Here is a 70,496-nt window from a genome sequence, read left to right on the forward strand (position 1 = left end):
GCAGATGAGCTGGGGAGAAGGGAGAGGGCTTGAGGCCCCCTATTTGAACAGCATATGGTGAGGGAAACTGAGAAAGAAGGGAAAATTATATAAAATGATCAAAGAAAACCAGTCCATAGAAATAACATCCAGACCCTTTATGTATGAACCCTGTAACCCATACTAATATTTGTAGGGAATTATAATACACTATGATTGTTACAAAATAAAAAAAGTCAGAGAGTGACTAGCAATTCTGAAGTGTGATACTTTACCTCTTAAGTCATTATAAAATGTGTTAAATTGAGTTATGATTATTGTTATAAAGCATGTTATAACGCATTGTTTATGTTTACACATAAACACGTATGTTTATAATAAATTATAGACATGTGTGTCACAAAAGTGCTACCGAAGTTTGATTTTAATTACATGATGGTAACCTTTTAATCTTAAATGAATAATAAAGGTGTAAAAATTAATCTATTATTAATAGTTGTGCATTCAAGCCACTTTTTGAGGGCTGTTGTGCTGCAGGGAAAATGCCACTATTAATTCTGAATTAACTATTTTCTCATTTAATCTTTTTTAGAATTAAGTTTTAAGATTGAAAAATTATTCAAAACTATGATACCATCTGACAAATACTATTATGTTCATATTAAATTCATATAAGACAACCAAATATCTGGGTTATTATTTATTTGTGTATGTTAGTAACAGGTGGAAAGACTTTATCCATAATGAATCAGCTTGTGCTTGACTTATTTTTCTTTTAAATGAAATCTTTGCAAGTGATTCAACACGGTTCCCAGTTACAGTTGTGTAGCAATGAAGTCATCCAAGCTTCTCTGCAGAGCAAACTCAGCAGACATGAGCCAGCAGTCAATTGTCGGGGGAGAGACAATACTGTAGTCAACAGCATTGGCCCTACAAAAGAAAGACAAAAATAATGAGTGATAATAATTAAAACGCTTTCAATTAGCTTTCTATTTTAAACCACCTAGAATGTACCTGGTAACGTCAATCTCCAGGTCTTTGATCTTAAGTTTTGTGGAGGGAGTTTGTTGCACTTCCTCATAAACTGCTGGCTTTAGAGCTGGACACAAAGAGGACAAACAATAAAGCAATGACACTGAAAAGCTGGCATTTAAAGAGACACAGCACAAAATGTTTGTCTCTTTTAATGAACAATTTCTCCATCAACCACCACAGTTGGGTGAAAACATTGACTCAATATGTGCTTGAACTGATATTAAATCGTACAAATAAATCGACCATTTTCACCCACCTAGAATTCCTTCAGTGTTGTCTGATGGCTGCTGTCTTAAAACCGGCCAGAGGAATTCTTCGCCATCCTTCACATGAATTAAGATGACTATGCGTGTGTCTCCATCTGCAACATCGATTTCCTGGTCCCGCCTAATCACTGTCAATCTAGAAAATATGCACCTCGTCTTAATCTGCTTTTGGACTTGTTTGCATATATTATTGAATATTAAATATTCAAATTAAATATTGGAAAAGTTCAATATTTTAAGAACAATGCAGATTATTATTTTTTTAGAGTTAGAGGAGAAGATTGATAGCACTCTCATGTCTAGAGTGGTATTGATCCTTTCTGCCTCTCTGATGCAACCTTAGGCCAAACATGAAAACCTAACTCTGCACACATAAGCACTGAGAGTGAGTATGACCGTAGTGTGATTCCTGCCATTACAATGCAAAGTTACCTTCCATTTGTAAAGTAAGTCTGTCCACTGTGGCGTGACATTGACTGTCCCTCTCGTACAGTGATTTCATTGGTTGCAACCTCAACACTTAGGTCAGTCTTGAAGTGGATGACAATCCTTTGGAAGCCTCCAAATGTTACTGAATCAAGCTGACCATTCACAGACAGCTCTAAAACAAAATACAACAAATGTAACTGAACATCACACTTACACAGTACAAGTACACCGATCCTTCACTTTAGTAAAAGTACAAAAAAAACCGTACAACAACATAATGTCTCGCGTTCTACCCACCCATCATTTGGTTTCACCTTGTCAGTAATTCTCTTATCATTTCAGATCCAGGTTCATCCTCATTGCCTGCAATCAACTTATCCTCACCTGCTTCTCATTCCCTCATTAGTTCTCTCAGAGGATATATACCAGTTCTCTCCCACTTGTGTTTTCCTGCCAAGCTCTCCAGCGATCGTTTAGTTTACCTGTTTAGTTTTCCTGACTTGCCCGTTTTGACCCTGCCTGCCTGTTTCTGGACTCCGATTCTTCTGCCTGCCCCTTACTGGATTTGTTTGCCTTTTGGACTGATTTACCGGTATTTGACCCTGCCTGGATTACTGAGTAAACTGAACTATATTGTATTCTGCCTGTCTCTGTGTCGTGCTTTTGGGTTCAGTTCTGTCGGTTCCAGCTAACCTTACAGTACAATCTGGCCAACATGGACCCAGCCGACTCAGCACTATCCCAGACAGCGCAACTGACACCATTCGAGATGATACAACGCCATGAGCAACAGCTGATCTTCATTACAGAGGCTATGCAGGCGATGTCTCTTTGCAACGAGCGTAGCTTTGCGTCTCTCCGCCACCACGTCACAAATCTCTCCACTACGGCCTGGAGTCCGGATACTACTGCTAACTCCAGATCTCCGGTCCACACTTCTCCGGCGTCAGATGCACGCCTGAGCACTATTCTGGCGTTCCTGGTTCGTGTCGGGCATTCCTCGTGCAGTGTTCTCTGGTTTTTGAGCTCCAATCCTTCCCCACAGAGAGATCCAGGGTGGCATATATTGTCTCTCTGCTCACAAGCAGGGCTAAGGACTGGGGAACTGCCGAGTGGGAGAAAGGATCTCCAGCCCTCTTCTCCGTCAAACTCTTCACTGAGGAGCTGCGGAAGGTTTTCGATCATGTGACGCCTGGAAGAGAGGTCGCTCGAGGGCTGCTCGACCTGAAGCAGGGAGTGAGAGCGATATCTAATTACTCCATCGAGTTCCGCACCATGGCAGCTGAGAGCAGCTGGAACTCTGCCTCACTTCTCGATGCCTTCTACCACGGTCTGTCAGATCGCATCAAGGATGAATTAGCGGCTCGGGATTGTCTGAATGATTTGGATGAGCTGGTGGCTCTCTCCATCCGTATCGTGGATGTCTGCGGGAACGAAGACAAGAGAGGGTTCAGTCTGCTGTTCCTCAAGCCCCGTTTCATCAATCTTTCCACTCACTGGGGCATGCTACTGAGCAGGTTACCGACACTCTCTCCGGCTCTCCAGAGCCAATGCAGCTTGGACGGACTCAGTTGTCCAGAACGACAGTGCCGCCTGCGGGAGAACAGCTGTTTGTACTGCGGTAAGGATGGTCATTTTGTTTCCTCCTGTCCTGTAAAAGACAGGGCTCACCAGTCATCCAGAGGGCGCTGGTGAGCCGACTTACGAACTTGGAAATTCCCCCTCGACCGTTGACACAAGCCCAGCTATATTGCTCGGGCATAAGACACACATTCTGTCCTCATTGACTCTGGTGCTGATGCTAGTCTTTTGGACATGACTCTCAGCTGGGACTAGGTCGGGAGGCTCTGGAGAGGCCCATTAATGCCACAGCACTAGATTGTCGTCTACTCTGCACGGTTACACACCGCTCGACTTCACTCCAGATGATCTTGGTCCGTAATCACAGCGAGGGTCTCACCTTTCACCTTATCCATGCTCCACATCAGCCTGTAATTTTGGGGTTTCCTTGGCTAAGGAGACATAATCCACACATAGACTGGTCTTCAGGAACTATATTACAGTGGAGTGCTCATTGTCATGCTGTCTGTCTTAAGTCTGCAACCCCATATACTAGTAGTCTGCCTGTCACTTCTGAGTTTCCAGATCTTTCTGGAGTTCCCAAGGATTATCTGGCTCTTAAGGAGGTGTTTAATAAGACCTGGGTCACCGCCTTGCCACCACATCGAATCTATGACTGCGCTATTGACCTGCGTCCAGGTACTTCCCCTCTCAGAGGTCGACTCTTCTCGCTATCGGCTCCTGAGACCAAGGCCATGGAGAGGTACATCAATGACTCCTTGGCTGCAGGAATTATCCGACCATCTTCGTCTCCTTCCGGAGCTGGGTTTTTCTTCGTGGAAAAGAAGGACAAGACCCTGCGTCTGTGCATCGACTACAGAGGACTCCATGAGAGTCCGTGAGAATCAGTGAGGGGGACAAGTGGAAGACGGCCTTCAATACTCCTAGTGGACATTATGAATAGCTAGTCATGCCATTTGGTCTCACCAATGCTCCTGCAGTCTTCCAGGGATTAGTCAATGATGTTCTTTGGGATCTGCTCAACGTATGTGTCTTTGTGTACCTGGATGACATTCTGATTTTCTCCAAATCTAAGGAGGAGCATGTGACTCATGTACACCTAGTTCTCCAGAGGCTTTTGGAGAACCATCTGTTTGCGAAGGCTGAGAAGTGTGAATTCCACACCTCAGAAGTATCATTCCTGTGATTCATCGTCAACGCAGGTAACATCCAGATGGACCCGACCAAGACCAAGGCTGTCACTGACTGGTTGTCTCCTTCCACACGAAAGGAGCCTCAACGTTTCCTGGGTTTTGCCAACTTCTACCGGCGGTTCATCCGTAATTACAGCTCGGTGGCAGCTCCCCTCACCACCCTCACCTCCCAGAAAGTGCTCTTCCGATGGTCCCCTGTGGCAGAGGAGGCCTTCTGTCAATTGAAGTTACGTTTCACTTCAGCTCCCATTCTCATATTCCCAGATCCCACTCGCCAGTTTATCGTGGAGGTGGGGGCAGTTCTTTCTCAGCAAGGTTCATCCTTGTGCCTTCTTCTCCCGGAAGATGTCTCCGGCAGAGAGGAATTATGATATTGGGAATAGGGAGTTGTTGGCAGTAAAACTGGAACTGGAGCAGTGGAGACACTGGTTGGAGGGAACAGAGCATCCATTTGTGGTCTGGACAGACCACAAAAACCTGGAGTACATCCATTCAGCCAGGCGGCTGAACTCTCGTCAAGCAAGGTGGGCTCTCTTCTTTAACCGTTTTGACTTTTAACTTTCCTACAGACCGGGTTCAAAGAATGTGAAACCCAACGCCCTTTCCCGTCAATTGCAGTCGGAGAGTTTTCCATCCAGTCCAGAAGTTATCCTTCCTTCTGCATGTGTCATCGGTGCAGTAACTTGAGACGTGGAGGACAAGGTAAAGCGCTCCCACGCTGAACATCCTGCTCCCAGTGCTTGTCCAGATGACAGTTTGTTTGTTCCTGCCAGTCTCCATGCTCAGGTCCTCCAGTGGGGTCATTCGTCTCGCCTGACTTGTCACCCTGGGGTGAGACGCACCCTAGCGCTGCTTCGTCAATGCTTCGGGTGGTCTTCCATGGAGGCGGACACCAGAGGATTTGTCGCGGCCTGTCCGGTCTGCTCTCAAAACAAGACCTCTCCAGGCCCCCTCCGGTCTTCTCCATCCCTTGCCAGTTCCAACTCGTCCATGGTCTCACATCTCGTTGGATTTCGTCACTGGCCTATCACTCTCTGACGGTAACACAGTCATACTCACTGTCGATTTTCCAAGTCTGCTCAATTCATTCCACTTACCAAATTGCCTACTGCCAAAGAAACAGCGGAGATTATGCTCCAACAGGTGTTCCGACTTCATGGTCTGCCCTGTGATGTGGTCCCTGTGATGTGGTCTTAGTAAAAGTATCAAAAGTAAAAGTACTGTCCACAATTCACCTCTCGCTTTTGGTCTGAGTTTTGCAGGCTGCTGGGGGCCACTGTCAGTCTGTCATCCTGTTTTCAACCCCAATCCAATGGTCAGGCAGAAAGAATGAACCAAGAGATGGAGACAGCTCTACGCTGCCTCGCTTCCCACAACCCCTCCTCTTGGTCTAAGCAGCTCTTGTGGATCGAGTATGCCCAAAACACCCTTCCCAGCTCTGCCACTGGTCTCTCACCCTTCCAGTGCTCTTGGGGTTACCAGCCACCACTCTTCCCAGAGCAGGAACGTGAGGCCAGCATTCCCTCTGTGCAGGTGTTCGTAGGTCGTGTCGACGCACATGGAGACAGGCTCGCCTCACACTCCTGCGCTCTTCAGAACGTTACCAACGATTCGCCAACCGACGTCGCATTCCTGCCCCCCTGTACACGCCAGGGCAACGGGTCTGGTTATCTACAAAGGATCTACCCCTCAGAGTAGAATTCCAAGAAGTTGGCTCCACGTTTTGTGGGTCCATTCCCCGTCTCGGGGGCCTTCAATCCTGCTGCTGTCCGTCTGCGTCTACTGCCTTCCATGAGGGTTCACCCCACATTCCATGTATCCAAAGTCAAGCCTGTTAAAGAGAGCCTGTTTCAAGATACCAGTTCTCTCCCACTTGTTCCCTGCCAGATAGTCTTGTGTTTTCCTGCCAAGCTCTCCATCGATCGTTTAGTTTACCTGTTTAGTTTTCCTGTTTAGTTTTCCTGACCTACCCGTTTTGACCCTGCCTGTTTCTGGACTCCGATTCTTCTGCCTGCCCTTTACTACATTTGTTTGCCTTTTGGACTGATTTACCGATTTACCTGCCTGGATTACTGAGTAAACTGAACTATATTGTATTCTGCCTGTCTCTGTGTCATGCTTTTGGGTTCAGTTCTATCGGTTCCTTAGACTTAAATAATATTGACTTGAAGTATCAAAAGTAAAAGTACTGTACTACAGCCCAGTAGTACTCAATCTAGGGATCAGGCTAGCAAGATGACTGTTTTAATGTAGTAACTATATCCGTCAAATAGAAGTACTTTACAATTGTACATAAGTAAAAGTACTTGAGTAAATGTACTTGTTTGCTTTCTACCACTGCAAACTAGAGATGATTATGGGTTGATAACACACCATATAACGGAGAAGAACAGAAGAAGGATTTTCTTTTACACATAAAGAGCAAAAGTCTAAATAACAGCTGTGTATGTACTTGGCTGTTACTATGTATTGGACATAGTGATTGCACAAAGAGGGACTTTACTGACCCCTGTTGGGATGATGAAGTAGTTTAAGGCGAACATCTCCAGTGACATCAAAGCATAGTGGAAGTGAGAGATTCTCAGTTTTGATCAAAAACCTGTGGGAAAGAGGAACTAACAAGGAACACAGAGACACATAGAGTCACACAGCAGAAGGGAAACACTTGTCCTTAAAAAAATATTTTTGCGCCAAACACCAGTTTAACTAACTAATGACGAATTATAACATTATCGATGATTATCCAAATATTGAATTTTATGTGGTGATCAGTAAAAATGAATCATTTAAAATGTAATTTACAAGGTACAAGTGCCTGTGATTGTGTAGCACTGACAAAGTATAAAATACATTTTTGTCACATGATTTGAAGAACTTTTCAGCATAACCAAAATTATCTTAGTTAACTATATCGTTTTTATACAAACTATACCATGAATTACATTTATGAGATACTCTACCATTAGTTTCTCTTTCTGGCACAATGGTGGGTGAAACTTGGGTTGCAAAATCGTAGTCAAGAATTAAATCTGTAGGAGGATCAATTGTAAATACATTTAAACAAAGTGAGTTATACACATTCATATGACCATGTTTTAGAGGACATTTAACCTCAGCCACAAAACAATCCACTAAATAAACACGTCATTCTAATCCTCACCGGTTAACCACAGGCGTAATCTGACATTGAATTTACACAAACATGACGATAACATTTCTAAATTAAAATATAGCATGTTTTTTTCATATAGATTTCAGTATTTTCACAAAATAAATTGGTGGAAAGTTTATGTCAAGGGGCATAGTCAGTGGTTTATTTGATATGTCCTCCAATAATTCATTGTATTTTATTTTTTTCTGGCAGAGAAAAAGATGTTTACCTCCGGCAGGAGAACTAAAAACTATTGGATCAGTAAAATGTAAGAATTTAACATCTATTATTATCTTTTATGTACATTTTCTGTACAAATATAGCTAGTAGAACAGTACATAACAGAAAGGTTAATGCTAGTTGTTCAGGGTCGGCCTCATACACCACCTGTATGACCCCACTACTGAGAATAACTAAATATTTAATCATCAGATCATCATGACACTGATACACCTTTGTTATAAATGCAGAAAGAACTTTGCCTTGGTCATATTTCTGCAAACTTGGGTGTCACTCAGAAAGTGTACAAATCTCTATTTACAGTAAAAAGTATAAACACTTGTGTAGTCAAATCAGAGCAGTGCACAAGTGCACCTATATCATACCTTCGGTGAAAACATGAATATCAGAATCATGCTCTGTTAAAAGGAAACAGATGATAACATGGATTATGATACAGTTGATACATTTACTTTAAAATAGTCATGGTTTATAAATTAGCCTGTACCCTCCCCCACCCTCAGTTTTTATTATATCGAGCGTCGAGATCAGCATCATGTCAGACTCTACTCAGACTTCACATGCTTCTCATGCAACCCCCCTTTTGTACGCATGTATGCATGTTATCTCAGCCATATATAAATACATTAATAATACATTAATAATGTAATACTATGGCATGCTTTTGAAAAGAAAAAGATGATAAAGATGAAGTTACGATACATAGCACGATAGAGCTGTTAATTGTCTTGCATAAACCAAACGTGCACCTTCCTCCAACCTCAGTTTTTAAAATACTTTTAATAACCACAGAGTTTACCTCCTTTTTTTCTTTAATATAATGTAAGAAAATGTATTGTTCTTCTAAGAATGAGAATATGTATTCATGAAAGAGAATATGTGCTGTATGAATGATATATTTTGTCAGCTATTTATAAATATATTAATAATAAATAAAATGTTTTGTCTGCCATGACAGAATGGTGCAGATGTGTAACTATGACTTACCTATAACACCTGGGTGAGATTTTAAAAAGGAAAAAAGATGATAACATGGAATTATGATATAGTTGGTAATTTACTTTGAAATAGTCATGGTTTGTAAATTAGCCTGTACCCTCCACCAGCCTCAGTTTTTATTATATGGTTGTGAGATCAGTATCATGTCAGACTCTACTCAGACTTCACATGCTTCTCATGCAAACCCCCTTTTTTACACACGTATGTATGTTATGTCAGCTATAAATAAATATATTAATAATAAATGAATGGTGTATTTGTCATGAGAGAACAGTGCAGATGTGTAACTATGGCTTACCTGACATACCCGGGTGAGCTTTTAAAAAGGAAAAAAGATGATAACATGAAATTATAATACGTAGTTAAATTACAATGTTCTAATATATATCCAAATATATTTATCAAAATATTAATAAATATTAATTGATTTTTAGAAGAAAATGTATGTTTTGGTTAGGCATCAATCGCATTAAAATGTTGTAAAGATTCAGAATCTGTTTCTCATATAACTTTTGGTTGTGATTTAATTAATTATTATTATTATTAATCATCAGATCATCATGACACTGATACACCTTTGTTATAAATGCAGAAAGAACTTTGCCTTGGTCATATTTCTGCAAACTTGGGTGTCACTCAGAAAGTGTACAAATCTCTATTTACAGTAAAAAGTATAAACACTTGTGTAGTCAAATCAGAGCAGTGCACAAGTGCACCTATATCATACCTTCGGTGATATCATGAATAACAGAACCATGCACTGTTAAAAGGAAACAGATGATAACATGGAATTATGATACAGTTGGTCATTTACTTTAAAATAGTCATGGTTTATAAATTAGCCTGTACCCTCCCCCACCCTCAGTTTTTATTATATCGAGCGTCGAGATCAGCATCATGTCAGACTCTACTCAGACTTCACATGCTTCTCATGCAACCCCCCTTTTGTACGCATGTATGTATGTTATGTCAGCTATAAATAAATATATTAATAATAAATGAATGGTGTATTTGTCATGAGAGAACAGTGCAGATGTGTAACTATGGCTTACCTGACATACCCGGGTGAGCTTTTAAAAAGGAAAAAAGATGATAACATGGAATTATGATACAGTTTGTAATTTACTTTGAAATAGTCATAGTTTGTAAATTAGCCTGTACCCTCCACCAGCCTCAGTTTTTATTATATGGAGTGTGAGATCAGTATCATGTCAGACTCTACTCAGACTTCACATGCTTCTCATGCAACCCCCCTTTTTTACGCATGTATGTATGTTATGTCAGCTATAAATAAATATATTAATAATAAATGAATGGTGTATTTGTCATGAGAGAACAGTGCAGATGTGTAACTATGGCTTACCTGACATACCCGGGTGAGCTTTTAAAAAGGAAAAAAGATGATAACATGGAATTATAATACGTAGTTAAGTTACAATGTTCTAATATATATTCAAATATATTTATCAAAATATTAATAAATATTAATAGATTTTTAGAAGAAAATTTATGTTTTGGTTATCGCATTAAAATGTTGTAAAGATTCAGAATCTGTTTCTCATATAACTTTTGGTTGTGATTTAATTAATTATTTAGAAAGTAAATGTGCATAAAGTACAATATATTATTAATTAATCACAAGTGTATCGTCATGTCAGATTGGTGCGGAAGTGTACCTATCATGTACTCATGTCTTACCTGGCATAGTACGGCTTGCTGCTAAAGAGAAAAAGATGATAACATGAAATTACGATACAGTTGTTCATTTACTTTAAAATACTCATGAATTGTATATGAGATCGCACCTTTCTCCACTTTCAGTTTTTAATATATAGTAAATAACCACAGTGTTTCTGTTCAGTAAACAACACATTGTTCTGCGAAGAATGAGAAGATTTACTTATAAGTATGCTGTATCTAAAATACATTATATTATTAAATAATCAGTAGTGTATCTGTCATGTCAGAACAGTTTAGATATGTACCTATCTCTTACCTGATGTAAGCTTAAACCTGATTCTGATAACAATAAGTTATTTATGGGATAATACATTTCCCGGATAAGAGAGAAATGTTGACACTTGATTTTGCATTGTGTATTTTTTGCTTACATTTGTATTGCTTACCAGAACCTGATCCCCCGGAGATTAGATCCACAACTCTTGTAAAGTGTTGACCATGCATATGACCATGCACATGACCATGCCCTCCAAAAGACCGCCGGTCCTGTGGCGCTTCACCTTCCTTGGGTTTAAGGAGCACATCTGTGTCCTCGCCCTGAGGCTTGGTGACCACCATGGATGTGAGTGGGGTCACAAAGCTGTACTTCAGCGACAGCTCCAAAGCCTCTTTCTTCACGTTTTCCTTCTCAGGTCCAGATAACAGCAGCCTGTGTCACAAATTGTGTACATATGTTTTAAACGTGTGAGTTGACATAACTGTAAAGTAAGAATAAGTTATTTAACAGCTAATTTTGTCTTTTAATTCTATTCCTGTTGTGTTCCTAGGCTTCCACTATAATAAATGTACGCACACACATATCACTCCAATTACTGTTGTCAACTTTTGTCTTTTGTCAACATATTTGTGCTGACATTATTGTTGATAGTTAAGCAGTGCAGCTGAAGGCCCTACCACCCATGGTCCTGATGCGTGATGTGGAGTTTGTCAGTAGACCAGTTGAGGATGAGCAGAGGGAGAGGGAGGGGGTATACTCATGAAGGAAGACAGATAGGTAGGTGGGGCGAGTTTTTGGAGGGCTTTGTAGGTGAGCAGGAGATTTTTGTAGTCGATCCGGGATTGAACAGGGAGCCAGTGAAGTTTCAGGAGAATGGGGGTGATGTGTTCAGAAGATTTGGTGCGGATCCTGATCCGGGCAGCGGCGTTTTGAATGATTTGAAGTCGGTTGAGCAGTTTGGTGGGAAGGCCAGAGAGAACAGCATTGCAGTAGTCGATCCGTGATGTCACAAATGCATTGACCGAGACTTCTATACTGGATTGGGACGGGACGGGCGTGTGGGTGATGTCTTTTATGTGGGGTGCAAAGGAGAGGGTGCTATCCAGAGTGACACCAGGACTCAACTTGACTGGAGAATGGTACAGAAAAGCCATCGATGATGAAGTTTGGGACAATGGAGTTTTGTGCTTTGGATAAAGTGCATTTGGAGCCGATGTGAAGGGCCTCAGTTTTGCCCGCCATTGAGCTTCAAGGAGTTCCTGGTCATCCAGCTCCGAACGCCTTGTAGAAATGTATACCTGAGTGTCATCGGCATAACAGTGAAAGTGAACATTGTGGTGGTGGAGGATTGTGCCAAGGGGAAGGAGGCAGATGATGAACAATAGTGGACCCAGTACTGACCCCTGAACACCTTGACCTGTGGTTACTCAGTTGCACATATTGGTGCAGCTTGCCAGTGGTCCCTCTCACGGTTGATACGGTCTGTCTTACTGTTTTTGATCGATTGTTTCAGTTTTAGCATTAATGTAAAGAAGCTACAGTATCTATGGCATGTCGTCATTTCTGCTGCCAAAGTGCACGGTCATCCCCTACAAATGAAAAGTATAATTTTGCTTGATTCTGTGTGATTGTCAAGATCTGCTTGTTCTTTGGTGTCCTGTTTTATTCTGACCAATTATGAACCCAGCAGACAACTTGGAGGAAGATCTTTATGATCTTTCTTACACACTATTGTGTATTTTTGGGAAGTGGACCAGAGCCCCTTGTTGGGAGATCAAACAGGCTGCCCTAAGAATGGCACACAGAGAAGTGGCTGCTAGACCCGGGCTAAGGAGTTTTTTTTTAGACTCGGCTCATACTGCCCAGCCACAACAGACCCCCGTTCCTGCTGCCGGGCTGCGACAGCCTCCTGTCCCTGCTGCGACAGCCCTTGACCATTTTCTGGGTACTCGCCTGGCTTTCGGGGGGCCTCTGAGTATCCAGAGGGCTTCCAAGCTTCGGAGGAGGAGATCTGGCCGTATAGTGTCGGTTCTCATAACCCAGTTTCTGCTGCCGGGCCTCGACAGAACACAGTTCCTGCTGCCGGAACTCCGCAGACCTACGTTCCTGCTGCCGGACCTCCGCAGACCCCCGTTCTGGCTGCCGGACCCCTGCAGACTCAAGTTTCCACTGCTGCCGGACCTCTGCAGACCCCTGCTGTACCACTGCCGCCTCTCGAGACCCCGGTCGCCCGCTTCCACCTCTCGAGACCCCAGTCCCAGTGCCCCCCTCGCTTCTAGAGACCCCAGTCCCTGTGCCCCCCTCGCTTCACGAGACCCCAGTCCCTGTGCCCCACTCGCTTCGCGAGCCCCCAATCCCTGTGCCCCCCTCGCCTCTCGAGACCCAAGTCCCTGTGCCCCCCTCGCCTCTCGAGACCCCAGTACCTCTGCCCCCAGTCCCATCGATTCCTTCGCCTCTCGAGACTCCAGCGATTCCTTCACCTCTCAAGACCCTAGTTCCCAAGCGGCTCCGTCTACCTCAAGCCTCTCCGCACGCCCCCAGAGCCACTCCACCTGCCACCAACCCGGCCTCTCTGCTGGCGCCCAGAACACCTCCGCCAGCCCGGCCTCTACACGCAGGCCTCCTGAGATGTTCCGCCTGCTTCACCGCCCTACAGAGCGGTTCCGAATGCTTCACCGTCCTCCAGAGAGGTCCGGCCTGCTTCGCCGGTCCAGCCCACATCGCCGGTCTCCAGATCGGCCTCTTCCCCGGCCTCCTGCCCCGCGTCCTGCGGGCCTTAAAGCGTCTTCCCGACCCTTTCCTCCCACCCTGCTGGTTTTGTTTTTCTCTTTAAGGACGTCTGGGATCCGCCCCTTGAGAGGGGGGATCTGTCACGATTTGCTTGTTCTTTGATGTCCTGTTTTATTTTGGTGGTCACTCCCCCTTGTTATATGTCTAGTTGTACTTCATGTCTGTGTGTATACCCTCTCCTTCTGATTGTTAATGTATTCCTCCTGTGTCCATTTACTGCCCTTGTGTTTTTGCCTTTCTCCCCCAGCTATGTCTTGTTCCCTCGTTTGGTGTCTGTGTATTTATCCCTATCTGCCCCATTGTGTTTTGTCGGATTGTCATAGATGTTACGTCGCGTTCTGCTTGTGCAGGTGCTGGTGTTCTGCTCGTGTTCTGATCTACCCCTGATTGGTTTGTATTTTAGATTTCGGCTTTGTTTTAATAAAGCTTGCTTTTTGTTATTATCCTTGTCTGTTGTACTGCATTTGGGTCCTCACCTTTTCCACTGCGTGACAGTGAAATTGGAGGCCTATTGTTACAAAAATTATACTGTGAATTTTGAGTAGTAAATCTGCCACGGTTACCAATGGCATATGTGCTTTGCGGAGATGGAACGCTTGAAATGTAGCAACATTAACTAACGGGGCGTAGCGAATGTTCAATTGCTTGACAGAAAAATAATCAGCAACACTTTTGATTATCAATTCATTCTTAAAGTCATAACAAAGTTGCCAAACATTCTATGGTTTAAGTTTCTCAAATGTGATGATTTGCTGTTTTACTGTACATTACTTTATATTGCAGTCATTCAACAAATAATGACTACAAACAAGAAGAAAGTGAAATGATGGTCGACATCACACTCACTCTTTCTCCAGAAGCTGTTTGACTGTGAGGTAGGCCCAAACCCTCTGGATGTGGTCATCAGACTCTGTTCCAGTGGACTCCACGGTGGAGTTTGTGTCAGAAAACGTCACCTTTCTACTCCTCTGTCATAGTATAAATGAATAATTATATCAGTATACACAGGGGCTTTACCAGACCTTTAAGATGATTACAGCTAATGTGCAGTGTGGACCGCTCCTTACCGAAATGGCCACAACTTGTGGAGTGAAGGTTTCAATGTTGTTGTCAGTGATTTGACCGGCCACCACAATCTCGGAGCCATTATAATACTGGCTGAAGTTAGTCTGAGTTAGATTGGTCCCACCATTATAGGTCATTGTCACATCTATTAACAGAGGAGTGGCCACCTCTTCATAGAAACCCTGTTGAAATGCATTATGGACAATGTAAGAATGTTTATCTCTACACAGCCAACCATTATCAATTGTTTCTGTGGAAATGTAGCAAATCACATGATAAACAAAGTATTTTTAATGCCAGCAAGTGATTTCAAATACCTTCAGCTGTAAGGCAGCGTCAGAGTCTTCATAAATCCGTCGTGCCACACCATTGTTTTGCAGTGACATCGTCTCAAGGAACTCAAACTTGACATCAAAACCAAAACCGAGACAGTAGAGAGGGAATTTGTTTGCAATAGCATGTCTGACATTTGACTGGATTACTTCCAGATTTGTCACCCCTGCAAAGACACAAGACGTGTGGCTAAAAAAGTCAAATTTACTCACACTTTCCAATCCAACAACTATCCTGTGACTTGTAGAAGTTAAAGTTGGGGTTATTGTGCACATGATCTAATTTATAAACTTAATTGTTAATAATGTTGACATTATTTGCATTTAAATGTCCATGATCTTTAAAATCCAACAAGGGTGGGTTCTCGCTTGTTGTCAGGGTATCGAGAGGGTATCGAGAAAAAAAGAGTGTAGTCAGATAATTTAAATTGATGGACTGTGTCGTAAAGGGTTCTTATAATTATTTCTTGAACTATTTGCTCAGGTTTGTGTGCATGTTTGTTTTATTGTAACCTGAGTTTGGGTCTCCATCAGTGAGAAGTATGAGGATAGACGCTGAACCTTCCCTGGGATGTGCATTCAGCATACGTGCTCCTTCCAACACTGCTCCATTAATGTCTGTGGCTGAAATTAAATAAAAATTGTTTTATTACTGCTGTTCTGCTGTCAAATGTTTGCATCGCTTCATAAAATATTTGTTAAAAACCTTACATCCTCTCTCTCTAATTTCCCGTGAAAATGTCTTGGCGCTCTCTAGGTTTTCCTTGTTGGCCTGAACAAGTTCTCGTTTCCAGTGAAAAATGCTGCTATCAAAAGTGATAAGACCAAAGTGATCATCCTCTGCCAGGTCGTTCAAGATGTGGATTAATGCTGTTCGGGTCTGTGCAAAAACATCATTCAAACATTAGGACTTTTATTCAAGTAAGAAACAATGTAATATTATTTGTTTCGTGTGTGTTCTTAAATTGTGTATTTATTAAGGCTTTCTGTCATCTTTAACTTAACTAACGGACATAAATTAAAAAGACGTCAGTGGCAATAAGTCACACTCTTTAAAAACCGTACCTGTTGCATTTTTTTGCCGTGCATTGAGCCACTTTGATCAATAACGAAGACGACATTTTTTGATATGCGGGCAAGACTAGATGGAGCAAAGTGATGAACAAAGTATCCCACTGAAGTCTTGGGGGGAGAAAGAAGAAAATTTGATTGGTTGTCAGGGGAAGATAAATGATCCATTTAAGTAAGCATGGTATTTCTTTTTAACAATGAATAATAGAAGTAAAATAACGGACTCTTGCTGTACCTTGATGTCTCCCATGGAGCTGTCCCTTTTGACATCATAAACAATAACCAGATCTCCATTCATACCCTGCTCTCCACAGCTGTCACACGTTTTCTGCTGGTCTTCTGTTGGGTAAAAATACACCCACGCCTGGAAACAGGAAGAATCAAGTTTTACGGACTGTTGATAGACACGGACGTTGATGAACAGGTTTTATTCTTCAAAAGATTATTTTGATTAAATTCAACATTATTGTCTCTGCATCGCATTGAGCACTACTGGTAAAATAACATGCAACATCAAACCAGTGAGGGAAAACTTTTGCAAAAGTGCATATACAGGAGATATACTGTATATAAAAATGAATACATGATAGATGTTTACAAGGATGAGGACAGAATGTCGTATGTACGATAACATTAGGGCTCCATTATGTATTGTACAGTTAAATATGGTTCAGAATAAGATGACACTTGAGTTAAATACATCATTTTGAATCACTGCATGCTGTACCTTTTTGTCTGCATGTGTTTTGGTGATGGCATTGGCCAGGACATTGGTGCTTAGTCCTCCTTTAACCTCAATGAAATTGATGTCGGATTTCTCGTGAATGAACACATCAATCTTGCACAATGAAATAAAATAAAATAGTTAGAAGTTCTGACCATGGAAGATGTTTTCCCCCAGAATTCTTTTCTTTCATAGATGCAAACAGGAAAGACAAACCTTGAAGTCTTTGACAGGCTGCATGGGTCGAGCGTGGATTTGCAGCTCGTACTTGCCAAGCCTGCGTTTCAGCAGCTCCTCATATGTGAGTTCAAAGGTGACCTTTTTGTGAGCAGCCACAGTCACAGAGGTCTTAAATTCCTCCAGGGTCCTCCCTACAGAACTGCAACGGAGACGATAATTAATAAAGCACCGGTTCTCCCTTCTGGCTTTTGAGCGCTTAACACAAAACAATGCCTATACCCATGACCTCTCATCACAGGTTTTGACATTAGTGCGGGTGTGAGATGTGAGTAGTTCAACTAAAGAGGAATTTCTCCTTCTCAGATTGTTTAATTTGAAAGAATTTAGAGACCTGAAGATGTTAAAGTAGCCTGTATTTAGCAAGAAAAAATGCAAACATACAAAAATAAACATAGTTTTGTACAACAGAGGACTTTCTTTTCCTTATCCCCTCTTCCTCCGAGGACACACAAGGCCATTCTACAAATACAAATAAAAAAACAGTTCGACCTGGCAATAAACTGATGCATTATACCTGACAATTCCAGCGCTTTGGCCACGGGACACAGCCTCGGTGTACTGCTGCTGAGCTTTGTCTTTACCTTTCACAACACCATCGTACACTTCTCCATCTATAAACCTGAAGAAGACCAAGGGAAAGTCTTTGTTTGTATACATACTCCTGAGTAGCCTGTGAATTATTTTCACGATTCTTTAGTGTACATTAATTTATGTGCAAATTCTTCTAAATATAAATTGTTGCATCACACACACATTCTAAATTTACTGATGAAGGCGTTCTTGGGAATCCGGACGTGGAATTCTATTTCCTTTGACTCGTCCATACGATTGGCCATGCGGCTTGAGATGACAGTGGTTGCATAACGACTGGTCACCGTGGAGTTGATGTGAAAGCTGTATATATCCCAATTGTCCTGAACAAATACAGGAGGAGGAACATTTCACAATGAAGTAAATGGATTAGTCAATCTCACTGGCTAATGACCAGCTGACCAAAGATCAGATGGTGAAAAACTAAGTGTGGGTGGAATAAGGGCAATCTTGTTGATCAAACTGCAGAAACCAACCATATTTGTTCATTTTTATCTAGTTTTCATTACACATCACAATGACTCCCAAAACTCCTTAACCTCATGTCTTTACAATAAGATTTAATAATTAACATCACAGGGATCAGCTTTTTATGTTCAAAATCCCTCCAATGTGACTAATGTTTACTGTGGGTAATACAAATTCACACACAATAACATGTTTTTGTCAGGGTATGGCATTGTTAACTCACAATAATTCTCTAGAGTTTTATCGTAACCTATCCTTTTTTATGTCCTTACCTTGTTTGGTAGTGTGGTAGCCAAAGCCAGCAACAGCCCAAAGAGGGTGATTTGCACCACAGCTCTCTCCATGATGGTTCCCACCAGAATGCAACGCAAGCAGCTGAAACTATCTTTTATACTTACACAGACAAGGACAACACGATGTGTACATGATTTTTTTTTAAAAGGTCAAATTCCGCTTTCTCTGTCTCTTGTTACAACATCCCCTTACTTGCACTCACACACAAACACATTTCTGCCCACTTTCCTCCTCTACATACTACCGGGAATCAAATGGAACAGAGCTTTTTATGCAAACTCAGAGAAACATTGGTTTGAAAACATTAAAGAGATACACAAAGAAATGTTGGCTTTATATGGTCCCTATGCACTGTTAATGAAAAAAGTACACGATTAATATTGTATGATATTAACCCTCTGGAGTCCGGAGCTAATTTGGCCATTTTTTGCATACTTTTGATTCTGCCTTACTAAACCCCATTAAGAAATGTTTAGCATGTCAATGTTTGGTATCTTCTTTTTCAGCACAAGCTCAGCTATATAACCTGATAGTTATTTTTTCATGTTGACATACTATATGAACACATTGGACCCAAAACCACACTAAAAACGTAAAAACAGATTTTGAAAATGTTATTATTTTTACTGTGGGTGACACAAACATGCACAACGAAACATTTTGAAAGCTAGAAATATATACATGGGATGTCAATATGATAATGTGAAAGTTTGATTGAGGTAACATGAACCTAAATACAAATTGTATGAACAAATAGCAGGTGTATCCAGAGGCGTTTTCCTTCATTCCCTCAAAAGTTATTTGGTTTTTGCTCCCATTTTTCATGAGATGAAATAAAAGATCTAAGACTTTTTCTATATACACATAAGGCCTATTTCTCTCAAATATTGTTCACAAATGTGTTAAAATCTGTGTTAGTGAGCACTTCTCCTTTGCTGAGATAATCCCTCCACTTCACAGGTGTGGCACATCAAGATGCTGATCAGACAGCATGATTATTACATCATATATATCCTTATCCTTAGGCTGTCACAATAAAAGGCCACTCTGAAATATGCAGTTGTATCTTGTATTCGGACCAATACTAAATGTATCTAAACTATTGTTTGTCCGTCACTTTCCTTCAAACGCCGTCTCCCTTCGTCTTTTTCCGCCTATTTCTGCCTATTTCCGCATCGCCTTGTTTTGCTTCGTATCACTCGATTACCCCAACTCCTCTCTGGTAAATGCTACCTGTTGAGCAGGAACTACAGTTTTCAGCATTATTTTCTGTTTCGTAAAATGACAAAATACGGAAAAGATATAAAGTACGTAACAGCCGCCACATAGCATTTCTCATACTTTTGAGCGTGCAAAAAAATATTTTTTGCATCAACGTATCATCGTATCTCCGTTTTGTACTGGGTGGATTTGCATGAAACAGAAAAGCCAGTACTTTCGACAGAAGAAGTCGGCAATGTTGGCCGGAGTGTTGAGTTTACGCAGCGCCGGTTTGAACAGGTCATGTGATCTGATCAAGCTGGCGTGACGGTCAACTCCTAAGGTTTAAGCATAAATGTATTTATTATTTCTGTCTTCAAGTATGTACAGCTTTTGTGAAAGTGTACCGATCTGGGAAAACAGGTGATACAGCAGGCAAAAGGAACCATACACCTAGCTTTCATTGTAAGCAATAAAGAGACCAAATACCAACAAATGAAAAGTATAATTTTGCTTGATTCTGTGTGAAGGCCTATTGTTACAAAAATTATACTGTGAAGTTTGATCACGATCTGCTTGTTCTTTGGTGTCCTGTTTTATTCCGACCAATTATGAACCCAGCAGACAACTTGGAGCAAGATCTTTATGATCTTTCTTACACACTATTGTGTATTTTTGGGAAGTGGAGCAGAGCTCCTTGTTGGGAGATCAAACAGGCTGCTCTAAGAATGGCACACAGAGAAGTGGCTGCTAGACCCGGGTTAAGGAGTATTTTGCTTGGGTACGTCAAGACTTTTTAGACTCGGCTCCTGCTGCCGGGCCGCGACAGCCTCCAGTCCAAGCTGCTCTAGCCCTTGACCCATTTCTGGGTACTCGCCTGGCTTTCGGGGGGCCTCTGAGTATCCAGAGGGCTTCCAAGCTTTGGAGGAGGAGATCTGGCCGTATAGTGTCGGTTCTCAAAACTCAGTTTCTGCTGCCGGGCCTCGACAGAACACAGTTCCTGCTGCCGGACCCGTGCAGATCCCAGTTCCCGCTGCTGCCGGACCTCTGCAGACCCAACATCCCCTTATTTGCACTTACATACACACACACACACACACACACACACACACACGCACACACACACGCACGCACGCACACACACACACACACACACACACACACACACACACACACACACACACAAACATACAAATTTCCCTCCTCAGCATACTGGCTGGAATCAAATGGACATTGGTTTGAAAACTTGAAAGAGATACACAAATAAATGTTGGCTTTATATGGTCTCTATGCACTGTTAATCAAAAACGTACATGATTAATATTGTATGATGTCAAGCAAAAATGAATTTATTATTTCTGTCTTCAAGTATGTACAGCTTCAAGAGTACAGATCTGGGAAAACAGGTGATACAGCAGGCAAAAGGAACCATACACCTAGCTTTCATTGCAAGCATTAAAGAGACCAAATACAGGAGTTACTGTGTAAAGCACAAAGAAAATAGCTGCATAGGAGTTCTGATGAAAAATAAAAAATAATCTATAAATCATCATGGAAGTTTCATTTTCTGTTAATTCAATTCAGTTTTTTCATCATAAGGGGCACTGCTTGTACTGTTGTCTTCTGTGGCTCTGGAAAGATCTAAAAATGAAAAATAACTCTTATGATGTCAAAGTTGCTATAGAGCTGCATTACAGGAAATGTAGTTTTCAACATTTCTGGAGCTTGACCCATACTCTGTCTAAATGAATACACCCAACCTACTTATTGTCTACATATAATTTTGCCACTGCTTTGTTTTACCAGGATACATCAAAACATTGTTGCATTCTACAAACTATTCTTTAGAGGGAAATTTGCTAATAAAGGTTATACAAGAGCATTAAGTATTGAAAGTGAAAGGGATGTTTTTTCGGCTGCACTGTTGAAATAACTGATAGCATGATAGCATAATATTTGTTGGATATCTTTGAATTAAGTCAGCCATAATACATATACTTAGCTGTATGAGCCAGATGATCTTGTGAGGCCAGCATTGAGTAAAGACAATTTAGAAAAACCTGTGCATTGTACAAACAATATGTCAAACAGTTGTGGCTTCTTCAATAATTCACATTCTTCATGTGCCATTAACATCATCATATCTTCAACATTTATCAAACAACAACCGACCACACAGTATTCTCTTAAAAACCACAAAGGCAACCATATGTAAAGCTACAGACTGCATTAGAGGTATGGTATGATTATGGCTCTTATGTTGAGTCCTTAAGCCCTCCTTGTTGTATAGTTTCAATGCCAGTTTATCTTAACAACATCCTCTCGTAACTCACCACATCAACCTGTGCACATTCAGAATATCAGTGTATTCATGCAGGCCGTGGTGAAGGTTGTAAAGCAATCCCACAAGAAAATGACTTCAGTGAACAACATTTAGTTTTACAATCTGTGATATTTTACGCAACTGCAACATGACCAGATTATATTGTTTAATTATGTTTTGTTCTTAAATTAAATGTGTAAATCCCCATTCATTATTCAAATCACATAATTTACCATTGGAGGCGAAAGCATATAAAGAATATCTAGTGTCTACTTTGAATCTAAATGCTTCTCTTCATAAAACTGAAACTGCAATTCAAGGCACTCTCCCAGGTGTTTTTTCACCTGAAGATAAAATTCAAGTTCATTCAAATCTCTTAAGGATATTTTAAGCGCTTGTGCTGGAAGCATTTCATCGATGAAGAATGAAACCTGTCCTTGGACTGAGAGAGCAGAGTAAAGCAACCGGTCCTAGTGACCAGGATGTCAAGTCTTCACAGTGACGGCATGATGGTGGCTAACAAGGTGTTGCATTAAGACACATATCTGCAGCACCAACCAATGGATTATCTAATGTTATCTGTACAAACACAGGAGATATGTACAGACTAACAAGAATTCATATATACACCAACTGCTTATATGAACAACACAAACATGAACTATTTATATAAACGTACCATGAATGAACAGTACATTATGTACATTCAATGAGTGGTAAGGTACATATATAAGCAATGACAAAAGTTTGCTCTTTTAAGTCTGATTGGGCTAATTATACATATTTTTAATGTACTACTACCATTACACTGTACTCAAGGATTATGCACTGTAATATCGACATGAGGTATGTTGATGCAAATTAAACAAATTAAATGAAATTCAAGAATGGAGACGAGTATGTACATATGATTAAATACATGCTGGTTAAATATATACAATATATGCACATAAGATTGACTGGAACTATAACGACATTTCTTTTTGGTAACAGAGTTGGAAGACATGATGCTACTCAGGTTAGAGAGTCCTGGCTTTGGGGTCGGGCGGCTGGTATGATGGAGCTGGAATGGGGCTGGGGGCGTCCAGGGATGAACGCACAGCAGGAAAGGCAAAGACTCCTGAAGGAAGAGGGAAGAGCAACCCAGGCCACTGGCTAACAGAGAGAGGAGAGGACAAGGCCCTGAATGGAGCAGGAAGGTGTAGCTGATAACTGTGATGGGGCCCTGTGGAGGGGCTGGTAATCTTTGTTGACCCGGGGCTATCAGGCCATGACAGAAGAAGACTGCAGGCCTCTGGACCTGGGACTGTCCATGATACCTAACAGGATTAGATAATGAGCAGATGTTGAACCTCACAATAATGTTTAACTGAATGTCATACAATACAATCAATTATATTGACAAATTCCTGCCCCATAACGTGTAACACATTCAGAACTATACTGTACACTTATCTATTTTCTAAAGCTTATGGTTAGTCAGTATTAGGGAATAGTGACCTAACTGTAATAAAAGTAGTAGCATGTGTGTAATCTTAACTTAATCTAGTTTTGTCAATGTCAATGCCTATTGTTCTCCGCTTCAGGCCGCATTATCTAAACATTGTGGGTATATGCACCCCTTCCACTGTACCTCTTTTATGAACTTAATTCTAATAAATATTGTTTAAGATTTTAATCATTTAATCATTCCTCTCCGGGAACCATCACCTTACCGTGGTGGAGAGGTTTGCGTGTCCCTATGAACCTGAGAGCTGTGTTGTCTGGAACCTGGTGCTCCTGCTAGGGTCTCCTAAGGAAAATTGGTCTCAGGCGAGGGGCCGGACTAAGAATGATTCAAACGACCCCATAAAACAGAGGGAAAGAGAAGGAGAGACCCTACCCGGAGGAAGCCTGGGGCCCCCGTCTGGAGCCCGGCCCAGAGGGAGGGCCCGACAGTGAGCGCCTGTTGGCCGGGTTTGCCACGGAGCCCGGTCGGGCACAGCCTGAAGAAGCTACATGGTGCCACCCATCCATCCATCCTGTGGGCCCACCACCCATGGGAAATACCGCTGGGGTCGGGTGCGCTGTCACACAGGTGGCAGCAATGGTCAGGGAGCTCGACGGACCTGGATCTGGGGACGTGAAACGTCACCTCTCTGTGGGGGAAGGAGCCGGAACTAGTGCGGGAGGTGGATCGCTACCAGTTGGATCTGGTGGGGCTTACCTCTACGCACAGTCTTGGCTCTGGAACCGTACTCCTGGATAAGGGTTGGAATCTATTATTTCCCAAGGTGTGAGGCGTCTGGCGGGTGTGAGAATACTCACAAGTCCCCGGCTTACCGCTACGTTGGAGTTCACCCCGCCTACCTACCTACGCCTTCGGGTTATGCGCCTACCTAGCAGTTCGGAGTATTCGTCCTTCTTGGAGACACTGAATGAGCCCTGCAGGGGGCTCCAGTGAGGGAGTCCTGCTGGGATACTTAAACGCACACGTGGTAAACAATGGACACACCTGGAGAGGCGTGATTGGGAGGAACGGCCTCCCTGATCTAAACCTGAACGGTCGTTTGTTATTGGACTTCTGTGCTAGTCACGGAATGGCCATAACGAACACCATGTTCGAACATAAGGACTCTCATAAGTGTACGTGGTACCAAAGCACCCTAGGCCAAAGGTCAATGATCGATTTTGTGATCGTATCATCTGATCTGATGCTGCATGCTCGGGTAAAGAGAGGGGCGGAGCTGTCAACTGATCACCATCTGGTTGTGAGTTGGATCAAGGGGTGGGGGAAGACTCTGGACAGACCTGGTAAGCCCAAACGGGTAGTGCGGGTATACTGGGAACGTCTGGAGGAAGCCCCTGTCCGGGAGATCTTCAACTTTTCAGAAATCCTTGTGGAGGTTGGGGGCATTGAACCTGAGTCGGCGATGTTCAAAACCTCTTTTCTGAAGCTGCGGTAAGGAGCTTTGGTCTCAATGTCTTAGGTGCCTGAAGGGGCTGTAACCCTCGACCACCATGGTGGACCCCAGTGGTCAAGGAAGCCGTCAGACTGAAGAAGAAGTCCTTCCGGGTTATGTTATCCGGGAGGACTCCGGAAACAGCTGCAGGGTACCGACAGACTCGAAGCAGCGGGTGTGGGAGAAGTTCGGAGTTATCGGGCGGTGAAAGGAGCACTTTGAGGAACTCCTGAATCCGACTAACACGCCCTCTATGGTAGAGGCAGAGCTGGAAGCTGATGGGGGACCAGTGTCAATTTCCCTGTTGCAGGTCACTGAGGTAGTCAAACAACTCCACAGTGTCAAAGCCGCAGGGTTTGATGAGATCCGTCCAGAAATGCTGAAGGCTTTGGGTGTTGAGGGGCTGTTTTGGTTGACACGCCTCGTCAACATTGTGTGGAAGTCTGGGACAGTGCCTACGGGGTGGCAGACCGGGATGGTGGTTCCCCATACAAAAAGGGGGACCAGAGAGTGTGTGCCAACTACAGGGGTATCACACTTCTCAGCCTCCCTGGTAAAGTCGACTCCAAGTTGCTGGAAAGGAGGGTGTTTTGTGGATCTGGAGAAGGCGTATGACCGGGTCCCCCGGGTGATACTGTGGGAGGTGCTGCGGGAGTATGGGGTGAAGTGGTCACTTCTGAGGGCCATCCAATCCCAGTACGCCCAAAGTGAGAGTCGTGTCCGGATACTTGGCAGTAAGTCGGACTCGTTCCCAGTGGATGTCGGCCTCCACCAGGGCTGCGCTTCAATCTTCATCCTTCAATCCTCATCAATCCTGTTTGTGATTTTCATGGACAGGATATTGAGGCATAGTCGTGGAAGAGAGGGGTTGCAGTTCGGTGGCCTGAGGATCTCATTGCTGTTCAGCAGTCACTGGATGGTTCACAGCCGAGTGTGAAGCGGTTGGGATGAGGATTAGCACCTCAAAATCTGAGGCCATGGCTCTCAGCAGGAAACTGGTGGATTGCCTACTCCGGGTAGCGAATGAGCCCTTACGTGAAGGAGTTCAAGTACCTCGGGGTCTTGTTCGCGAGTGAGGGGACGATGGAGCAAGAGATTGGCAGGAGACTCAGAGCAGCGGGTCCGGTATTGCATTTGCTTTACCGCACCGTTGTGACGAAAAGAGAGCTGAACCAAAAGGTGAAGCTCTCTATCTATTGGTCGATCTTCGTTCCTACCCTCACTTATGGTCATGAAGGCTGGGTCATTACCGAAAGAACAAGATCGCGGGTACAAGCGGCCGAAATGGGTTCTCAGGCGGGTGGCTGGCGTCTCCCTTAGAGATAGGGTGAGAAGCTCAGCCATCTGTGCGTTGAAAGGAGACAGTTGAAGTGGTTCGGGCATCTAGAAAGGATGCCACCTGGGCGCCTCCCTAGGGAGGTGTTCCAGTCATGTCTAGCTGGGAGGAGATCCCGGCGAAGACCCAGGACTCGGTGGAGAGCTTATATCTCCTCACTGGCCTCGGGATCTCCCAGTCGGAGCTGGCGGATGTGGCCCGGAGAAGGGAAGTTTGGGGTTCCTTACTGGAGCTGCTGCCCCCGCGACCCGACCCGATAAGCAGTAGATGATGGATGGATGGATTTTAATAATTTTCTTTCTTATGACTACAGAGCAAACTGCTACATAACTAGCATTAAGCTTACATCTGAAGCACTAGCCAGTTGTCCGTGTGTTTGAGGCAAAACCTGATTCCAAAGCGGTTGCCCACTGATGCTCAGAGAGTTAGTGCGCGGCCTGTGGGTGACAATAAGAACCTCCTGGGCCCAGTCCTCCATCAGCCGCTGCAAGTCTTCAGGCAGGTTGTTTTCATTGGCACTCATGGATGAGCCAGTGTATGTAGCTGTCTTATTGTTGCTGTTATTGGCCTGAGCTTGGGCCAGTCCCGTCACTGGCTGATGAGAAGGAGGTGTGGGACCGGCAGGCGGCTGCTGTGATTGATTGAAAGCCCCTGGCCCGGCTCCAGACCCTGAGTAGATACAAATACACACACACCATGAGATATTTTTTATTGAGCTGATTAGACTATATAAACTAACATGACTTTGAATTAATTTTTAGCGAGACACTGTAATTCTACGTACTGCTGCCACGTTCTTTGCCGAGACACAGTCGCTTCAGTGTTGACCCTGTAAGACAAAAAAGACTTTATACAAATGTTCATTCGCATTAGCTGGTAATATTGTTCAATAACAAGATGCAGTGTAAAACAAAGCTGCTGAATAGTACCACAAAACAAAGGACCAAAATAAAACCAAAGTAACGGACAAAGCAATCAGTCCCCCGAAACAAGACAGTCCATTTATTAGCAAAATCATGCAAGTGGTCGAGGTGATATATAGCCATACCAAAGTGCAGTGTTGGAGTGTTAGAGACAGACAGACAGAAGCAGGAAGAGAGAGAAAGGTTAAAAAGAGATGAGCGATTAGAAATGTTATAGCTGATCTGGGTGCAGGTGGCATGCAGAGGTCAATTGTCTAGTGCCTAGTGCATGGTGGTTAAATGACAGATATGTGCATGTTATAAGGTGGATAAATGACATTAGTAGGAGACACTTGAAATGTAAGATTATGCCCAAGACTATTAAAATGAACATTGATTATTCAAACCTTAAGTTTCTGAAAAAGGTAACTGGTCCAATAAACAAGAATGATGATTATAAATTCTAAAACTATTTTTCTTTTTAAATCAATAAAGATCTTTACTTTACTTTTCATGGTTTGAATAAGCAATATACTTCTGTGAAAGCAAAAATACAAGATAAAGTGATAAGGTCGAGTGTAAGAAAACCCAGCAGTGTTGCAGAATATTTGGCAAAGACAGAAAAAAAGAAATCAGTAAGCTGAACGTAGAGAAATAGATAATAATAATAATGGAAAACAAAAAATGAAGCTATGCGGGAAGAGAAGAGATACAAACAGATAGACAAAGACACAGGCCCACTGAGAAATCTAGCTCGTGGCTTGCTGCTCGATTTATAGGTCACTCTCTCAGATGTTTGAGGGTTATTAGACCAGCCTGTAGAGGAGTACAATCAAAGAGGGGAGAAGACACCAGGGTAAGAAGAGCAAACATGGAAATACCAAACCTTATTAAATAAACACAGACACCTGTTTGTTATACATTTTCTGGTGAATCTACGTGTTAACAGTATAGTATAAGTGGAAAGACTGTAAGGCTAAAATGTTCGGTTGTGTGTTCACCTTGTCCGGGTGGAGCTTGTGCGCCGGTGCTGTCCCCGTGTAGTCCAGCGTAAATATTATCAGAAGACAAAGAGCCCTTGAGGGAACAGGGCTGCTGAGTCTGCACGGGCTCTGAGCTGGGAAGGTGACTGGTGCATGAACGTGCCCTCCCTTGAGTGAGGAAAGACCCTTTGGCTGGTGAGCCATTTAAACTCACTGTGGGCTCACTTGTACCCGTAGCAGCACCTGAACACACACACAAGCATCAGAATGGTATATTCATTTTGCCCCTGCTGTAAATATTCAAAGTATAATATTGGCCAATCTGTCACTCACCAGATCTGCTGGAGTCACTACTTTTGGTTGTGACATTTCTAAATTGTTGAACCAGAGGGCTGAGAAGTTTGCCAGGCTTCAGTCTGTGCTTGCTGGACCTCTTCCTACGGCCGGCATGTGGTGCAACGTGTGAGAGACCCAGGCCAGTAGGAGGGGCTTTGCCAAGCCGGCAATACAGCAACTCCACTTCCCCTCGCTGATGGGCCTGCAGCTCAGAGATCTCCATTAGATGTCTGAGGGGATGGATGCAGGAATATATTGGTCACTTACCAGCTAAATAACTAATTGTTCTTATGTGAAGACACTAAATAAGGCTAAATTTAAATCATGGCTTTACTCACTTCTCCCTGAGTCTCTGTAGTTCCCTCTTCATGTCTGAGTCCTCCATCTCTGAGTCATTATCGCTGCTGGCATAGGCCGAGCCGTGCACGCCTCCATGCCTACTTGGTGAGTCAGAGCTCTGCACACTGCTGCTGCGCCCTGAACGACGGAGGAAGGCCACTGCTCTCTTCATGAGGTCACTTCCCCTGCGCTCAGAGCGAGTATGTTGTGACGGGGTGGCGGGAGCCAGCTTTGCAGGGCTGCTCTCAGCCCCCGAGTCTGAGGAGAGGAAACGAGCATGGACCGTGACATCCACAGCGACAGAGTTTGAGGTCAGTGCGTGAGGCAGGGAGCCCCGCTTGGCCATGGACGGAGGTGTGTCCAGGTAGAAATCAGGCGGGGCAGAGTAGCGGCTGCAACGCGTCCTCTGAGTAATGTCATCTTCGGTGCTAACCACAGAGAAACGGCCAATTGTGGTGGATGCTGACATTGATTCAGCCTGGACATAGTCCTCACTGTATCCTACAGGGTGTGCCGGTGAAGCAGCACTGCTCCAGCTCCTCTGCTTTACATCTCGTCTGTTGGCCACTTCAGGAGGTACAGAGATTATCTGCCAAAAGCAAAGAACAAACTGGGTATACATCATGTAATTCTACTGTAACAGCAAATACAGTTGAAAGACAATTCTACTTGCCCCATAAAGCTACAGTTAGTAATCTTTTTAAAAATAACCTTTTGTCATATTTGCTGAAACTGTCACTATATCCCAGGGGTGGGGAACCTCTGGCCTTCGGGCCGTATACGGCCCGCGAGACCATTTGATCCAGCCCTCGAGGTAATTCATAAAACGCACGCAAATAAAATCCACTACAATATTTTAAATGAGGGACTGTTTTTCCTGGCCAAGGTCAGGGTCCTTGATCACAACACGAGCGGAACGTGTCATCACGTGGTCACATCATGTCAAAAAACTCGCAAGGATCCTGGAGGGGGCCTGGGAGTATGCCCATCCGGTCTACATGTGTTTTGTGGATCTGGAGAAGGCGTATGACCGGGTCCCCCGGGTGATACTGTGGGAGTTGCTGCGGGAGTATGGGCTGAGGGGGTCACTTCTGAGGCCCATCCAATCCCTGTACGCCCTGTGCACTTTATCACCAATCCTGTTCGTGATTTTCATGGACAGGATATCAAGGCGTAGTCGTGGAGGAGAGGGGTTGCAGTTCGGTGACCTGAGGATCTCATCGCTGCTCTTTGCAGATGATGTGGTCCTTATGGCATCATTGGTCTGTGACCTTCAACAGTCACTGGATCGGTTCGCACCCTGGGATGAGGATCAGCACCTCAAAATCTGAGGCCATGGCTCTCAGCAGGAAACCGGTGGATTGCCTACTCCGGGTAGGGAATGAGCCTTTACCCCAAGTGAAGGAGTTCAAGTACCTCGGGGTCTTGTTCGCGAGTGAGGGGACGATGGAGCGAGAGATTGGCCGGAGAATCGGAGCAGTGGGGGCGGTACTACAGTCACTTTACCGCACCGTTGTGACGAAAAGAGAGCTGAGCCAGAAGGCAAAGCTCTCAATCTACCGGTCGATCTTCGTTCCTACCCTCACCTATGGTCGTGAAGGCTGGGTCATGACCGAAAGAACGAGATCACGGGTACAAGTGGCCGAAATGGGTTTTCTCAGACGGGTGGCTGGCGTCTCCCTTAGAGATAGGGTGAGAAGCTCAGCCATCCGTGAGAGACTCGGAGTAGAGCCGCTGCTCCTTTACGTTGAAAGGAGCCAGTTGAGGTGGTTCGGGCATCTAGTAAGGATGCCACCTGGGCGCCTCCCTAGGGAGGTGTTCCAGGCACGTCCAGCTGGGAGGAGACCCTGGTGAAGACCCAGGACTCAGTGGAGAGATTATATCTCCTCACTGGCCTGGGAACGCCTCAGGATCCCCCAGTCGGAGCTGGAGGATGTGGCCCGGAGAAGGGAAGATTGGGGTTCCTTACTGGAGCTGCTGCCCCGCGACCCGACCCCGGATAAGCGGTAGATGATGGATGGATGGATCTGTCTCATGCACTGCTCTCAGGATATAAAGACAGTTTCAGCAAATATGAATGTTTTAAATAAAATTACCATCTGTAGCTTTAAAAGTGAAGAAAATCTTGTTATGTTCCTACCTTAAATCGGCCTCTTGTTCCAGAGCAGGAAGAAGAGTGAGGAACATGTCTTCTTGAGAGCGAAGCTGAAAACATTTCAACGACAATAAACACTGTGGCACTGCAGGAATCAACAAACAATAAAACAGTAAAACACAAATTCAGATTAGATAGAAGTTAATGATACCAGTCTTGATTAGTGTGTGCTGTACATACCACACACGGCTGAGTCACTCAGTGTGCTCAAACTATCCATTCTCTCTGGAATCTGAGGCTAATAGAGGAGACATGATGAGAGATGAATAAAACAGAGCCATTAGAAAACTACAATACAAACCATTTTTTTCTGTCCTATTACATAACTGTTAATATACAGATGATATTTAGTTGATGACTAACTAAATATTCCTCATGAAATCTTACTATAGCATGTGTAAAATTAGACAGTACAGTTTGAAATCCTTTATGCAACTCAAATGTATTTCCATATACCCAAAAGGCTCAGAGTATAGTTCATTGTATTTGGAATGTATCTGGCAAGATATTTAACAAAATATGCTGCATTATAGTGATTGATTTGCCATTCCCAAATTGACAGGTCAGAAGCCATAAAATAAATAAAGCATTATTTTTCAATAAACATTTTTAAATGAACATAATTCACAAAATGTTTCTTAATTCACAAATACACACAAAACAATCTAACTACATATTGTACTATTTACAATAGTTATGTAGCTCTCGATTATACCACACATCCCCAGCAGATTAATACTAAATGGACCTTGTAGTGAAATTATTTTGTGTTATTTAAGTGTTGTTTTTTTAAGGTCAAGTGTTAAATCTGAATTTTTAAACCAACAACTTTTAGTTTCAACTGTATGTGAATATTCTGCACGTGTACTGTATAAAAGGGATTTTTGTAGTTTAACAAGTTACTGATTATTGTACTTACCAGCTGTTCTCCTACCCTGTAGCGTCCCTCCCCCATCGGCCCTGGCGTGCTGTTTCCGGACCCTCCTGTGGCACTGTCTGGACCAGGAGGAGACTGGATGTACTCGGTGCAGGAGCCTGGTGTCTCTGCAGCACAGCCTGATGGATACATGGGAGCATATTCCTGGTAGAGCAAGTTCCTAAGTTTCTCATCCAGTGTTTTTATGGTACTGTCCACAAAGCCCCCACGGCCAAGCCGTCCTTCGCCGTCTGACTCGCCGGGCCCTGCGCCGTGCTGGGATGGCGCTGGGCTCTGGGGTACTGAGGACATTTTTGTTCCTCCCACACTGGAAAAAGGCTGGTGAAGCACCACAGGCTGCTGTTGGCGCTCGCTGCGTGCTGCTGAGGCATAGGAGACAGACAGTGGCACTTTGGCTGAACCTGGCTCCTGGAGTGGAAGGGGAGCAAGAGGAGGCCCAGCCTGTAAACCGCTCACATCCAGAGACAGGGGCATGACCAGAGGGCAGCAGGGCACCTCGTCAGCCATAGAAACAGGGCATGGCATGTCGGGCATCTGCTGAGCTGCATGGATCGGAGAGATGGAGCCCAAAGGGGATCCCCGTGACTCATCAACTGGGAAAGACGTATGTGGGGATGACGGGGGCAAAGTTTGAGCTCTGGCTGGCTGGGCCTGATGAACACTGGGCTGCACCATGGTGCCCGCAGGCACCACCGACGTCACTGACTGAAGGGTCGGGGGAGCAGACACAGGGGGAGACAGAGTAGCTAAGAAGAGAGGGTCTGTGTTGGACATGATCGGAGGGCTACAGAATCCATACACATCATAGGTGAAGCCTTCACTTCCACCAGACATAGTGGAAGACGACCCTTTTTCTACAGGAGGAAAAAAATGAAAATAAGAGAAAATGATTTAACAAATTAAAAAATATATCAACTTTTATTTGTTTTTCTGTTTTTTAAGTAACCATTGCACACAAGAGCTGTAGGAATTTTTCCATTCAGCGGCCACAAGGTGGTGCTATTGTTCAATGAAGCTGTCACATTTTGTGCTGAAATTGTTATGTAAAAACAAAGTTACCTCTGGAAGCAGACGGCTTTGCAGTGCCACTGTCAGCAGGCTGGGTAGTGGCTGAACTCCCAGGAGACTGTGTAGCTGTACCATCAGATGGGGTGTCCTGGCTGGATGAGGGCGTCTCCTCAACGGGGCAGATTATGAACCATCTCTTTCCTGTATGAAGAACTGTTCAAACAAGTACCACTCATTTTCTTCCAGGGTAATGTGACATACAAAAAGGAGGCATGTAGATGGATACATTTTGAAAGAGATCATTGTTTTACCATTCTGCTGATAGACAGGCTGATGTGCTCCAGGCTGCTGATTCTGCAGAACGATAGACAGATGTGAGCTAAGTCAATATGCTGCTTACTTTGTCTATATCCATGTAAAGTGTTTACATTTATATTTGCATAGTAATTTAAATAGTGAAATTACCAAGGAAAGGAATGCTTTTTGAAATACTGTATATGTAACTTTGAAAGACCAGTGCTCAAGCTGTTCATACTGTCTTAAAAGGTGTAAGTAAAATATATTTGTTTGTGGGGTATTTCATTGTTTTGTTTTATTTTTACAATACATTCAATTGAGTGTCATTTTTTACTGGCATGTGACTTTTTTATATTATATTTTGTTAAAATTCCATTTTGCATGTACATTGTCAATTTGATTATTTAAAAAAAAAATTCTCCCTTGGGTATTTTTGCTTTAGTTCAACTTTTTCCAGTGTGAAGTTATTGTTAGCTTGCAAAGCTACACTTTCAAAGTAGTCAATCTATGTATAAGCATGTTGCTTTATAAACACACACACACACACACACACACACACACACACACACACACACACACACACACACACACACACACACACACACACACACACAGACACACGCCCTCTTACCTCTCCAACCAGTCCTTCAAAAATCTGGCCTTGTTCAGGACTACAGCTCAAGGCGGAAGCCCTTTCACCCTCCATGTCTTCGTTCAGCATATCTTCAGCTTTATCCACAATGTCCTTAAGCTGGTCTATGAAGATCTCTTTCTCTAACAGTAGGATGAACCCATTCTCTACCTGCAGGCATACAGTTTTAGATGTTAAATAATGTCATTCATACAACCAAACAAATCACAAAAACAGCAAACTGTAAAAAAGCTCTAACATACCATGTAAGTGGCAATTTCCTCTGGAGCATCTCCATCCAGATCAAATTTAAATGTCACCATTTTGTGGTTGTGAGTCTCCAGCTGGCATTCGACCATTTTATCACCAGTGTTGCAAACCTGTTTGGGCAGGAGTTACACTTTACATTCAGACACATTACAATTGTATTAATTGTAACTTAATTTGTAAAAAAAAATGACACCATGACTCACATTGAGCATGCTCAGTTTGGGTTTGCTGGTCCTTTCTTGCCGAGAGCGTGTGCGGGCAGACTTGCGGTGGTGCTTCCTGGGTTTTCCGTCCCCCTTCCCTCCACTAGCCAAGCTGTCATAGCCGTCACTTGTTTCCTTACCAGATGCCACGTCAGAGTTGAGACTATTAAAGAAAAGGTTAAAAACACCTTATCACCTCTTAGTTGGTGACATATTTTCATTACACAAAAGTTATAACAGAAACGGTTAAAAGTTGAAACAGTAAAAAACTTGACACACACCTGTCATAGGCATAACTGGGTAAACATGAAGGTTTGTCCTGAAGCACATCCTGAAAACAGAAAATTGTGCAAGTGCAACAGTTAGGAGATCTTGGTAAATGTTTTATTTTATACAGAATGGAACTATATAATATATAATACTAGTATTAAGGTTAATGTGTGCTATTAGCTTTTGACCTTAAAGGGTCATTTTAGTCTCAAACAGAGAGGCTGATTTCAAGATGGGATGGAGATATTAAACTGATGTGAATGTAATTTGAAAGGCAGCCTGTGGTTTGAAGATGCTTTCTCAGTAACAATTAGACGTTTATGATGCAGGAGCAATTTTAATCCAGTACATTCTTAAGAGTATGCATATGCATATAGATCAATATCTCACTCGAAAATGTACAAACATTGGCTTTATCCCTACCTCTAGACAGGAGTCTTGTTGAAAGGTGCTAGATGCAGATGTCAACTCAAAGTTTTGCTGAGTTGAAGCCAGGCTGGCACACTCAGACACTGAGACTGCTGTCTGGATGCCAGCAGGCTGCAGAACTGCAGCTGGGACAGAAGCTGTGACAGGAGCTGTGGCTGGCAGTGTGCCAGGGATTGGGGTAGAACCTAAACCTGGGACGGAGAGTTTGGGTCTACCAATTGCAGAAGAAGTGTCTGAGCTTGTAGATGAGCCTTTTGGTGATTCAAAAGCGAGATCCGATGCAGAGAGTGGTGCTTGAACTGGAGCTATGGTTTGCACGGCTGTTGGAACTTGTATTGGGAATGAAGTTGCGGCATTAAGATAGGTTGAAGCCGGAGTTTGAGGCATGACTTTAGCTTGAGCTGAAAGTTGGAGCTGTGGTTGTTTTTGTGCTGGGACCAGAGCTGGAGTTTGTGCTGGTGCTTGAGTTTCAAATTGGGCTGTAGCTGAGAATGATGCTGCAGCTGGATCTGTAGGAGCTACATACGTTTCTGCATCTACTCCACTTCCCCATAGAGGAGTCTGATCAGCAGGCAAGACAGGTTGGACTGGGGCCCTAGGGTAAAAATCTCCCAAATTACCCTGGGTTGCGTTCATCTGTACCTAGAAGGGAAAAAAAGCACATTTAGGGAATTATTCATCCACTAATGTTAACTGGTTCACCTCTAACTCCCTAAACACATGCCCTGCATGCTATATATCCACATTTAGGACACATTGCTACCTTAGTATTACAGATTTTCCATGACCCAAGCATTACTGTGAGAACTGAGCCAAATATTCACCTGGACAGGCGGCTGAGCCAATTCCTGCTCAGGGTAGGGGGCGGGGTATGGGGTAGGTTGTACCTGGGAGAGAGGTAAGTGATGGGTGGTATGGAAGCTACTAAGGTTTGTCTGAGATGTGAGAGAGCTGCCCTGCTGCTGGGGCACTGCAGGGGACATGGCCCTGGCAAGAAGTGGAATAGGGAGTGCAAAATTGGGCACGTGCTGGGGTGTGGACAAAGGGGTCTGAGGGGTGCTGAGAGAGGACAGGGCAGCATGGGGGGTCAGAGGAAGGGAGATATGGTGGGGTGAAAGTGCGTAGTAGGAGCTAGACATAAGAGGGCCACTGCTGCTGTAGGCACATGGCAGAGGAGCTGGGGAGAAGGGAGAGGGCTTGAGGCCCCCTATTTGAACAGGATATGGTGAGGGAAACTGAGAAAGAAGGGAAAATGATATAAAATGAACAAAGACAAGCAGTCGATAGAAATAACATTCAGACAGGCCCTTTATGTATGAACCCTGTAGCCCATACTAACATTTTAAGGATGTTTTTACCAAATTATCTAACTTAGTTTAATGTTTCTAAGGACACGGTCACACATGCGCAGAATTTAAATTTGCCTCCCGTTCACTTCCATTCTATGCAAGCGAAGGGGAGAAAACACATTTGCTTCCAGCAGCGAAGCAAATTCGCATTCTGCTTCGGTATGGAGTTGAAATTTGGTGAACTTTCAAGTGAATAATACTTTGGCAGGTGATGGTCACTCACCTGCTTTCACGCATGTGTGACCGTACCCTTACCTAATGCTACCACAATGCACCTGTGTGTTGATCTGCAGGGGCAGGAGTGGGGGAGTAGTACTGGACACTGACTGTGGAAAACTGATATGTAAGCAGGACTCGGGTGAGGTGTAGGCTTCTCAGCAAATAACAGCTAAGGAAGGAAATCAAACATTTGTTTTCTCCTTTGACTGGAGAGTATGAATTTTGTGATGGAAATACAAACTAACTCTGAATTAAACTGAGAAGATATTGTGATCTGAAAGCTCCACTTTAATTAAAGTGAGCTGCAGGGCAGGTAGACTTAATGCGATCCAATTCTTCTGTGTGGTTTGCGGTGTGTGTACTATAGCCCGCAGTTACATTATAAGAAATGATGGCTGTACCTGGGGTGGGACAGCAGCTGGTTGGTGATGGCACTAAAGGGAAGAAAAGACAAATGGTAAGGAAACCACTACATGAAAAAAATATTTGCATACACACACACACACACACACACACACACACACACACACACACACACAAATATATATGGATATGAAGTACGTGATGAAACATTTAAAAGGGGACATCCAATGCACCTTGTACCCTCTTGACTTCTAAACTTTTTCCTCTTAATTCTGCTTTTTGTGCCTCATTACAGCTGTTGCCAGGGCCTGTCGCAGACACGTGCATGCAGTACCTGCTCCTGGCTGGGTTGGGCAGTAAACTGTGGCTGTAGAGTGAGGGCTGCAGCTGGGAAGCTCTGTGCTGTTTGTCTACTCTGGTGCACAATAGGGGCTGGTGTAGCTGGAGCAGAAACTGTCTTTCAGAAACACATAAGAGAGATCACATTTATTGGGCCCTGTTTTTAGGTATAGTCTGACACGATCATGTTTGTATATTTACTTCAACAAGGTTAAAATGTCCGGTGTGTCAAAGCAGGCCAAGTCATAAGCAAGAAAGAGAGAAAGAGAAAGAGAGGGATGTTTTTTTCGAGCAGCTAGAAAGACTCAATAAGGCAATTTATGATGGAAAAGGGACGCTATCGCGTTACTCTACAGCCATACTGCCATACACTGTGCTTACGCATTGTTTTGTACACTGCCACACTAAAACAGAGACCTTATTATAGGGAGGGGCAGAGAGTAGTTTGGCTAACTTTTCTACCTTCATGGGAAAGATGTGATGGTGAAGTCACAAGGGTTGGTTGACTGTTTGAGGATGGGTGAGAGGGTGAGGCCAAAAGATAAGGTAGAGATACTGGAGGAGATGTGGTTGAGCCTGGCTGAGAGACTGGAGTAAACTGGGTGGATGTGGACAAAGAGCGTGTGTGTCTCAAACACACTGCGCTCTCAGTGATGAACAGGTTGTGAAGACATACAAAGGGATCACTGTAGTGACGCTGATCAGGTCATACCAAAAAATTAAATATAAAACGTTGTTATTTCAGAAAACAACTCAGAAAACAAAATGAAGGATTTAAGAAAGTTGCAACATAAATAAGAAATGCTGTCACTCACTGTTTGAGACCGATAAGGCCCCTGGTGCAGTTGTGCAGCAGGTTGATGATAGACCCCAGGATGCAGCTGACCTGTGGTTTGCTGGTAGGCTCCCTGGTGTAGTTGAGTCGATGTTTGTGTGTAGTTTTCATGAGAGGCCTGTGCTGTTGGTCGCTGGTAGGGCCCCTGGTGCAGCTGAGGGTCAACCAGCGCAGGAGGACTGTAGATAATCTGAGCTGTTGAAATGGACTCTGGAAGCGACTGGTAGGGGCTATTTTGTTGATTATTTAGATCATCTAATTGCATGGCAGAGCCCACTCCGCTGTCAGCTGTAATAACATGGTGAATAAAACATTATAATTAACAATGCCCTCTGCAGGATGGACAGACACTAAGGAAGGACAGGGGGAGACAGGGGAGTAGCATCTTAAGTAGCAATACAATTCTAAAGTTCTCAGAGCAACACTGAGGATGTATGGTAGGTTCTCACATGTGGTAGACGTGGCGGCTGGCACGGTGCAGATCAGAGTCTGCTGCTCAGCTTCTTGGTCCTCATAATCTGTTGTATTTAATGTTGCTGCCTGTGGTACAACGGCACCGGGCACTTTCAGTAGGTTCTGCTGCGGCTTCTTCACAGCTGCCTCACCATTTCCCGCCGAGACAGTCCGCTCCCTTTTCCATTTGATAAGAGCCACACGGTCCCGGATGGACTTGCCGACTGTCTTCACATCACAGTCCAGAAAAAAGCCTGATTCCACCTACAGGACACAGGTAAGATGCTTGCTGCAGCTCAGAACGAACTAAGGTTGTAATTCAAGGCCTTATGTAATCAATCAACAAATCGACATTCTTTGCATGGAAGAGCAAAGATCAACTGATCAGTTGCTTTAGTTTCAATCAATATAGTACATCTACTCATCACAGGCAAAATAAGAAATTGTGTTCAAATCACAAGCCAGTTCATTTTTAGCCAGTTTAATAAATGAGAGTTAACTGTGAATGTAGCACAAAGAAGTGTTGTTGCTATGGTTACCTGCAGCTAATATTCCTTATGAATTGGAGCTATTTTTTAAGTTTCAATGAATTTTAGCAGACACAAGCCAGCCAATCAAAAAGGAGTCATTTCCAAGGCAATAGCCGAGTCAACAAATGAAGTTTGTGGAACAGAAAAGTGCATTCTAGCCAGTACCTACAAAAGCCACGCTCAAAGGAGAGCAGAGACATCCAAACAAGTCTGAAGAAAAAGGATCAATCTTTTCCTTGGAACACCTGATTATCCTAATTTCAGATAATGTTAATGCCTAATAGCCTAATGTTGTCTGTGTATATTCACCAAAATACAAGGATTCTTTTAGTAATTAAAAATATATGTTTACCATTTCTTGAGCAACAACCTCTGGGACTTCGTTCACCAAGTCAAAGGAAAACTCAATGGCACCAGTTTCCTTGTACTTCCCCTTCAGCTTTTTAGTATCCTCAACCCACAGCTTCAGGGCAATGGATGATTTCTTCCCATCATCATCTTCATTGAGCTCTACTCTCACGCCTGTATCCTCTGCAAAGAAGGCATGATTCAGGAGGTCCTTGATGGAGTACCTGAAGGAAATACACAAACACCAGCTATTGCCCTGGGCTAAAGGCCTCAATGATAGTAACCAAACCTAATGATGTATAAAACACAGAAACATCAACTGGGTCAGATCCAAATACTGGCATTGACGTCACACTGCAGGGAAAGAAACAAATCAACACGGTGTTGAGGTAAGGATCAGCCTCTACCTACATACAAAATGTGTCACGAGCTCTGAGGGCGAGACTCACTGCCAGGTCCTGCTCCGCTTACCTTTCTTCCCATCTGTGGCAGATACATTCCCCGATTATTTCCTTAATTTCTGGGTCACTGACTTTGCTGTAGCTGGCAGGTTTCACCCCCTGCAAAACAAATCAGCCTTAACATGTCTCAATTTATGAACTGACAAACAGCAGTACTTAGTGTGTGATTGCATACCAGAGAAAGTACAGAAAGTGATGTCTGCAGTGAAAAAAATCATAAATTCCAGACACTCCAAAACACATTTTCTCCCAGACACATCAGCTCTGGGGATTAAGAAGCTACTGCTGTACAATAGGACTTTTTGGGCGCTGGAAAGATTAATTGAGTGATTAGTCGATCTACTAAGAACTGATTACATTGTAGGAGTCATTTATAAAAAATAAAAATAAAAACATTTGCTGGATAAAGCGAGACATGTAAACACTGAAAGAAGAAATAACACTTTCTTCTTCTTAAAAATGAAAATTGCCCCCTTGCTCAATTTAATGCAGCGACAGGCTAACTTGCTTTGGTATGACTAGTAGCTTTGGTAGCTTATGTTAGCAAACATTTCTACATATGTGAGTTAGTTTGCTGACTTTATGGTTCCTAAATATGAGATTTTGAGACTTACTTTTACTTTGGCTTAAGGTGGTGGGCAGATGTCATCAGTTTTACCATTTTAAAGATTGTGTGGTTAGTCAGTCTATTCAAAAGCATTTGATTAATCGATTGGTGCAACCTCTGTACATGTCTCCCAGCCCCACACACAATAATTGATCTATTTCATTAAGAACAACTAACTCCGACTCGAAACAGCTGTAATAGAGTTTAACAGCTTTAAACGTGAACTCACACTGGTGACTTTGCGGTAGATCTGAGCAGCATTTTGACACTCAGAGTAGGGATATTCTGAGGTGGCCATCTCCAGCATACACATCCCAAAGGCGTAGACATCCACAGCCTCATCATAGTGTTCCTCATACATCTCTGGGGCCATGAACTCTGGAGTGCCTAGAGAATTAATGCAATAAAAGAAAGATCAATTATGAAGTCACATGCAGTTATCAGTGTGTCATCCTATTTCAGTGGGCTGAATACCAGGGTCAAGGACTGAAACCCAACACAGCTGCTTTTAGTAATCACTCAAATGACAGACAAGAGAGAACAGGAGGGATGTTCTGTGCAACTTTAACACATTAATATGATGTTACTTTTGTTGTTTTTGATTAAAAAAAAACACAAACCTGTTTCATGATTCTGTTTGAGAAAACTCTTACCAAATTCGTGTGGGTTTAAGAGCGGACACTATGCTGATTTTCAATGAGATTAACCACAGTGTACAAATATAGGCTACCTAATATAGGCACCTAGAATGATCTAGTCTTTGTTGTGTGTAACATTTAGTAAAATAACATATAGGCAATTGTAGTGACAAATTCACGGAGAGATATTGCTCAACCCTCTCATCAGTATTGTTTTTGGCCGCAGTAGGCAGCTGTTTTTAGTGAAAAAGTTCTAGAAACCCACAAAGTTAGCGACTAGCTAGTAAACATGGTGGAGCATTTAGCAGCTAAAGAGCCAGATATTTCCCTCAGGAGTCGGTGGAGACCAAAACAGAGCTAAAAGGATAGAGACTATGACTTCAATTTCAAATTAATGCTAAAGTTGCTCCATATCAACAAGTTTGCCATATCGACTCGACTCGAAATTACATTACATTACAGTACATTTAGCTGACGCTTTATTCCAAAGCGACGTACAAACATTAGTTGACGGTGTGTCAAGAGTTGTGTTCACAGCTTGTTTCCGCTGCCACAGTTATTGCACGTTTAAAATAAAACTTCTAATTGTCACAATTCAACTCGCTGAAGACTAACCAATAACACTTTTGGCAAACGAGGCCCTCTTCAGCGTTGCCAGGCCCAGGTCTCCTATTTTGACAGAGCCTGTAGGACCAGTGATGAAGATGTTGTCACACTTGAGATCTCTGTGGATGATTGGAGGAGTTCTTGTGTGGAGGAAGTGGAGGCCTTTGAGAATCTGCCTGCACCAGCTCCTGAGAACTTTAGGCTTCATCACCTTAAAACGCTTCAGATATCTGTGGGAGGATAGAGATGCTCCAGTTGTCACCAGGTAAAGACATTTGCTATTCAAAACATATTGAATGGTAATCGAGGTCTGTCCCCACTAGTCACTGTGTTGATAAAATAGTTTCAATGAGCTGTTCCTCTGTTATTATTATTGCTTTCATTAAGCATCAGCTGCAAACACACAGTCAATATGAATCTCTGATGACTATTCAATCTCAAACTCATTTTGACTGCCTGGACATGTTTTCCAATTGTGTTGATTAAATGTTTTTGAGCAAGAAAAACAGTGTTAAAATCACAACAATTCATTTTTCTTATAATTTCAGCCTATCATTAGATCTACTGTAATGGAGTCATTCAATTGGTATGAAACATGATGTAGACTGTGTAATGGTCATTACTGTAAGTTTATTTTAAATTGACGCATAGAAGCAGCAAAAACAGACTAATATCTGCGTCTTACGATCAGTGATTTCCAACCAAGTATAAGGTTAAAAAGACGAGGAGCATACCAAGATATCTCAAACATACCAATTAAGGTAATTAAAGGAAAGAATCTTTGTATTTTCATATTGATTCTCACGTTTTTAGTGTCCCTGAGGTCATTAGCTCTGTCACCAGTACGATACACTTCTTCCCTTTAACCGGTGATTCCCAGAAGTCATAGAAACGCACAATGTTGGGATGCTGGAGAGCCTTTAACATCTCTGCCTCCTCTTTGAACCTCTGTCTCTCCACTTTGGACAGTTTCCGTTCCTAGGGGGAAATGGAGAAAGACAAATAATTTTTTTAAATGATAAATAATGGATTACAAGTTCATCCACTCACCTTTGTCAGTATCCTGGAGCCTTATCAGAGGAGAAGTGCTCAATTTGTCCACATTTAACAAGGTTTGAGGAGGAGGAGGAGGAGGAGGAGGAGGAGGAGGAGGAGGAGGAATAAGGGGTTTATATCAAGAATTAATGAGAGACACAATACCTTTTTAATCTCCTTTAAAAAGTCTGGCTTTACTACAGGAGAGGAGCTCTGTAGAACTGCATGTTTATAACAGCAAACTGGAGACCAATTATTTTCCATCACAGAGCCAAAAACATCAAGAAAAACTCTCTCTTCGATATAGTTAATGCCCAACTCTTCGGTGTTTAAATTGTTCATCTTTGGGTATACAAGCCTGAGTGAGTCCATGTATACTGGATCAATATTTTGGCCCCTGCCTTCCCTCAACTGTTGTATAAATAGTAAAACAGCTGACGAGTGAACATCCTCTACATTTCTGTTTCTCTCCAGTCAGCATGCCAGATACAACCCAATGGCCTCAGCCACGACAAAATGCTGAATGACCTCTGGATCTTTTTCCACTGTCTCGATATACACATTTTAATGGTGACGATGAGGGTGCATGTAGTGTTTTAAATGTCTGGGATGCACAATAGTCTACTGTACATCACTTGGCATTGATTATTGATCGATGATGGGGAGTCAGATTTCATTCACAGTCCACAGTGACCTATGCAGTGTGCAGCCTAATGCGTCTTAGATTACGAGCAGCATTGTGAAGAATACACCTCCCCTGCTTTAGCTACTTTTATATTGCTGATTCTTATTAATATCAAATATATTACTGTTAGTCTCATCCCTCTGTTTACATTGGCCAATTGTATAGGCAGTTTATGTACAGCAAGAACAAATGAGCAGGGTGTGGCACTTACAACACAGAATCTGCTTTACTGAGACTTCATTAGGCTCAATAAAATCTGGGTACAAAAATAAATGAAGAGCAGACATTTGTATCTAATTGAGTGTGGCGTACTGAAGATACAAACGCTGCAATGAATATAAATATAGTACTCTTATTTTGCTGTGTATCAAATACTACAAGTCTAACTCGCTGTCCTAAACTGAACCCCTCTCTCTCTCTCTCTCTCTCTCTCTCGCTCTCTCTCTCTGTCTTGGTGCAGAGGGCTGAATCAGCAGGATTCAGTAATCATTATTATGCCATCAAACAAGACAAATTATTTGCAACAGTGAGACACAGATCTCAAAGTGGTAAAGTGTTTTGGCATTTGCTAATTTCGGAGAAACAACTCCCTCAGCAGACGTTTTGTCATCATTTAGTGGATAAAGAAGTAGCCTAGCGGCCTCGACAACAGACCCTGTCGACTCCTAAATTTGATTCTGAACTTGATTTATACATTTTTCTATGAGCCTCTATGTTTTTGATGTCTCACTCTTAGTCTTACCCTCAAACACCCACAGTATAGTTTGTGTGAGAGAAGCACAGAGGCTCTGCAGGGCAAGGCCTCACCTCACCTCACCTCCAGGGACGCAATGGTGGAATTTCTTTCAGGAAACATTCACAATGGTTCTGACTGACAGTAAGTTGCTCCTGGTATGTTTTTCTTTTTATAAGTAAAGGCAAATCATTGATTTGCATCGGTAACCTGAGCTCGCCACATGAAATAAAAACTGACCAAACATTTGTCCATAGCCACGGTTAGAGAGGAGGGGAACTCTAAACACACACTCACACACACACACACACACACACACACACACACACACACACACACACACACACACACACACACACACACACACACACACACTTCCCTGATACAAATTTTTAAAAAGTAATTTTCCTCTTGAAACTAAATGCCAGTTTCTTCGATGACAAGAAATACTGAAAGAAAAACTTAAAAACCTAATGAAGCCTTTAAAACTGAATATTCACAGAGTATTCCTCAATGTTGAGTTATTATATTCAGGTTAGCAGAGGATCCAGGCTGAAAGGTCCACACTCAATTGGGGAATCACTTTGTTAGTTCCAACGAGGATTGATTGAAGTTTCACATCCAAATGAGCCTCATTACAAGTAAAGTACATATTCTATAGTGTGTGAATCAACAAAGCAGAGAACTTCAGTTTCAGCCTTTGCCTCACTGGAATCTGGACTTGTGTTGTTGCCAACCAGAGCTGTGAGATAAGCACAACGTAATAGTGATTTAATTCTATGTCTGAACCTGATTGAGTTGTGCTGTGATTTCTATTACTTATTCCCTCGAGTCTGAGGGGGGGGGGGGGGGAACCTTGAATCTGCAAGAGTAGGAAGTCAAAAAAAGCATTGGCTCTGTTCATTCTGAAGCCGCAACAAATCTATAAAATCCTGCTGCAGGGCTGCGCCTCAAAGTCACAAACGTTATTCTTACTGTGATTATTTAAAGTAAATCAAAGGTTCTTAAAATTATGTTGAGCTGCTGAGTCAGCCTGAACCAGCGTGATTTGTTGGCCCCAACACAACTAGCAGCTATTTGACAGCTATCAAAGTTTGATAACAATTATTTGATGGGAAAGAAAGTAGCATACTGTTTTTGACTTATTATGTTGTTTATATTAGGGCCGCCACTCTTAGTTAATTTGTCTACTAATTGGTTGTTTTGGTCTCAGTTGTCTAAAATTTCTTAAGTCGGTTTGCAAGAAACTTATGAGCATATCTCTGGTAAACACACAATTAAAAGTGTTGCTCTTGCACTAATTGTTTAGTCGACAAAATAGTGTTAATGAACTAAGAATATATTTTGCAGAGGACAGCCCTAGTTTGTATAGGCTACTTAAGACAATACAAAAAACATGTATTTTCAGGTATTCATATGAAAAGAAAGTATGTTATAAATTCTTGGCAATAGCAATAGTAAAACTATAGCGAAGATGTGAACTTTTTGTTAAAACGGTGGCATAACCAATTCCTAGGGAAGTTTCCCTGGTAGTAATTTTCTCTGGACAGACTGTAAAAGTTTAGCAAATGTTAAACCCTGAAAGAACAACTGCTGTCTACAGGTCTGTCTACAGGCTAATCTGTATATCACATGATAGCATATAGACTGATCATTAGATGAGCACATACAGATTAGTGACAGTACGATGTCACTGCTATAAGACTATGTGTTTATATTTGCCCCATGCTAAATGTCTGACTAATTAAAGGGTCTAAAGTTCACCTGCTGTCTGTGCATTAGGACTGAATACTGTTAAGGTGCATCAGCATAACTATTTTAATTCAACTAAATTGTAACTCAATAAAGTATACTGCTGAAAAGAAGAATAGAGATGTATTATTAAACTCTTTGGGTGACACAAAACTAAATGACACAAAAACCTTTAGCTGAAGAATTATGAGAGGGAAAGCTGGTACAATGAGAGTGCTAACAAATAGTAAAAAGCTACCTCCTTCTTCCTCTGCGCTGCAACAACACTCTGAATGATACTTTCCTCAGTTCTCCAGTGAGAATAAATATGTCAGTGATGGCTCATAACCAAAAGCATTATGGAAAACAGAATGGGGTAACGCAGTCATCTGGGTGCTGTAAAGTATAATACCTCGGCAATATTAGAGTAAAAACAATGGACAAGAACTATTCTGTTGATAGAAATCCTATCATCAATAATAAGAAAGTATTTAACAGATGCCTGTAACTGTTGACTGATTCATCAATTTGACCCTGCTCCTGAACTGGCTGACCCTAGAGATGAAGGACAAAAGGTAGGAAATAAAAATAAATACACAGATAATCCATGAACCCTTCATTAACAATGTCTTACCTGAGAGACCCCAGCCTGAGAGCGTGTAATATATGATCTGGTACACCTTTGGTTAGATGATCAGAAAAGAAAAGTGCATATCTCACAGTGTCAACTTCAAATGAATAACAGTGTAATTGAACTAGTCATTTGTTTTCTGGGGAAACACATCCGGGGTGACCTGTGCACACTGTAAACGAACCAACTACACACAGTTCTATATAACCCAGATAATAATCATATGATTGTCTGTTTGATGTTGGACTGGATGATGAATGAACCCACCTGGAGTTCACACCATGCCACTTCGACCCAGGTCTCGGTGTCAAGTCCTTTATATACGGTCTTGAAGGACCCTCTCCCCAGCTCAATGTCAAACTTTAGGAAGCGCCCCCCAGGTGAAGTGGACACAGCCTTCATCCCGGGCTCCTCTTCATTCTCATCACTTCCTGCTTTACCTGTGACATCCGAGGGCGCAACCTCTACCTTTGGCTTGGCTTCGCTCCGGTCTCCCTTCGACTCGTTGGTGCTCACGCTCTCTGTGGCGCGGTCCTTCAGCCCCACCTGGCTCTCCGTGCTTGGAGTCTCCTGGAGGCCCAGGCGGGTTCCGTGCAGAACTCGAGTCCGACTCCGATCAACGATGGTCCGCAGGTCAATGTGGGGCAACGGGCTGCTGTTGACAGACTCCGCTGTGTCCACCGGCTGCTGCTCCTCGCAGTCTGACACCCACAAACTCCGCCGAATGAACCTCTGGCGGACCAGCGCCCGGTAGTCTGTGCAGGGGTATGCGCTTGGGTCACTTGCTCCTCGCAGGGCTGCGATTTGGATGTTGTTAACATTGTGGTCTGTTCCATTCTGATAAACAGCCCTATGTGCATTTGCATTAATGTCCGAGTCTAAATTGGGTGCTGAGGAATATGTGGATCCCAGTGGCGGATCTTTACTCGAATGATCCGCCGAATCCATCCCTTTTTTTAATTGTTAAGCACTTACCGGCGACATTGTGCAGGGAGGATGATGCTCATCTCCCGGTGGTGGGAGAGTTTGCTGCCTACCTGGACCACTCGCATGCAGTGACGCAGTTTGCCAGCTCAGGATGTATGTATGGCCTTATGCTTTGAATGTGTTTAGGAAACAGAACACCTCAACAAAATGTCCAGCTAGGAGGATGCGCGCGTTGCTCCTTGGCGCCCCGATCCACCTTGCTGCAATACAGCACCGGAGTATTCAAGTTAAACCTGATGTCATTGCCAGTTCAACCTATGAGCTCACGAAAACAGTTCCCTCCACATTGCACAAGATCCCCGCTCCAGCGTAAACTATACAAATGTGATTTGTTCCGCAGACAAATCGCCGGCCTACAGTTGGACAGGCCAGGATGTTTAGGCTGTGCCGCTCACTAATCCATGCAAAGTAACATCACGGGACGACCAAGTGCGCAGCTGTCAGCTCCTGTAAACACTCATCCATCGTTTGATGCAAATAAATAGCAGCTGTTCCGGGTGAAAATGTGAATGAGTTCCGAGAAGTGTGACCTCAGCTTTTCTGCGTCGCTCCTTTAACTATCCTAGCGTACTTTTCCCCTCTCCTCGTTGTCCGGGAATGTGCAGGATGGACAGAAGCGGTTATCAGATCATTCTCACTGCGGCACAGTAAACCTCAGGTTGAATCAGGCTGCTCTCAGCGCATCTGTCGTCCAGCTGATTCGACTGTTGTCTTCCTATATTTCATCTCTTTCAGGTTTGGAAAAACTAGAATATGTCACGGCACAACCCACGCCCCTAGCAACAACACGTATCCAATAACTCGGCACGCTTTTAGGCGGCACCCTCAGCCTCCCGTGACACACGCTGCATGGACCACACCACTGTCCACCTTCGTCGTGACGCGCTAAGCTTTCTATGGGAAGATGTCTGTCAAAGTTTACCAACCAACTGGGAAACTGCTAGGGATTATGGGCTACCGGATAAGAAGCACCGGACTCATTTTAATATTATGATCATCTGGTGAGCCTGTGCAGGGAGGCCGATAAATACAACTCATTACATATAGTTATTGAAGTGCTTTCTATAGAAATACTTTATACAACACACTGCATACAGTGTTTTTAATCACTCTGCTTTAGAATCATTCCAGAATTACATTATTGTAAGATAAATTACTTTTTGTATCCTTTTTATACTAGGCTATTATATTATATTATATTATGTATTGTATGGTATTATACAGGTTGGCACATATTTCACTCTCCGCCGTATTTCTCTGGCATAATTTATGTTGGAATATTCCAGCAGCAAATAAAAGACTAAAGTGTCAGATATTAATGTGTTAATAACTATGTGTTAATGTACACACATGTTTTCTAAAATGTGTTGATTTGTGAGTAGTCATGTTGTTTATTGGCATTTGCACAACGTTAAAATGCTATTGTTACAAAACATTTAAACAATTTGAACATTAAATTCAAACAAGAACCAAAACACATGCACATTTAATGGAATATCTGCCAACCAAACATTATTTTAAACAATTAATCACTTAATGTGTCTAATTACTTTTGCCATTGACCATTCAAAATAATAATAATTAATTAACAATATAAAGGTCAGAGATGGATATCGTCATTCTCTGCTTGTTTTAGTCTTGACACATTGACACAAAACTTTTACTGGTTTGTTTTATACCATGTGCAATATTCACTTTTTATAATTTGTGCAATTATCACTGCCATGTGCAATATTAACTTTTACAACTTTTTATGTACTTATACTATTTTTAATCTATTTTGTTCTATTTAACTATTGTGTACTCGCCACTTTACTTCATATGTTCTTTTGCTGTAACAAGGTACGTTTCCCCATTGTGGGCCTAATAAAGAATTTCTGATTCTGATTCTGATTCCACAGAATCAGAACATCTGAAGTAAGGGAAACAAGATACTATAAGGACAAGAATGTAGAGGTCAACATTGTAATACTTAAGGCCTCACAATTATTACTTTTCCTCTACAACAATCAACTTAAAGGGACAGATTAAAATTTTATGGGGTCAATCTTGAGTGACAAACCTGCCCAGATCACCAGGGAAACCAAGGAAACCAGTTGGTGGTTGCAGTCAGTGCTTTGGGGGCCGGTTTACATTGTGAAACCATGAATGTGGCAAACAAAAGTGTTTGACCATCCCATTCACTGTTTCGCTTCCTGAAGACACAAATGACCGCATGTGTTTCATGGATAAGACTGTTCAGTTAAGACGTTGACTCTGCTGCTGTTATCTGGTCAACTACTACTTTTACAGGATATCACTTGTATGGGGAAAATAAAATAAAATAATTGTAGTAGCATCCCTATTACCATTACCAGTCATACAAGGCACTCTCGTGGTATACTTGTTTAATCTCTAAAATGACCCCCTGGTTTTCAAGTAAGAAGTCATTGGTATAAAGGTGAATAATCATGCCAGAATTCACTAGAATTGAATTTACAATATTCCCCATGTTGTAATCAATATATTTATTCACTTTGATCCACTAATTCCAATTAGTTTAGGTGGTACTCAAGACTGGATTGAAAGCCAGACAAAGTGGGAAACTTCTTTTCTTCTTTTCTTTTCTTTATTTTGTGTTCCCTATTCAAGGCTACATGATACGTACTTGTAAGATGTCTTTAAAGAGATATCAAGGGCCTGTCTTTTGATCTGGATGTGCAGGTAAACGCCCTTGAAAATGTAAGATTATTTTATTATAAGTAGTAAAGGAGGAATGTGCGACACCCAGGGGCCCCGAGGCGCTCAGGCAGTCTATGAACCAATTCATTTGTTTTATTTATGTATTGTGTAATATGCACCACCAAAGCTATCAAACCCCAAAATATGCCTATATTGCCACTAATATTGCAGTTTTAGACGGCTCTGTGACAATATCTAGCTTTGATGCCTTTATTATTTCCGTTAATATTATATGTACGTGGTCCATTTCCTTAAACAAGTTTGGGTTTAATCAAATTATGACAAACTACAGCATGCTTTATAGCATCTACTGTACTTGCAAAGAGTTGGGCCTTTAGCATGTAATGCTGCACTAATACACTGGGTGGCAGTAAAGAGCCACGTTGCCTTCACAGTCTGTCAATGAGTAACAGCGAACACATTACAGTCCAAAACGCTGCTTTGCTCATCATCACATCAGGGTTTCAGTTCAACCCTGGGAAATAACCTACTGTCTATGGGAATACACCGATACATATCCCCGCTAGTGAGCAGCCTTTCCTGTTTATACTACTCCTAACGGCCCACTGCTTTCTGAGGACGGTCGCCCCCCTGTTAGAGGGGCGGTAGCCTGGAGCTTTTCTGCCCTCTTGTCGTCACCGCAGCCCTTTATATACAGTCTGTGCCTGTGCCCGCCGGCTGGACCACTGACTCCTCTGAAGCTCACGCTTTATACACACCACCCTATTCTGGATATAACGCGGTTATTAACAAGATGGCTACGGAACACTTGGAAATGAACGGTGGTGCTGACCGAAACGGCGAGGCGGAGGTACGTTAACGCATCTCTGGGCATCTTAATGTAAAGCTACCACTCACTTCCCGGTCAGGCTAAATCCCCTGAGAAACATTCCCAAATATGAGATATTCGTCGGGGTACACCGGATATGTAACGTTACGGCTGCCTGCTGGTTTTCATCCATTCACACATCATAACGGTGTTTGTCGTCAGCCAACTGTAAAAGTGTCACTTGGAGTGTTTTGAAGTCATTAGGGTAATGTGACAGGTTCTCAGATTAGCTTTAGTCTCACTATTTAACAAAGTAACTTGTGTTTGTGTTGGTGGCGAGTTGGTGTGTGTGTCCTGCTGTTGTCTGCAGAGGCTCAGTTTACACGTAATGACAGACGATACAGGAGGTGAGTTAGTTCGTACAATCATTGCTCTGCAAAGGAATCCCTGCGGGTCAACTCAGCCAGTGAGCCGGGCCGGGGACATGACTGACTGAGCTCACGGTAAAGGTTTAACACTGTGCTTGTTGTGGTCACATTCAGGAATTTAACAACAAGCGTACATCTGCTCTCCTCGACAATACATCTTTGTGTTGATACAAAATATCTGGTGTTGGGTTTAGTTAATAATAACCTCAATGCAGTTTTCTATGAACGTGATATAATATAACCATGTACATTTTGTGGTCATTTTATCAAACCTTTCAATGGGATGTGGTCCAAGTCATAACTTGTGTCACTAGCATTAACTGCAGGATTTAAAAAAGTAGTTTTATTGTTATATATAACAATTATTCATTTGTAACTGCTACTTTTTAATTTCATTTTAAATGGAATAACTTTTGCATTTTGATTGTTAGTTGGACAAAAACAAAGTGATTTCAGCTTGAGCTCTAGGACTTGTGATATGCCCTTTTCTTTCTAACCCTTAGATTATTAACCAAAAATATTTTTTGACACAGGTTAATTCTTTAAAAAAAAAAATCTAATTACTTGCAGGCCTACTTGTTTCTCAGCTTCTATAACCTTCAGTGATAGGAAAATTAACTTAGCTGTATGTTTTATTCATATCCCCAATAACTTCTTGTTCTGGGCAGCAAGCTTCTCCAGTGATCAAGACATCAAGTCAAGTTTACTTGTAGAACCCAGTATCATAAATAATGTGTTTGGCTTTACAATCCCGCAAAGCGGCAAGAGTCCCAGTCCTCTGAGAAGACAACATACAAACTTTCTCCCAAAAACCTCAGCACATAAGGAAAACATTAAAAGGGAAATTTATAGAGAGCTCACCACTCTCTGGAAAGCTCGGGGGGGCATAGGGAGCCATACTCGAGAAGAGCGTGGTTACAAAAACTCAAAATGAAACTGAAGCAGTACAAATAGATTTAGTGGGCGACAGCTCTTGACACTCATCTTCTGGTTTACCACAAGAGCGTCCTTTTCCTCTGTGGCCTGGCAGGTAAAGAAACAGGAACGCTGAGTTGAACCTCAGTGTAGTATGTTGCCAACCTGGGCACAAGGGTGGCTTTGTTGGACTGTCTGAACCACACGCCACACAGATGAAACCCTGAGCACTGACCTAAAGCCATATGAAGAGAAACAGGGGTCTCGACAATGACCCTGGTTTCCTGTGACGTGAGAGTAATGTGTTTTTAAATGAACCGCAGACTCACTTTTCCTAAAAGACAAACGGAACTTATTTCTTTGCTGTTCAACAAAAAGGAACTGACATTAATCCCCTAATCTTCCTGTTCCTGGTTAGTCAGTGCATGTAAGTGTTAACGGCACACTACATTCTGCCTCCAATCACTTTACATAATATTGCATATTTTGTTTTATTTATTTAAGAAACAATTTAGAATACTTAATAATAATCTAATAATAATATCGGTGAGCCTGATTGTTGTTACAAGTGCATGCATGTACTTACTGTACGTATGGTGTATTTGTTATCAACACTTCTTTTGTACCGCATTTGGGTGGAGGCCATTCTTGTGCGTCAGATGTTTGACCTGGTCAGTCTGATATAAAGGATGTGGCATGACAAATAATGTTTTGACCTTTGGACTGAAGCCAAGTTAGTGACCTTGTAAGTCTCGGTTGTTCCTGTTTGAATTAAGCAACTGAACACTTTCACTTCCGTTAATATCTTTCGTAGCAAACAAAAATACCGTGATTGCACACATCTGGGTATTAGTTTTGCTATCATGCTGATCAGTTGTGATGTCATATATTGTCATGTTAGTTTCATTTGTGATGACAAGTTGGATATTCTAGAGGCTGCAAAAGACATATTCAGCTATGTATTTTCCAAGAAGGTGAAATCATTCTTTCCAGTCACATATTTATATGACATTGTATATGATGGCAGCAGCAGAGTGCTTTCATTTTTTCCTATTCGTTTAAATACCATGTTGACACAAGTTTCAGGAAAACAAAGCAGGTGCTTTTGCAGCCGAGTGTTACAGTGGTGAAAGTGGAGTTGGGCTTACACCTGGGGGTGAAGTTACACTTTAAGAAATACCTCAGACACTACATCATTAAGTGTCAAGTGATGACAGAATATTAGAATCACATTTCTTCTCGTCACTTCTGTGCCATACTGATGTCAGGGTTTGTGTTTGCCTTCAGGTCCCGCTGCGAGGCCGCAACAGGAGGCAACAGGGGCCTCTGAACATGAACCATTATGCCAATAAGAAGAGCGCAGCAGAGAGCATGCTGGATGTGGCTCTACTGATGGCTAATGCCTCACAGTTGAAGGCTGTGATGGAGCAAGGACCAGACTTCACCTTCTACGTTCCCCTTATTACTCTCATTAGCATCTCCCTCATCCTACAAATCACAGTGGGAGTTCTGCTCATCTTCATCGGTAAGTGTGGAGCGTCCGAGTTTCTCGTCAAACATTCACAAATGAGATTTACAGTGATGCTAAAATGTGTTAATGCCACACACGACACACATTTAAGTTAGTGGGAGTTTTTGTCCTGCAGTTATAGCCGGAATCAGAGTCCGACCGTGTACTTGTAACATCGTGTGTGTATGTGGAACTTCAGTGTCACACACATTATGGGAACTCAACTGACAACTTTTTTAATTTTGTTCTCAGGTGTTCACAAAGCATTTCACGAGCTGATTTTGTTCTCAGACATTGTGTAACCTCACTGTTGATATAGTTTATGCACAAATTTCATTTTGACCTGATCAGTTATAAATCTTTTCTACTCATTTGAACTTACATGTTTTATGCTGTTAAGTTTTCACAGGTCTATTTACAACCACAGGCCTTATTTACGCTTGTGTGGGCACATAAACCTTGAGAGCACATACATCAGTGTGCTCCCTCCCTATTTGTGTCCTTATCTTATCCTGACAGAGAAAACTATTGTGACTAAAGGCTGAGTTTAGAGAGCCACAGCAGGAAGAAACGCCTCTCCTGTCAGCTGTTTCCAGTTTTAAAGTGCTCTCTTAACATTTGGGAAAATATGTCAATGGAGATTTGCCAATACCGAGATGGCCAGTAAAAAAATAGACTTTCCCTCTGTCAAAAAAAAAATCCATTTTCAAACCAACGAGTCATGTCCTAATGGAGGAAGAAGGTAATTATTCACCTGAGGGCAGTGCTGTCAGAGGCTGTTCATTTATATCCTAGAGCTCAGTAATGATTACCTCACTGCTAATCTGACAGGGAACTATGTGCTGCCCCCTTTTGAGAAATGGAGGCCATTCCTACTGACCAAGCAAAACTCAGTAATGTCAGTAATTTTTCATTTCCTTTTTTTTCAGTTAAGTGGAACCTGAATGATGAAAGCATGCACTACAAGCTGAACATCATGGAGAACTTTGCCACAGCCTTCGTCTTTATCATAGTCGTGGTCAACGTCTTCATCACAGCCTTTGGTGTCCAGCGGCCCAATCCAAGTTCTTGATCACTTTACGTGACTCTCCATGTCTACTGATCAACTTAGTGAAGATGGACCTCCACATTATTTATGCAAATGAACAGGATATTTATCACTTTACTAAATAGCATTGCAGGTGCCTTTCTGTAATTCAACATCCCAGGCTTGAGGAGACCCAACATAACCTGAGGATCAGTTGGTGTGTGTGTGTGTGTGTGTGTGTGTGTGTGTGTGTGTGTGTGTGTGTGTGTGTGTGTGTGTGTGTGTGTTAGAGTTCCCCTCCTCTCTAACCGTGGCTATGGTCAAACGTTTGGTCAGTTTATATTTCATGATGCAATTCACCGGTTTGTTATCTCTTATCATGCTCAGGTTGCTGATGCAAATAAATGATTTGCCTTTACTTATAAAAAAACATATCAGGAGCAACATATTGTACGTCAGTCACAACCATTGTGAATGTTTCCTGAAAGAAAATACATTTTACTGTTATTTCGAAAATGTGTCCGTATCTGTCAGTCTAAACCCAATCTATGCTTTCAGCTTTAGAACAAAAGACAATAACGTTATCAACACAGCATAATCCAAAAGACATCCCTAATAGCAAGTCCATCAGGAGCCATTTTGTCCTGCTGACGCTCTTGAGGCATTACATAATATAAGAGCTTTATTATTATGGGAGCAAATGTTTCAATTGTTTACACGGTTATAAACCTAAACCAATTACTGAAGTGTACCTTATATGCTTTGTTTTTTTTAAGTGTTATGCAAAGTCTTGTGTGTTTAAACTAATTTATCGATATGTATTAGTTATTGAAGTATATAGGGTACATGGTTATTTTAGGCTTTTCTTTTATATCACTGTTTTGAAGGACCAAATATTTTCAAAGCTTTTACTACATGATCTTGTATTACACACTGTGACGACTGTTTTAAATAAAATGTATAAATAAAACTACAGAAGTGATAAGATGTGTTTATTGTCCTGTTTATTCTTATCATGCATTTCTTTTTATTGTACAATACAATACAATACAAGACAAAAGTCTGAGTCCTACAAATGATGGCACTTGACATGACACAGTAACATGTAACAAACGGTCAGGCACTGGACGCAATGAGTAGATATTAGGCATTCAAAATCAATATTTCCTTTTAGAATAATATTACAAAATTGTCGAGTACACAAATAACAAAGCCATGCACTTGAAAAGGTTTCAGGTGTTTCGGGTCTTGGCTTCTGATATCCTGAAGTTTACCCACCATAATGAAAACCACAAAGAAATACAGTTTCAAACAAAGCACCATCACGATAGTTACTGGTATGTTCAGAGAGCCTTCTCTGTGTCATATATTTGAAATAAATGGTTTACAAACTGCCTGAGTAATATCAAATTATATCTGCCTGTTTGGGGTAAACTAATTAACTTTTTAACTTATCAAGATCAATATTTTATCCACACTACAATACAATATATATAGCTGGGTTTGAATTTATAAACATTCAAATGTACTTTAACTCTCACAAACTGAGTGTAATGCTTCTGTGAGATGTTTCAGTTATCCGTGTATTCTGCAGTGAGCTATATGCTGCAGGCCAAACGGGAACATAAAGTTCACATCCTGCCCCACCCAGCAGAAAAAAAAGACACTGGAAAGTATTAAGGCATGACTCTGGTCTTAGAGTAAATGGTGAAAAAAGCGATTAGTAAATAGAAAGTTACGGGATAGTAATGCATTGTTAAGAGAAAGTCAAAATTATACCGATGAAAAAATATGGTTATAGATGCCACGAAGTAGGTGGCAGTGCCTTAACCGTATGTGTGTTGATGGCCACTAGGGCCAATTCCATCCTTGTCAAGGGGAGTGCTAACCTTCTCTCCTTTCATACAACACATTGATGACAAGGCAACACGTGACTATATATACCCTGACTTATGCAAGTCGGTTTGACTTATGGTACAATTTCCGGATTGTTACAATACTTACATGGATTTAACGCAGCTGTCGTAAATTTGATTTAAAACAGATTCAATTAATTTACGCTTCATTATTACGACTCTACATTTAACATTTGTATGTTTTGGTTTGGGTAGTAACTGTACCCATAAGGCACTGCGCTGGTAGCGAAGGATATCATTGGCAGAAGCAACCACGTGACTGCAAAGTTCGTCTAAAGTGTTATTATACGGACACGGCTTGATATTACTTCTTGCTGTTGACGTGCTTAAATACCTTTTTTTTGTCTAAATGTGAGCGGAATAATTTTGGGAAGCTATTGTGAAACCAACACAAACCAACACGTGTGTGCAGTTTGGTGATTTAGTTCACTTTTGGCCACAAGATGGCGGTTATGTTCTACAAAGAGCTCAGCCTCAAAAGGTTGAAGCAAATCTTTGTTTCTGACTGAATTTGGGGAGCACATTAAAGTGTATTTCAGTATGCTTAACATCAGTGGTAACTATGCAGAAAAGGAAGTTTAATTCATCACTACCAAAATAAATGTAATAAATGAGTCTCAGCACCAGAGTTTAAGGAAGCAAATATCAAATGCAGGTTGTTGCTTTCTGCATTAAAGGATAATTGTTAAATGGCTGAAAAATGTATTTTATGTAGTGCTGAAAATTGTACACATAAAGTCAAGAAGGTACATCCAATTGTTAATATTTAGCTATTTAAAATGCCTGATTTTGTCACCAGTGCAGTGAATATTGTATTACTTTGTTTAATTGGTTTGCAAAAGCTGTTTTATTCCACATTTAAAGGTTGTAGCGAGAACAACTTGCTTAATCAGCTTGTTTTTGATTTCACTGTGTTCATCCCCCGAGTGTATTCAGTCCCATTAACCCACTTAAATAGGTATTAACATCTGAAGAAATAAGAGCAACGTACCAAATGTAGCTCTGAATTCACCCCATCTTTCTCATTTTAGATCACAACCAAAAAACTTTATAAAACTGTGTACAAAATTAGTATTCAACTCCTGAAAAGATATAGTGTGCTGTGCTTTGGTACAAGTAGCATTCATAAGAGCAATACTGCTGAAGCAACTGGTGTGAAGGTCCCCCCCCTTTTACTTCATGAGGCCTTCTTCAGTGTACCATATGAGAACCTCCTGAGCTTTTCTTTTCAAACCCAGAGCAGCCATCCCGAGGGCCCGGCTACCTCCAGTCACTTTAGATTCTACAAAACAAAGACACCTATTATTAACTAGTCAATAATACTGACAATATCTGATTATCACAATTGCAATGTCAGGTTATGTTTAAAAAAAAATGGAAAGCTACTTACCACTGTAGTAGTAGAGTAAAGCCATTCCTGCTGCAACGCTGAAACAGCCCAGAAAGAAGAGGGGACCTGGAAAGACGTAAACACATAACAACATACATGTCATTAAATATCTGGTGTGCTTGTCAGTGCTAAATAACTACCAGAAAACACTTCTAGCCTGGAAAAAGATTTAATCACACTGACTATTCCTTATGTTGTCATTTTGAAAGTCATCACTAAATCATCTACTGAACGTTTATATTTATAAGCAACATCTTACCTCTGTCGTTCAGAACATATCTCTGTTGGTAGACACGTGGATACGCAAGTGGATCTAAGAAATCTGGAGGATACAGAATACAATTTTGAATAGCTAGAATACATAACCAAATATGTATAATCCATTATGTAACATCCAAATAATAAATACATATCTCACTGGGATCACACATGATATGGAGAGGCAGTTTTTAGGGTCTAACCTCTGAGGCGGAGCCGTGTGGGCAAGCTGTAGTATACCTCCTCTACATGCAAGTGAAGAGCTCTGTAAAACTCCCTGCATGCTTCCTCTCCTCTCCCCTGCAGGTGTGTCAGGAGCTCCCCCAGTCGAACACTTGTGGGCACGTCCAAGTTTCGGAACTGGATAACAATAACAACAGTTATAAAAGGATATTTTTGAATCCCCAAATGGAAATGTTTGCTGACACAGCTTGCCCAAGCAAGGGTGAAGCATCTCCACTTGGATTATTTTGAAAATTAATGATTTCATTTATTCATAAAGTGCTAACTCATCATGTTTTCATGTTGTCATTTGCAGCCATTGTTCATGGACCAGACCTGAATGTACCAAGACTATCAGGTGCTTCGGAAGAAATAATTGTACATGCAGTGATATTACATAATTAATTTACTCAGTAATATAAGTGAGTATAATTTTAAATATGGTTGTTGAAGGTATTTGTATCTTCCTGCAGTATTTTCATCTCACTCTACATCATTGTTTTACTGAATTTCAGGGTGAAATAATGCATTTCTTACTACCTACTATGAGTTTATAGAATATGATGCATTAGATTAAATTATAGCACAGACAGCTACAAATTTTAATGTATACACTAGCAGTAATAATAGTCAAGTAATGTATGATAATACAACATTGATAGGGGTAATTGCGCATGATGAATACTTATATAACAATTTGCAAATGCAACTTTACATTAGATTTTCAATGCGTAACTTTAATTTAAAACGGAGTACTGTGGTAACACTGTTACTGCATCTCTTCCACCACTGCATGCATGTGACCAAGACAGTGAAGTACTTTTTGAATGAGGACATACTTTGGTGGCCTCCTTGTCAGAGAGGATCTGCGGGTAGATTCTGTTGAGCTGCAGGGTGAGTTTGTCCACCAGCTCTGTGTCCAGTCTGCGGTCAGCTCTGAGGAAGGCGCTGTCCTCTAACAGCTGCTCATGAAAACTGTCTGTCCATGTCAACAGAAACACGTTCATAACACTTACTTAGTACATCTGCAAGACCCTTTCATACAACATCTGACAACAGGACTGCTTTTTCATTGAAAGGGGAAGTCTGTGTACGGCAGCATATCCACACAGGAGACTGAAAAGAAGTTTGACATTATCTCCAGTCTTTCCTCGTAACGGTGGCAGGAGGAGTGTGAGGGCATTTGTTGGATCGGGAATGTCGCGAAACAAAATCTGTTGCAGCACATTTTAAAAGATAAGCCTCGTTTTAATGGCAAATGTGTTGTTTAGAAACTTTTCATAAACAGGACTTAGACTGAGACGTTACATTGTCATTGGCGAAGCGTTGAGGTCGTTTGCACTGTGGTAATGTTCGTGATTTGAAGTTAATGGGAAGATATTCAACCGAAACAGAAGGCTAACTTCATGGTAAAATAAGCGTAATTTTGTGTTAAAGAAATACACAAACCTCCCATTGTAGAGTCCCCTCTGTCCTTTGTTTGGACACGCCCCCTGACGTAACCTGGTAAGCAGGGAGTGGTTTACGTCAACGTCTTTTTAAAAAAAACCTTTATTTTCACCGGAAATGGAAATGAACGTAGCAAAGCTAATGGTTGAAGCTCATTACATAGTTATGCTTTTTTTTTTGTATTGACTGATATCAACTAAGTTTTATACATATTGTGGAATTGTTGAATCTAGGGGTAAGCACATAATATTTGCATTTTAATGTTACAATCTGTTGTATTGTAAATCTGATCTTTAAATGGGTAAATGTCACATACACGAAACATTTGAATGTTCGTCTAATAAACATTTATTTTTATTTTTTAACCAGAATTAGATCCATCAATGTATCCTTTAAGACTAACCAACAAACACAAAGTATATGTACATTATGAGCAGCCTATTGTGCACATATATTTACCATTTTCTTAGGTTTCAGGTTTATATATATTTATATATATTGTATATATTTCTTTATACTGGTATATTTGTATATATTCATGTTTGTATGCACACTAATGCACCTTTTATTTAGCTGCAGAGTGGTCTTTATCTTTCAGAAGTAAAGTAATAGCATACACAGGCAAAAAATAGGCGATATTATAGCAATCACTCAACCCACTGAACCATCAATATTGTACTCACTACCGACAAGTAATATATAATATCTCAGTGATAGAATACAACTTTATTGTAAAAACTAGTTAACTAATGTTTGATTAAAAAAATAAGAAACATCTCACTATTGTGAAAGTTAATTTATTTTTTCACCAGCCATAACTGTTAGCAGAGACAGTAAACCACAGTCATATATTTTGCAAGTGTTTTACCACAAATTCAGTCTTTTCAATATTCTGACCAGTCACCAAACTCCCTTATGAAACAAAAAGGATGACGGCATCCTGTAGTCTGAACAATGTCAAATAAATACAATTGCAGTTATAGTTAAAACATATAAAAATCAATTAGGACCAAGTATGTGAGCAACAATGTGAAAAATATCTTTACATAGCATAAACATTTAGTTATTTTTTTTCTTGCCACGTTTGCAAATTGCACTTGTATAAACAAAACACAAAATGGCACTGCAGGCTTGTTGTTTGCAGATTTTAGGACTCAAAGGTTTACAAAAAGGTGTATTAAAACAATTACAATAAAACGTTCCTTCATGAATAAAGTTAATGAATACTATTAACATCTGACTTTACCTTAGAACTCTTTAAATAAGCTTTGCATTATTACTCTTCCTTAGTCGTAACAAGCATACTTGAATTTGTAACAGCTATGCCATGTCTACAAACGAGGAGCCCAATTACACAAAATGTAGTAGGACCCTGAAACTGAAGCTCCATATTTGCAGAATCATATAGTGAAAATAGTATATTGCATTATTTCTTTTTATAAGCTAAACAGGAGAAATCATTATCAATAATCTTGATAACCTTAAAAAGTGTTTCTAAGGCTGCCAGAAAGGCACCCATACATTTAAGGCCAAAAGGAAAAACAACTAAGGCAGAAAAGTGTATTCATCTCTTTTGTTGGATTTCAATCAGTGAGTCAAAAATTCTGGTTTTAAAAGAATTACCACATAATGGTAATGCGTTGCTTTGAAATAAATAGGAATACAATTTGTTGAATCACTTGAAAATGGCACCAAGAATCTGGTAGATAAACATGCACATCTGGTAAAATTATACAATACTTGAAACAATTAGTATGATTTTTAGAAAGAAAAAGGGAATCACCTAAGAGCAAATAAGTAAAACAAAAAGTGCACAGTCATGGTAACACAGGCAATGAGAAATCAGCAAAACGCCCATCCTGATTCTTCCTCTGGTTCAATAATAATAATAATAATAGTGGTGAATACTGTTGGAAGACTGAAGGACTGCGGTGGGCAGCTGATGGAACGAGTCATTCTCTCTGAATGTTCGACAGAATTTGACATACTTGTTTTGGCACTCTAAAACAAGGCCCTTGGCAAATACTGTTGGATATGTTCTTGTGCTAGTGACAACATGATTTGGACCATGATTAGAGAGTGAAGGAACCAGGTGACTGGCAACTGTCACAGACACCCTGACGGACCTCCTCCTTAAGGACACTTGGCATGATAGATTTACTGCAAATGGAAAGATAAAAACAGAAGAAAAAAATCACAATTAAATTGATTGTTGGTTGATTGTTGAAATTTCAATTTCAAATGAATTACTGAGATTAAGGTTAATAATAAGGGTAGCAGTTAGAAAAGGTGGAAGCAGGAAGCAGAAGACTTAGGTGAAGTATGCATGCAAGTATAAACTGAAAATATTAATGCAGACAGTTTAGGTTTGTCTTTGGTATTCAATCTACATCTCACAAGCTGTTTTGGAACAGTGAGAGAAATAGAAAGTTGTATTATTAATTAAATATTAATTAGAGAATTAAGGAGGTAGATAACATATATGCTGACAAATGGTAACAATATAATCAAATGGTATGGAAATTGTATAATAAAACCTCTTGTGGGCAACTCTTCACAAACGGTTTTCAGACTAGGATTTCTAAGCACTTTTTCACATCATGTTTTGTTGATTAGGTGTAACACCATCCTCCCTCTAAACAACTCACCGGCACACTAACATGTCACAGAACTCAAACATGGATGAAAGCTTGGCACTTTCCATGACAAGTTATACCTGCTTATGCTTATCACATCAAATTTAGAAAGGGATGCAGTCTGGTAGCTAATTCAGTTGAATTAAAATTAGCACGCAGGTGTTCAGTTTCATGTTGTTCTCAGGCCAAATAATGATATAAATATCACACGGAAAATAACTTATACGCCACGCTTGGGAGATTTCTTTGCCTTCCTTGTTGCAAACTGAATATATTCTGTATTTTAAATTACACCATGAAAGCATGAACTATTAAAACTCATAATATAATTGTATTTATGCAAAGAAATGACCAAGAGTAGTACAAAAGATACTGGTTCCACTAAACCAGTCTAACATCTGAACACAACATTGTACAGATAACAGTACAAAAGTATTAAGTAGTAATAATACTAGTACTAGTATCTCCCTGAGGTTTCTTCCATTGTTCCCCCTTTAATTATGGGGTTTGTTTTAGGAAGTTTTTCCTTGTGTGATGCGAGGGTCTCAGGACAGAGGGTGTCGTAACCTGTACAGTCTGTAAAGCACACTGAGACAAATGTGTCATTTGTGATACTGGGCTATATAAATACATTTGATTTGATTTAGTATGCCATATAGACTCCATCAACAGAGAGCGTAGTGTTAGAGAAAATGAGAGTCATCAAAGCCTGAGAGAAATACAAATCTTGCAAAAATATAGATATAGAAGTTTAAAAAGGCAACGTTAAGCCTTGCAGAAGATCCCAGGGCCTCCGCTGATGCTTTGTGACTCGGAGTTGGTTCTGCAGGACAGCTTCTGACTTACATTCTGGCTGGAAGAGGCTCCCTTGGCCTTTGTTTTGCTCTTTCCTCCCACCGCTGTGGCACTGCTGCGGCGCGCCTGTTCATGGTCAAACTCTAAGTCTTCCATGCGCTGCGTTAAGGCCAGTTTCTGCTGGATGGCCATACGTAACAAAGAATTCAGTGTCTTCTTCTCATCCTCGGCAGCAATCAGCTGCCTCTGCATGTCATCCAGCTGGATCACATACTCATCACACCTGAGGGGGACGAGAGGGGAGACGTGGAGACAAGAGAAAGAGAAGAGAAAAGGAAGAAACAAGAGGTAAACATTATTTCCAGCAGGTGGAGCAATTTGCTTTGAACTGCTGCAGTCACATGTTTTCTCCATTTCCCTGACAGCAATTTCCAGATGGGAGGATGAGCTCTTTGCTAGCTCACTCACACAAGTATTACATCAGGCAGTTCCCACAATGCTCTGTGTCTCTCACACAAACATACACACTCACATGAAATAGGTATTCTGAATAAGCACTAAAGTTATGCGTTTCTCTTGCAAAGAAATGTAATTGCTTGGCCACGTGATTCTTCACTTCATGTTTGTCAGGAATTAAATGTCAACCAGTGATTGTGTATAATAATCATACCGTGTAGCAAACATGGCCCGAAGAGAGGAGAACATTGCAGCATCTTCTTTCAGAGCCTTGAGTTCATTGCGGAGCTTCATTATTGTCTCAGTCACCATGCCCTTCTCGCTTTCATACTTACTCTTCAGGTTGGCCAGAGCAACCTCAGCCGTCTAAGAAGGAAAAATATCTTATATAAGTATTCATTCATTATTCAGTCTAAACTCAGTGGTTATTTTAGGACTATTATCCTTTACTGTTATACTCGTCAGTTTGAGAAACAATGAACATCCTTCCTCTGAGAAACATACACAGCAGCAGCAGGCATGCATTCATGCATCCATGCATCCATCCATTCATCCATTCATCCATACATACAGGGGCCCAGTAGCCCACACATACAGACACACTCAGAGTGTTCCTGACCTGTTTGTTGGCCTTGAGCACAGCTCTGAGAGTGGCGATCTGTTCCCTTTTGGTGCTAAGCAGAGACTTCAATTTGAGGATCTCTCCCAAGCAAGCCTCCTTATCCTTGTCTGCTCCTGTGCTCAGCTCCAGATTTGCAAGTCTCTGACGTGCCAGCTCAGTGGTGCGGTCCACGGCCTGCTGCAGGTGGAGGATCTGGTCCCTGATGATGGCTACGAGGTTATAGACGTTCAATGGTTCAGGCCGGTGCTCTGGGGCTGGCATAACTGTGGTGCTGCTTGAGTTTCCAGGTTCAGTCTCAGTGATCAGCCCATTAGTGAGAAGTATGGACGACTGGTGCTCCTTCCCTTCTTGACCTCTTCTTACTTTGGCCTTGCCTGCTTTGTAGTAGTCGAGCATGACACGGTTAGGGGTCTCATTGTTGCACATACACACATGGTTGTAGAGATTGGCAAGCTCTTCACTGAAAATTATGAGCTCATCCTGCGCCACATTAAGGCTGCCAAGTGATTCTCCCGCTGCATCGCTGACCAGACGGAGCTCCTTCTCCAGACAAGCCACCGCGGCTTGATCTGCTTGGCTAATCTTCTCCAGGGACGCCAACTTTGACCTCAACTCATGGACGTCGCTATCCAGGCGCGCTCTCTCTTCCTCATACTGGGTTCGACACTCCTCGTACTTTGACCTCAAAGTCTTCAGCTCCTGCCTCAACTCACCAGCTTCAGACACCGCCACTGTGTATTTACACTGCAGAATCTCAGGTCCATTGATGTCCAGTTCGTAGTAGTCTCCGTCATCATGGCTGTCCCTGTCTTTTTCACTGTCGAGGGCAGACTGGCGCTCCTTACTAGCCTGAAGTTTCCTCATTGCAGTGAGGTTCTCAGTCAGTCTGTTGACAGTTTCCTTTTGCTCAGACACGGTCCCATAGGCCTGTTCCAGGTGCTTCTGGTTCTCCTGGAGGGAGTTGATCAGGGCCCCTTTCTCACGCTCAACCTAAACACAAAAACAAAAATGGCCTTTTCAGTCAGCACCTGATCAAAAACAATTTTAGAATATACTTTAGGAAACGCACATTATATATATTTCTCCCCATGCTCCTATGTATTCTAAGCAAGTGCAGTTTCTGTCTTCAAATTCAACTAAATTGATTTCAGCAAACCATCCCCATAAAATGTCCACATTTAATTAACCATGTATTTAAACGGTGAGCAACACTTGATGAGGACAGTTCAACATCTGACTAGGTCTACTGTATATCGTAATCTTGTGCAGCAACATTTTGGACTAACAAATCATAGGTCTATTGTAGCCATCTTTCAAATAAAACGTGGCGTCAGTCAACAAATGTTCTTTTTCTGAACCTTATTTATCCGAGGATGAGCTCTGTGCATCTAATTAGCTTGGCTATTCTGGTAATGTGAAAATAATTCTTGATGCACTACATTGAAGCTTAATCAAGAGTCACTACAAGACGTTATTACAGATATATAATGTCCAACAGAACCATTTAGTTTGGTCCTGTGAGGGTTTGTTTAGGTAAAGTCGAGATCGGTACTCAAGTGTCATTATGGGCTTTCAGAGAGCAGAGTGAGTAAACACCAGGCCAGATAAATCTACTCAAACTGACAATCACGCCTCAAGCACGTACACACTGTGGGATATACAGAGATGTTTTAGCTCAAAGTTAAATCTACTTTTGAGTGAATGGTTTGACAATATGGGATCAGGCAATACACTGCAGCAAATCAGCAAGTAATGGAGCTGGATGGTCAAAGAGCATTTCAAGGACTTCATACCTGCATAAGCTGTTGTTTAAGTTTCTGGATCTCAGAGATGTTCAGCTCCGTCAGCAGGTCGTCCACCAGGCTAGGGGCCGGCTTGAAAGCCTCTCTTCTCTTGTTCCCAGCAGCTCTGTTGTCTTCATCACCTTCACTGATCTTGGCCAAGCCGTTTTCAAAGCCTCTGATTAGATCATCGTTGTCGGGCTCGGTGATGGTGGAGAGATCATCGTGGAGTTTTAGGTTGTCGATGGAGATATTGAAAGAGCTGGTGTACAAAGAGCCGCCGATGGTCATATAGTGGGAGAGCTCCTTGCGAAGAGTGGACTTCTGCTCACGCTCCGTTTTAATAGTTTCTAAGGCCTCCGTCAGCTGTCGCTCGGCGATTTCTCTCAGACGCATGGCTTCCTCCAGCTGGCTGTGTAGGCATTGCGAGTCCTCCTCCAGACGACGGATCTCATGCTTAAGACCTTCAAATTCAACCTTAGCAGATTGTCAAAAATATAAATGAATATAAACTGTTAATAATTTTACTCAATTGATTTGTGTCCCCTTTTAGTTTCTCCATTACACCAAAGTGCCTAACATTGTCAAAAGTACCATCAAAATATTGTCAAGTGGGCATAAAACAAAACCTTAGAAATGTAAAACTTGGGAAGGAGACAGGTCTTTATTGCCACACCTCGTCACTTCCATTTCATATTAGAACAAAAAAACAATATTGTGTGTAGTTTGAGTCATAAACATATGCTTAAACAGGAAAAACATGATTTTCACACGACTTTTAGTTCAAGATGTGCAACAAAGTGAGCATTGTGCTCCATCTTCTTTGTCTCACCTGGGTCTGTCTCAGCACAGAGACTTGTTTCTGAAGAGAGATGTTCTCGTCCTCCAGCTCGCTGTAGTCCTGCAGCATACGAGCCTCCCGCACCTTGTACTCTCTCATGTCATCACGCTGCTGAACTCGCTGCAGCTCTGCCAGCTCTGAATTCTGCACACAGAAGGAAAGGGGAAAGAGATGACGGGATGTTATGGAAGGCTCGATGACAATAAACTCTATCCATCTAATTATCTATACGTGAATGAAAAAAACAGCTCCCAGGCTGTTCAAACTGTAACCTTGAAACTGTCTGGTCAAGTGAAATGAATATGATCATGTCAGCATGTTTCACATACCACAGGGGCAAGACTTTGGCAGGCGACTGTAATGACAGAAGGAGGACATGGTCTATTTACCAATCCATGCTACAGAGAGCCCTGGCGGAGGACATCCTTTGTGTCACTCACAGTGAACCATTACATCATCTTTCCTGCTGGTTTCACGGCAATGCTAATCCGACCCTCCCCCATAACAAGTACAAACGTTAACTCTGACAGCTCACCCTGACAACTAGTGGTGGTCTTGTCTCCATGCAAATCTTAACTCCCATTAGCATTACTAACCTTCTCTTTCATACCATTTCAAGTGTAGCCAACTACATTATAGGACAGATGCCGATTCAAACACAAAAACTATTTCAAAGTTAGTGGCTCCTATTTACAGCTGTGAGAAAAACGGATCCAGATTTCAGCACAACCAAAACATGAACATTTGATTTAGGATAAAATATTTCCAGTTTTACAACACAAAAGTCTAGTAGAAGAACACATAACAAACAAGACATACATGGTAGATATGTGTGTCAACAGTTTACATACATCAAGGGATCACCGAGGGATCCTTGATCAAGGGAATTTAACAGATTGAGATTTATTTGATATTCTTTATAAATTAGGATCAGCATAATTTACATAATATTTGATTTGTTTGTAAATCAGACTTTTAATATTTGTATAATTAAACAACCTCTCACCTCTTTTATCTCCAGGGCAATGGACGACAGACGATCGTTTTCAACTTGTACGCCGGTCAGGGAAGCTTTGGCCTGTCGGAGCTCATTGTGCAACTCTAGGACCGTCTGCTGGTAGAGAGCATCCTTACTGGCAGACTCCAGCATCAGCGACTCTTCCCTGCTTTCCCCATCTGCTGCCACCCTCCTGTGGGCTGAGTAAGCTTGTCCAAAGGCCTGGGGACAGAGAGAAAGAATAAACATCAGGGAAAAACCACTTTGAACAACGATTAATGGCCGGCCTGTTTTAAGAGGCGCACACAAAACCACAGATAGCGAGAATATCCACTGGCGAAAGATAAGGGTTACCCAAACAGTGATCATTCAAAAAGGCAGTAATAAATTAACTGGATCTATTGCTAGCTGTCCAGTGTGTTCGCCTATTGTGTTACAGAAGGCTATTCACTCTGAACTGTGACACCCTGCTGCTACATTTTGGTTTTGTGTCACGATGTTCACATTACACACTGACGGTGCATGAAAAGAGATTAATGCACGCACTGATTACAGTTGAACTGTATAAATTTGAATTCGTCATGCTCTCAAGCTGGAGGACGCTGTCGTCCAAATCCACAATCCTCTCATTCAGGTTGGACATCCAAAATTTAATTAACAGTCAAATGTTGAAAATATCAAGCGCCACATACATTTCTGCCTGTTTCGTCACTGCACTTTTCTGCATACAATAATTACAATAATAACAACGACTGTTACACACACGGGTCAAATAAAATCAAACCTCAACAGGAAAACTACTATGACTACAGCACTCAATTACAAGCTTTGAATCACCTCCAACAAGATCTGCCAATTCAAATCTTCACAAACCTGACCTTAACTTAGACCCACAATGCACCATTTGTTCTGCGGAGCTTGTTTGGGAATAGTACGCAGCCTGGGAGTTAGCACTCCCATACATGTTAATTCAGGGCACAAAACGTTTTTATTCTTACTAATTGTAATCACATATTATGATCATCAGTTTGCCATTTTATCCTACTGATGTGCAGTTTTTAAAATGACTGCAATGTAATTCAAAACAAAGGAAGAAATGGTCAGATGCTGTTTTGCAATTGATCTGGTTGATTTGCATATACAGTCAATAATCACAAAGGATCTCCACAAGATGCTGGGGGAACTGGTGAAATTAAAAAGCACTTACTCTACAAAATAAAGGCCTTTCCATAGCATCATGACAGGGTCTAATGGAGGTGACAACTAGTGGGGTTGTGAATGCAGTAATGGCTGGATACCAACAAAAGTGTATAGGCTTAAGTTAACAGCAGCGACAGTCAGAACAATAGTTTAAATAGGAGGAACAGGTTGATGTCAGATTCCCACAGCCATCTGACTTTTAGACATCGAGCCAAACTGGGGACGTAACAACTGCTGTTGCTCTCGTTCCCACCAGCTTGTAACCACAGCTTTTCTATCTCAACAGTTTTCAGTCAAATGTGTGGCAAGCAGTGGTCAGTCGTAACGTGGATCGATGTAGCCTCATGCACAGTGGGTGCTGATGGATGACTCATCAGTTACATCCTCTACTAAAGAGAGAAGTAACAGTCAGAATCATGAGATACCAAGACAATGACTCACTTAGTGACTGGACTGTGAATGAATAATGTTTTGTGGGTAAAAATCACCATCAACACACAACTGAGAATAAGTTCTTTAAATCTAGTGGCACAAGCGAGTTCATCATCAAGACTGGATGACGAGTCATTTGTTGGTAGAAAAGAGCTGTAACAATTAATCAACTCAATCTGTCAATTAATAGAAAAACATTTTCAGTTTGAAGCTTCTCGATGTGAATATTTGATGCTTTTCTTTGTCATATGAGTTAACTGATTATATTTAAGGTTTTGACTGTTGGTCGTTAACACTGGCAACCTCAATACACGACCTGAGAGAAATTATAATTATATATTCATTTTAAGAAATGTTATAGACCAAACATTTACTATAAATAATAAAAAGGCAATAAATAAAAGGCATATTTATTAATAATAAAACAATTGTTAGCTGCAGCTAAGTACTTGGATAGCTAAGTAAGAGACTGACTTCTATCTGAATCTATGTTGTTCACTATTCATGCCGTTAGCTGTACACAATATAATGCATTCGTGGCGTTCTGGCTACCAGTGAAACACTGTACAATAAATTATGTAGTTAAATAGAGTGAGTAATCGATAACAAGTGGTG

At 41.8% G+C, this 70,496-nt stretch overlaps 5 protein-coding genes and 1 non-coding gene across 17 annotated transcripts in view; 1 reads left to right on the plus strand and 5 right to left on the minus strand.

The window, feature by feature from the left end:
* Positions 1 to 672: 672 nt before the first annotated feature.
* LOC115008067 (inter-alpha-trypsin inhibitor heavy chain H3-like) lies at positions 673 to 18,457 on the minus strand. 9 transcript variants are annotated; one of them, XM_029431338.1, is made up of 26 exons: positions 18,384 to 18,457; positions 17,806 to 17,966; positions 17,567 to 17,671; positions 17,029 to 17,191; positions 16,816 to 16,926; positions 16,324 to 16,452; positions 16,083 to 16,199; positions 15,729 to 15,897; positions 15,531 to 15,641; positions 15,003 to 15,184; positions 14,688 to 14,867; positions 14,467 to 14,588; positions 11,000 to 11,262; positions 10,572 to 10,589; positions 10,237 to 10,254; positions 9,926 to 9,943; positions 9,601 to 9,633; positions 9,172 to 9,189; positions 8,862 to 8,870; positions 8,240 to 8,272; positions 7,444 to 7,512; positions 6,991 to 7,098; positions 1,713 to 1,881; positions 1,271 to 1,416; positions 994 to 1,078; positions 673 to 909 (listed from the first exon to the last, which is right to left on the minus strand). In XM_029431338.1, the coding sequence occupies exons 1-26, from the start codon at positions 18,453 to 18,455 to the stop codon at positions 795 to 797; spliced, it is 2,724 nt and encodes a 907-aa protein (XP_029287198.1). In that variant the 5' UTR covers positions 18,456 to 18,457; the 3' UTR covers positions 673 to 794. The 9 variants fall into 9 exon arrangements, with proteins under 9 accessions (XP_029287198.1, XP_029287197.1, XP_029287200.1 ...); XM_029431337.1 differs by having other exon boundaries at positions 10,572 to 10,592; XM_029431340.1 differs by lacking the exon at positions 8,862 to 8,870.
* A 2,474-nt stretch (positions 18,458 to 20,931) lies between these two features.
* Positions 20,932 to 48,224, minus strand: wnk2 (WNK lysine deficient protein kinase 2). Of its 4 annotated transcripts, none has more exons than XM_029431748.1 (26): positions 46,797 to 48,224; positions 42,520 to 42,692; positions 41,724 to 41,944; positions 40,700 to 40,857; positions 39,874 to 39,962; positions 39,407 to 39,626; positions 38,521 to 38,788; positions 38,052 to 38,359; positions 36,936 to 36,968; positions 34,961 to 35,608; positions 34,549 to 34,598; positions 34,268 to 34,430; positions 34,058 to 34,174; positions 33,795 to 33,965; positions 33,178 to 33,220; positions 32,918 to 33,067; positions 31,841 to 32,712; positions 31,102 to 31,159; positions 30,907 to 30,971; positions 28,766 to 29,355; positions 28,425 to 28,657; positions 28,110 to 28,334; positions 27,826 to 27,924; positions 26,991 to 27,035; positions 26,553 to 26,875; positions 20,932 to 23,247 (listed from the first exon to the last, which is right to left on the minus strand). In XM_029431748.1, exons 1-26 carry the CDS (start codon positions 47,475 to 47,477, stop codon positions 22,948 to 22,950), a joined length of 6,303 nt encoding a protein of 2,100 aa, XP_029287608.1. In that variant the 5' UTR covers positions 47,478 to 48,224; the 3' UTR covers positions 20,932 to 22,947. The 4 variants fall into 4 exon arrangements, with proteins under 4 accessions (XP_029287608.1, XP_029287609.1, XP_029287611.1 ...); XM_029431749.1 differs by having other exon boundaries at positions 27,850 to 27,924; positions 32,918 to 33,079; XM_029431751.1 differs by having other exon boundaries at positions 26,595 to 26,875; positions 32,918 to 33,079.
* A 2,546-nt stretch (positions 48,225 to 50,770) lies between these two features.
* Positions 50,771 to 55,875, plus strand: ninj1 (ninjurin 1). Its single transcript, XM_029432271.1, has 3 exons — positions 50,771 to 51,048; positions 53,637 to 53,874; positions 54,789 to 55,875. The coding sequence occupies exons 1-3, from the start codon at positions 50,992 to 50,994 to the stop codon at positions 54,929 to 54,931; spliced, it is 438 nt and encodes a 145-aa protein (XP_029288131.1). The 5' UTR covers positions 50,771 to 50,991; the 3' UTR covers positions 54,932 to 55,875.
* card19 (caspase recruitment domain family, member 19) lies at positions 55,874 to 60,172 on the minus strand. Its single transcript, XM_029432270.1, has 6 exons — positions 60,122 to 60,172; positions 59,512 to 59,651; positions 58,654 to 58,810; positions 58,452 to 58,514; positions 58,193 to 58,258; positions 55,874 to 58,084 (listed from the first exon to the last, which is right to left on the minus strand). Exons 1-6 carry the CDS (start codon positions 60,126 to 60,128, stop codon positions 57,975 to 57,977), a joined length of 543 nt encoding a protein of 180 aa, XP_029288130.1. The 5' UTR covers positions 60,129 to 60,172; the 3' UTR covers positions 55,874 to 57,974.
* Positions 56,670 to 56,797, minus strand: LOC115008950 (U6atac minor spliceosomal RNA). The gene has a single exon (XR_003832359.1). It is a non-coding gene; the product is annotated as a U6atac minor spliceosomal RNA (small nuclear RNA).
* Positions 60,173 to 61,074: 902 nt separating the features above from the next.
* The window catches only part of LOC115007956 (protein bicaudal D homolog 2-like), an 11,364-nt gene continuing 1,942 nt past the window's right edge, over positions 61,075 to 70,496 (minus strand). Inside the window, exons 2-8 of the mRNA XM_029431136.1 lie at positions 68,259 to 68,471; positions 67,244 to 67,396; positions 66,424 to 66,888; positions 64,628 to 65,620; positions 64,223 to 64,374; positions 63,604 to 63,835; positions 61,075 to 62,281 (exon numbers count right to left, since the gene is read on the minus strand). Of these exons, the coding sequence (XP_029286996.1) occupies positions 62,279 to 62,281; positions 63,604 to 63,835; positions 64,223 to 64,374; positions 64,628 to 65,620; positions 66,424 to 66,888; positions 67,244 to 67,396; positions 68,259 to 68,471 (2,211 nt within the window). The 3' untranslated portion in view covers positions 61,075 to 62,278. The remainder of the gene's footprint in view (positions 62,282 to 63,603; positions 63,836 to 64,222; positions 64,375 to 64,627; positions 65,621 to 66,423; positions 66,889 to 67,243; positions 67,397 to 68,258; positions 68,472 to 70,496) is intronic.

This window comes from Cottoperca gobio, chromosome 5 (assembly GCF_900634415.1).
Source record: "Cottoperca gobio chromosome 5, fCotGob3.1, whole genome shotgun sequence".
In the NCBI taxonomy this organism is placed as follows: domain Eukaryota; kingdom Metazoa; phylum Chordata; class Actinopteri; order Perciformes; family Bovichtidae; genus Cottoperca; species Cottoperca gobio.

Coding starts and splice junctions, on each gene's coding strand:
- card19 (XM_029432270.1), bottom strand. Junction 58,259..58,451: donor ATATGTTCTGAACGACAGAG/GTAAGATGTTGC, acceptor ACGTCTTTCCAG/GTCCCCTCTTCTTTCTGGGC. Junction 58,085..58,192: donor TTTACTCTACTACTACAGTG/GTAAGTAGCTTT, acceptor TTTGTTTTGTAG/AATCTAAAGTGACTGGAGGT.
- wnk2 (XM_029431747.1), bottom strand. CDS start 47,477: ATGGATTCGGCGGATCATTCGAGTAAAGATCCGCCACTGGGATCCACA. Junction 38,360..38,520: donor AGCCGCCACGTCTACCACAT/GTGAGAACCTAC, acceptor ATGTTATTACAG/CTGACAGCGGAGTGGGCTCT. Junction 27,925..28,109: donor ACAAGCTCCACCCGGACAAG/GTGAACACACAA, acceptor ACTCCTCTACAG/GCTGGTCTAATAACCCTCAA.
- LOC115008067 (XM_029431337.1), bottom strand. CDS start 18,455: ATGGAGAGAGCTGTGGTGCAAATCACCCTCTTTGGGCTGTTGCTGGCT. Junction 14,589..14,687: donor CACAAGTTGTGGCCATTTCG/GTAAGGAGCGGT, acceptor ATACTATGACAG/AGGAGTAGAAAGGTGACGTT. Junction 11,263..14,466: donor AAACAGCTTCTGGAGAAAGA/GTGAGTGTGATG, acceptor TTTGTGACACAG/GCTGCTGTTATCTGGACCTG.
- ninj1 (XM_029432271.1), top strand. CDS start 50,992: ATGGCTACGGAACACTTGGAAATGAACGGTGGTGCTGACCGAAACGGC. Junction 51,049..53,636: donor ACCGAAACGGCGAGGCGGAG/GTACGTTAACGC, acceptor GTTTGCCTTCAG/GTCCCGCTGCGAGGCCGCAA. Junction 53,875..54,788: donor AGTTCTGCTCATCTTCATCG/GTAAGTGTGGAG, acceptor CTTTTTTTTCAG/TTAAGTGGAACCTGAATGAT.